The sequence below is a fragment of the Thamnophis elegans genome, chromosome Z (genome assembly GCF_009769535.1).
Source record: "Thamnophis elegans isolate rThaEle1 chromosome Z, rThaEle1.pri, whole genome shotgun sequence".
Taxonomy (NCBI): Eukaryota; Metazoa; Chordata; class Lepidosauria; order Squamata; family Colubridae; genus Thamnophis; species Thamnophis elegans.
The window spans coordinates 144,985,924-145,054,879 of record NC_045558.1 but is presented as its reverse complement, the minus strand read 5'-3'; the positions used below and the strand labels follow the sequence as shown (position 1 = coordinate 145,054,879).

Sequence of the window (68,956 nt, the reverse complement as noted above, 5' to 3'; positions counted from 1 at the left end):
TCTCATCAGCTAGCCATACCCTTACTGGGATTCGAACCTGTGAACCTTATTTATTTATCAGCACAAATGTAACAAAGGCAACAGTAAAAATAATGGCTTTCTGTCGAGATGGTCTCTTGTGACGAGCCCATAAGACAGAGAATGGAAGCAGTCTGCTTCCTCCCATATTTGGGGCATTCCAGGGGTTGTGACACTAAATACATACATACATATATATACACACAAACAGCAATATTGTGCCTGCATGTCTAAATTGCAAGGTTGCAAAGCTATTCAAGAACAGACAGTGTTCAATCCAGCAACTACTCTGTTTTTAGAAAAAGGGACGGCGGACGAAGAGGGAAAACTCCCTGTCTTAAAAATCAACAAGACACACCGATCCGGAGCTGTCCAACACAGCGGACTTTGCTAAGAGACGAAAAGACAGCCAAAGTGAGAAACAGAAAAGTTGGGTGTTTCTTCACTGGGATGGTTACCGCTGTGGTTCTTTTGGCCAAGGCTCCGTTCTTGAAGCGCAGACTGGGGGGGGAGGAAAAAAACCTGTTAAAATGTTCAGGAAAAGTGAAAATCCACAAGGCAAAAGAAGAAAGAGGCATTGGGGGGAGAGAGAGAGAGAGAAAGAGAGAGGGGGAGAGAGAGAGGGAGAGAGAGAGGGAGAGAGAGAGAGAGAGAAAGAGAAAGAGAGAGGGGGGAGAGAGGGAGAGAGGGGGAGAGAGAGGGGGGAGAGAGAGAGGGAGAGGGAGGGGGAGAGAGGGAGAGGGGAGAAGAGGGGGGGGAGGAGAGGAGAGAGAGAGAGGAGAGAGAGGAGAGGGAGAGAGAGAGGGAGAGAGAGAAAGAGGAGAGAGAGAGAGAGGGAGGGAGAGAGGGAGAGAGAGGGGGAGGGAGAGAGGGAGGGAGGAGGAGAGGAGAGAAAAAAGAGGGAGAGAGAGGAGAGAGAGAAAGAGGGAGAGAGAGAGAGGGAGGGGAGAGAGAGAGAAAGAGGGAGAGAGAGAGACAGAGAGAGGAGGCTGGGCGTTTTTTTTGGCAGGGAAAGGAAAATGTCACCGGCTCTTTTTGTCTCTCCAGGAATCCCGATGAAGAAACGGTCTCTGCCGAAGGGGCTTCGGGGAGAAGCCCCTTCCCCTTCAAATGGGTCCACCCCCCCCCATTTCTTTCAATGAAAAACGAGGCGCTTCCCTAAACCAAGAGGAAGAAGGGCAGCATTTAGGGTGTCAACCTACAGGCTTCCTTGCCCCTGAAAGAGACCCCCCCACCCAGGCGCTCTCCCTTCGCCCCATCCCCCTAATTGGGGCAACCACCCTCATCCCTTTAGGAAGGGGGGGAGGAGCCTTTGAGGGGGATCGGTGCCTGAAAGGAGCCCCAGGGAGGGCCTCCCTCCGGACCCCCCCCCCATCCTCCTCCTCCTCCTCCCCCACCTGGAGGGGGGGCACCTGCCCCTGCCAATCAAAAGCCCGAGAGATACAGTTTCCATCCTGGTGGGAGACCTCTTCCCCCCCCCTCCCGGCAGGCTCACGTGGGGGGGGGGTCGGGCTCCCCCTTCCTCTCCAGGAGGGGGGGCTGGGTGAGACCCCCCCCATTAGAGGGACCACTAGGCGCACGCTCCCCCTCGGCCTGGGGGGGGGGGTCTGTCCGTCCGTCTGCGGCCTCTCGGCGGCTTTTTCCTTTCTAACCCCCCCCGCCACGCCCCCCTTGGCCGGCTCTCCTGGCGACGGGGCCCCGCCCTCCGTCGCCATGGCAACCCCTCCTCCCCTCCCTCACCTTGTAGAAGGCCCCGTGGAGCCCCGCACTTCCACGGGCAGGCCCTCAGGGGCCCGCGGCGACAAGGGCGAGGATCCCCGCGAGGGTTGGGTCCCCGCCGCCCACCGCCGGTGGGGGGGATGGGGGCGGGGCGGGGCCCGGCCTCCTCCGGCGCGGCCACCGTGACCGGCCCCAGCCGAGACCTGCGAAGGCCGGCCCGCTCGCTTCAGGCGCGCTGCTCCTCTCCTCCTCCGGAGCCTCGGCCTCTCGGGCGGGCTCCCCGCAGCCTCCGCGGCGAGCTGAAGCGAGAGCGAGAGGCCCCTCACGGAACGCGCGCCCTTCCCCCCCCCCGCCCCGCACACACGGTCGGGCGTGCGTGCGTGCGTGCGCTCTGCGCTGCGCCGCGGGCGCGTGCCTCCCCGCGCGGGCTCGGCCACGCCCACCCCCGGCGGAGGCGCCAATGCGCGCTGCGGCTGGAGCCGCCGACCAATGGGGGGAGCCGCTCTGGCCACGCCCCCTCTCTTCTCTTTCGGCCCAGCTCTCGTTTTCTTCACGTCCTCCCACCCGCGGCCAATGGGAAAGGAAAGGCTGGGTTTCTCCCCGAGAATCGCTCTCCTCCGGCGCAGGCGCAGTAGCAGATCCGAGCGTGCTCAAACGCCCTCGACGGGGGTTCCCCTTTAAGTCCCACCCACCGCGCCCCCGGTGGCCAATGACGAGTCGTCTTCTTCTCTGACACCAATAATAGGATGGAGAGGCCGCCCCCTCCTCTTTCACGTGCCTCTTGCGACGCCCTCGCCCTGCCATTGGCTGGTCGCGTTTTTTAAATTCCTCCTGCCTCGGGGGAAGTGAGCGTGTGTAACCAATCGTAGGGCAGGGGAGGACTCGCCAAGGGCGCCCATTGGGTGGAACGGGAGAGAGGCGGATGCGGCAGAGCCCGGTCGGGAGCACGTGGCCGTCCGCCGCGGTCCCTCTTAGCGGCGGGTCGCAGCTCCGGGGTGGCGTCAGGGCTCTTGCCCTGCTGTCCCCGACGGGACTGACGCTGGAGGGCCCAGGGCGGCGGAGGAGGAGGAGGAGGAGGAGAGCGAGAGCCCTCTTCCCTTTTGAAGATACTTGGCTGTCTTCAGCCTGTTAGCCCTTGGACGGGAGGCCACGCAGCGATCCCGGGGCATCAAAACTCTGGGAAGTCGGAGGAAATCTCGGGGGAAATGCTCGCAGGCCCAGCTCCACTGAGGGGAAATGCCCCTCCTTAATCCCCTGCCTGAAAATTAAGGCTGATTGACATTGTCAATCAAATCAGATTGACAGGGCTGTAAAGAAGCCCCCTTCCTTTGAGACCCTCCTCCGCCTTACAGCTGGTTTTTGCCTTTGCTGCATAACCCGAGGGGGGGGGGCATTGTTCAAAAGGAAGGGGCACAATTTTTTAATCCCACTTTTATTGTCTTTATAATAAATAACTCAAGGGATTATTTATATGTGTAACTCAAATGCACACACTGCGTCTTTCCTCCTGTTTCCGGCCTCAACGACAACCTGCGAGGTGGGTTGGGCTAAGAGGGAAGGTCTGGCCCAAAGTCACCACGCCAGTTTCATGACTAAGGCAGGATTAGAACTCACCGTCTCTGGCGATTGGCCCAAAGTCACCCAGCCTGCTTTCATGCCTAAGGTGAAACTATAACTCTCATCCCTAGTGATTGGCCCAAAGTCACCCAACTGGCTTAGTGTCTAAGGCAGGACTAGAACTCACCGTCTCTGGCGATTGGCCCACTCCTAGCGATTGGCCCAAAGTCATCCAACTGGTTTTAATGTCTAAGGTGGGACTAGAACTCACCGTCTCCTGGCGATTGGCCCAAAGTCACCCAGCTGCTTTCATGCCTAAAGTGAAACTATAACTCTCCATCTCCTAGTGATTGGCCCAAAATCACCCAACTGGCTTTAGTGTCTAAGGTGGGACTAGAATCACCGTCTCTGGCGATTGGTCCAAAGTCACCCAGCCTGCTTTCATGCCTAAAGTGAATCTAAAACCATCTCCTAGTGATTGGCCCAAAATCACCCAACTGGCTTTAGTGTCTAAAGTGGGACTAGAACTCACCGTCTCCTGGCGATTGGTCCAAAGTCACCCAGCCTGCTTTCATGCCTAAAGGAATCTATAACTCTCCATCTCTAGTGATTGGCCCAAAATCACCCAAACTGGTTTTAGTGTCTAAAGTGGGACTAGAACTCACCGTCTCTGGCGATTGGTCCAAAGTCACCCAGCCTGCTTTCATGCCTAAAGTGAAACTATAACTCTCTATCTCCTAGTGATTGGCCCAAAATCACCCAACTGGTTTTAGTGTCTAAAGTGGGACTAGAACTCACCGTCTCCTGGCGATTGGTCCAAAGTCACCCAGCCTGCTTTCATGCCTAAAGTGAAACTATAACTCTCTATTCCTAGTGATTGGCCCAAAGTCACCAACTGGCTTTAGTGTCTAAGGCAGGACTAGAACTCACCGTCTCCTGGCGATGGTCCAAAGTCACCAGCCTGCTTTCATGCTAAAGTGAAACTATAACTCTCCATCTCTAGTGATTGGCCAAAGTCACCCAAACTGGCTTTAGTGTCTAAGGCAGGACTAGAACTCACCGTCTCTGGCGATTGGCCCACTCCTAGCGATTGGCCCAAAGTCATCCAACTGGTTTTAATGTCTAAGGTGGGACTAGAACTCACCGTCTCCTGGCGATTGGCCCAAAGTCACCCAGCCTGCTTTCATGCCTAAAGTGAAACTATAACTCTCCATCCTAGTGATTGGCCCAAAATCACCCAACTGGTTTTAGTGTCTAAGGTGGGACTAGAAACTCACGTCTCTGGCGATTGGTCCAAGTCACCCAGCCTTTCATGCCTAAAGTGAAACTATAACTCTCTATCTCCTAGTGATTGGCCCAAAATCACCCAACTGGCTTTAGTGTCTAAAGTGGGACTAGAACTCACCGTCTCCTGGCGATTGGCCCAAAGTCCCCAGCCTGCTTTCAGGCCTAAAGTGAAACTATAACTCTCAATCTCCTAGTGATTGGCCCAAAATCACCAACTGGTTTTAGTGTCTAAGGTGGGACTAGAACTCACCGTCTCCTGGCGATGGCCCAAAGTCACCCAGCCGGCATTCATGGACAAAGGACTCTCAGAAGGCGCCACCCCCCCCTCCCGTCTTGGAGATCCACTGGGGATCTACTCAACTTCACCGCCTGTGAACTTCAACTCCCAGAACCTGCATGGCTGGCTCAGGAATTCTGGGAGTTGTAGTCCACAGGTGTCAAAGTTGCTGTAAGGTTCCCCCCCCCTTCCGCTGCATTAAAGGCAGCTCTTTAATACAGGCAGCCTCAACTTACACAGTTCATTTAGTGACCGTTTCAAAGTTACAACGGAATTTTAAAAAAGGGACCTGTGACCTTTTTTTCACACTTAATGACGGTGGCCGCATCCCCACGATTCCGTGGTCAAAATTAAAACTCGGCCCACTGACAAGATTTACGACGGTTGTGACTTCCTTTCCATTCGCTTAGCAACGGGGGTCACTGACTCGATTCGCTTAGCAACGGTGGCAAGAAACGTCATTGCATGGGGAAACATTTGACGTGGTGAACGTTTCACTTAGCAACCAAACTCTTGGCCTCCTTTGAGGTCGTAAGTCGAGGCATTACCTGTGAAAACCCATTGCTGTTTTTCCAGTCTTTCGCGCGGGAAAGTCTCTGGAGACTCATGCAAAGTCCTTTATTGTGTCTGTTTGTGTGTGTGTGTGTGTGTGACAAACAAAAACTGCGTCAGGTTGCGCATCGCGTTGCCATGCGAGTTGTCGAACGCCGCCGCTATTTAAGTCTCCTTTGTTGAGGTTTCTAAGCGGGACGTCAAAAGAAAAACCTTCGGGGGGGGGGGGGAAGTTGTGGTTTTACTTATTCACGAGTTGTTGTGTCGAAGGGAGGGGTTGCGGGCTGTGTTTGTTGGGCTCCGTTCTGCCTTCCTTTGTCCTGGCGGGCTGGAGAGAAACCTCACGCGCGCGGAGGGGGGGGGATTTGACGTCTTTTGGGAAGGTTTCGTGTTCTTTAGAGAGAAAAAAACATCCACCTGGACAATCTAGTTAGGGGGTAGGTAGCATCCTTCTCTCTACCCTGGAACGCTTCTGGTTCGTTCTCGCACCCCTTTAAAAAAAATAACGATATGCATGCAATTAGAAATAAAAAGGGACGTCGGGGGCTAAGACGTGAGCTTGTCGATCAGAAAGTTTGTTAGTTCGGCAGTTCGAATCCCCAGCGCGCGTAACGGAGGGAGCCCCGGACTCGTCCCAGCTTCCGCCAACCTAGCCGTTCGAAGCAGGTAAAAAATGCAAGTAGAAAAATAGGGAACACCTTTGGTGGGGGAGAGGCAGCAGGTTCCGTGCGCCTTGGGTGTGAGTCATGCCGGCCACATGACCCCGGAGACGTCTTCGGACAGCGCTGGCTCTTGAAACAGAGAGGAGCACGCCCCCTGGAGTCGGGAACAACTAGCACAGATGTGCAAGGGAAGTATCCATGTTGCTTCTCTCCTTGGTTAGCTTCCACCCTTCGGTTCTTCCCCTGCCTTCTGGTGCCTTTGGAGAATAGGTTGACACACACACACCCCTCCTTTGGGGCAGTCCCTGAGAGATTGAAGGTCATCTAGTCCAACCCCGCTGCTGAAGCAGGAGAGTACACCATCCCAGTCAAATCGCTGTGTCCAGTCTCTTCTTGAAAACCTACAGTGATGGAGCCCCACAAATTCTGGTGGTGAGAGAGTCCACCAGTCCTTCTGGTGGCGAGGAGTCCACCAGTCCTTCTGTGGCGAGGAGTCCACCAGTCCTTTGGTGGCGAGGAGTCCACCAGCCTTCTGGTGGTGAGGAGTCCACCAGTCCTTCTGGTGGCGAGGAGTCCACCAGACCTTCTGGTGGTGAGGAGTCCACCAGTCCTTCTGGTGGCGAGGAGTCCACCAGTCCTTCTGGTTAATTGTCCTCGCCATTAGGAAGTTTCTCCTTATTTCTAGGTGTGGACTCTCCTCAGTTAGTTTCCACCGTTGGTTCTTCTGGTGCCTTTGGAGAAGAGCTTGACTCCCTCTTCTTTGGGGCAGCCCTCCCCCCCAAATATTGGAAGATGCTATCATGTCCCCCCCTCTCTGGTCCTTCTTGTCATTAAAACTGGACGTATCCAATTCCTGCAATCCTTCTTTATCGATTTTAGTCTCCTTTAGGCCTTCCGTCGTCTTAGTTGTAACCTGGGGGACCAAAACTGGAGGCAGGATACTCCAGGTGTGGCTTTACTAAGGCTTTACAAAGCGGCTGCCAATCCTTAATCCTGGTTTTGATTCTCTGCCTCTCTTTATGAAGCCAGGATTGGGGTTTAATGTCCCAGCCGTTTCCCCCAGCCACTGAAATGCCAAGAGAGAGAGAGAGAGACTCCAGGTGAGGCTTGCAAAAAATACCCGCTTTGATTTATGCCCGTAGCAAACTATCTCCCAAACATACAAACAACATGCGTGTAAGGAAGAGCCACACCCTTGCAAGAGGGGCTCAGAGGATTATATATGCATTTAAGGCAGACAGAAACGACGTTTATCCAATCAGAGACAAAGATTTCTACCAATGGGATCTTTTAAAGCATCCTTTATTCAAGCTCCTGTCTCCCTTCTCTGGGGGGGGGGGATTCCCTGTGGCCTTGTGTAGGGGGTGGCAGCCCTCTCCCCCCTCCCCACTTTGCTAAATTGTCCTTGAGCAGGATTGATGAGCCAGGAAAGCTCCCCGAGTTTGGTTCCTTTATCTCTGGGCTGATATTCCCGGGTAACAATGTCTTTTACATTTTCAAGAACGTGCCTAACTTTGAAGCCAGGAATAGAAGGGAGAGGCAGTTGTGAGTTGCGACATTTGCAGGAATCCGGCATCCCGGATTAAGAGTTATAAAAAAAAAACAACTCATTTCTGACAATAATATACGCGGAAGACAATAAGGAGGTTTGCATCCTTCCGACATCCTTCCAGCAGGACGTCACGTCAGAAGGAAACAGGGAATGTCGGTTTAATCAGCAACCACGATCAAGCGATTCGTGTTCGAAGTAGCCAACATTGATGATGTTGATTGATAGACGCCTTCAACGGCACAAGCCGATCCTCGGCCGCTGCGTTTCTGCAGGGCAATAAACCAGCATTTCATCTAGGTTGTTTTTGAAGGGCTTCCAAATTCTCCGCCTGTTGAGTCGGCTTTCTGAATCTCTCCACTTTCTGGGGTCTCGGATGTTGTTCCCCGGCCGGCGTGGCTGCAACCCCCCCCCCCCAAAAAAAAGAGACAGAAGGAGCTTGTCGTCCCACAGACTCCATCTTTGGAGTTGAGGGGGGGGGGAGACCCCCCCCCCCCGAGTTCCCATTGAAGTCCAGGCTAGGGATGACGTCAAGGGCCAGAGGGATGAACTCCTCCGTTGGCCAAGGAATCCGTATCCGTGCCAGGAATGTGCCCTGTGACCCCCCCCCCTTTCTCTTGAGAAACAGCCCCCCCTCCTCCTGCAAAGGTCCATGACGGGGGGGGGGGGGAGCTTTAGTTGAGGGAGGGGGGAGAGGGAGGGGAGGGGTGGGAGGCCCCTGGCAGAGACAGGCCGGGGTCTTGTCTGCAAGGGAGGCTTCTCCCCACTGCCAGCCCCCCCCCCCCCAGCCCCTCTCCCTGCCTCTGAGCACTGGAAACAGGACTTTGCCCATTTTCACACTTACGACCGTTGCTGCATCCCCACCCCGTGGTCACGTGATATTTAGGATGGATGCAGCTGCATCCCTCTTCCTTCCTTCCTCTTCTTGCCCTCTTTCTTTCCGTTCCTTCCTTTTCTTCCTCTCCTTTCTTGTCTTCCTTCATTCTTTTCTCCCTTCCTTCCTCTTTTCCTTTCTTCCTTTTTTTTCGGTTTTCTTTGCCCTTTCCTTCCTTCCTTCCTCTCCTCTTTCTTTTTCTTCCTCTCTTTCTTTTCCTTCCTTCCTTTCCTCTTGCTTTTCCTTTCTTCCTTCCTCTCCTCTTTCTTTCCTCCTTTTTGTTTCTTGCCCTTCCTTCCTCTCCTTTCTTCTTCCTCCATTCATTTATTTCTTTCCTTCCTTCCTCTCCTCTTTCTTGCCCTTCCTTCCTTCCATTTATTTCCTTCCTTCCTCTCCTCTTTCTTGTACCTTCCTTTCTTCCCCTCCTATTTCCTGTCCTTCCTTTCTTCCCCCTCCTTCTTTCCTTTCTTTTTCTCTTTTCCTTTCTTTTCCTTTCTTTCCTTCCTTCTTTCCTCCCCGCCTTCCTCTTCCTTTCTCCCCCTTCACCCATAACTCATTCCCTGGCTGATTCACAGGGGGGCCCCGAACCCCCTCCCCAGACCCTGCCCTTCCAAGCACACTGTTGCCAGGGGAGATGTGGGGTGGGTGGGTGTCGAGCACCCCTATAAAGCTCCCGCCGGAGCCCCAGGGAAGCCAGAGGCAAAAAAAAACACCCGGCCCCTTCGCCCTTCCTCCTTGGACCAAAGCAGTCTACCTGCTGGATAATAGCCCAAGGCCACAATGCAACCCCAGGGCCTCCTCCTCCTCCTCCTCGGCCTCCTCCTGCCAGCTTCCCAGAGCCCCGTCCGCTCCCCCCAGGTAAGGGCATCTTGCGTGGCACGGGGGCTCATGGGGGGAGGGGCTGTGGATGATGGTCGCTTCATCCCTGCCCTATTTCTTTCCCCCCCCCCCCTTCAACAGCTCCTGCTGGAAATCCTTGAGCCGGACCTGGCAATCCTGCTGTCCGGCCACGAAGCTCCTCCACCCCGCTTCGGCTCCTCGCCCCCACCCTTAGGTGGGCACCTTCCCCCCAGGCCTCCGACTCTGCCCTCCGGGCACCCCTGGCTCCCCTTCCTCCGGCAGCTGGCGAAGTCCCAGGCGAGGAGGCTCCGTGGACGCTTCCCGAAGTGGGCTCAGCCGGGGTGCTTCGGCATCAAGCTCGACCGGATCGGGACCTTCAGCGGTCTCGGATGCTGAGGGTAAGCGGATGTGGGGCCCCCCCTCCCCAAGAGCCGGCCTTTGCCTCGCCCTGAGTCTTTGCTGGGCACCCCTGAACCGACCGGAGCGGGGTGCCCATCCGATGCCAACATCGAAAGAGCCTGGCAGGGGTTCGGCCCTTCTTCAGACCCCAGAGCCCCCCTCCGTGCTCCAGCTGCACAGAACCCAAAACCAAGACCGGCCCAGCTGTGCGTCTTTCCTGCAGTCCCTCCTCACCTGGCTTCTTCTGTGGGGAGACCCCAGTCTTAACCCTGCCCTTCTCCAAGGAGAGGGCTGAAGCTCAGAGCCCACCCACCCCTTCCCCACCAGGGCCAGCCGGCTCCAGAAAGCCCTTCCTTGGAAGCAGAACCCTCCTCTGAGTTCAGCTGGGCTCCTTCGGGCACCCTGGTTGGTTCAGCCGTTTGCGTGGGTGCCCACGGGCGTGTTAAAAGGGAAGTCAGCCAGCAGGACTTGGGGGGGGGGGCTGTTTTTGTACCAGGAAAGGGGGAGAATATTTGTAGCTCAGGGTTGAATTGGAGCTCCTTCCTTGGGTGTTGGGATTGGGGAACAGGGGGAGGAGAAGAGGGAGGGGGAGGAGGAGGAGGAGGAGGAGGAGGAGGAGGAGGAGGAGGAGGAGGAGGAAGAAGATTATGGGGTCCTTGCTGCTCTCTCTGAGCTTAGTTGTTTTCTTCCAGACGTTTCGTGACCCAACTAGGGAACATCATCAGGGCTAGAAGGGTGTTGGGTTTAGTGAAAGGTGGAGGAGGAGGAGGAGGAAGAGGAGGAAGAGGAAGAGAACTATGGGACCCTTGGTGCTCTCTGAGCTGGGTGGTTTTCTTGTAGAACATTTCATGAGCCATTTAGGGAACATCATCAAGATTAGCACTGATGATGTTCCCTAGTTGGGCCATGAGACGTCGGCAAGAAAGCCACTAAACAGCCCACAGTCCTCTTCCCTCTCTTCTCCTCCTCCTCCTCCTCCTCTCTTAGCGCTGATGATGTTTCCCTAGTTGGGTCATGAGACGTCTGCCAGGAAACCAAGCTCAGGGAGCACCAAGGACCCACAGTTCTCTTCCTCCTCCTCCTCCTCCTCCATCCCCCAAATCCCATTCCTTTCTAGCACTGATGATGTTCCCTAGTTGGGTCACGAAACCACTGCAAAAACACACACCCCCAAGCTCAGAGACCACCCCCTCTAAGGACCCCCCCCCCAAAAAATATTCTGTGACCTGAGCTCTCAGATTACCTTGACCCTTCCCTGCAGCCACCCCCAAATGGACGGACGACGGAAACAATTTGCTTCCCACTACCCCCCCCCCCCATACACACACATTTCTTCACTTCCTGCTTCGGGATTCCCATCCGCAGCTGACCCCATTTGGCTCTCTCAGAAACCCCCCTCCCCAGGGTGTGTGGGCTGGGGTCTCAGCGGGCCACCCGCGAGTGTGCAGGCGAGGCGTGCTGGATGGAAATTTGGTGATTGCAGAAACCCTTCGGAACCGGCTTTTTCCCTTTCCAAATGGTTCTCTTTCCCCCCCTCCCCAAAAACGTATTTATTATTCATCCTGCATTTATTGGAGAGGCCGGTTCCGTGGGGGCTCCGTGGGGGTCCCGAGTGGCGTCGAGAGACCCACGGGCAGCCGGGCATCATTCTGTGTTCCTGTCTCGTAGGTCCCACGCTCGCGACGACGCCTCTCCAGGGCCGAATGATTTCATCGAGACAAAACCCCCATTCCTGGGTTCGCTTAGCTGCTTCCCCTGGGCTCCTGCCCCACCTCCTCCCCCCCCAGCCCCCCCCCCGTAGGAAGTTAGCACCCACCCGTCTCTCCCGAAGAATGAAATATCCGAGGAAATAGGAAAAGGCAGAAGAATATTTTCCCCATAAAAAAAGAGAAGTCGAAACTCAAAGAGAGGCCGAAACTCCATTTGTCAAAGGGGCCATTATTAAGAGCCTGGGGCCCGGGGTCTACTCTACATAACAAAGGTAGGGTTAGCCTGCCACGCCCATCTCACCACCAAGAAGCAACGCTCAACCAAACTTGGACTCGAAGCACAGCCTATGGGAGTCTTGACAACCAATCAGAAGACAAGATTCAAGATCGAAGCCCAGAGAGGGGATAAAAGCAGGGATTTTCAGCATCTCTCTCTCTCTCTTTTTTCTTCTTCTTCTTCACCCAACATCTGGAAGCCTCTGATTCCCCCTTTTCTGCTCAGAACCATCTTTCCAAGCAGCCTCCGTGTTTCCAGGGTCTTTCCCCCCCCCCACACTTGGAGCTGAACCCAGATAGGCACTTCTTCCAAAATACCCCATCCCCTGCCAGGACCCCCCCCCCTTTTCACTCTCAAATCCAGCTGGAACAATTGTTCATTTTTTTAAACTCAATAAAAAGAGCTTTTTTTTTTCTGCCCTGATTCTCTCCTTCTCCAGTCGCAAAGGTTACGCTCAACGGCTCGCACCAAAGCCCGCCGCAAATTTTTGAAGGTGTGTGTGTGTGTCTCAGCCACTGCAACCTTATAATGTCAGGCTTAGTGGGGCGGGCGAGCCCAGCTGTGGCTGGTTCAACAAGCCACAATTCAACAGGCGAGGTTAGAAGGGCCCAGTTGTTGGCTTAATGCCTAATCAAAGTTTAGCAACTCAAATCCACAAAACCTGTCGACAGGGGGGGGATTTTGGCATTTTCTGTTCACCAAACTGCCCCCCCACCACTACAGACCTGGGGGATTTGGGGGAGGGTGAGATGGGCATCTTGTTAGAGAAACTAGCATGGTTGCATTGCCTCTGACAGCGTACAGAGTTTTCCCCCCCCCTTTCTAGAAGGGCAAACTTGGTTTGAATGGAATAACGACAGAATATCAGGTTGTTCTGTTAACTTCGGGATTGCCCCTCTCAGAAAAAAACAACTCCAAGGGAGCAGTAAATTAAGGGCACACCTGGAATGCTGCCTCCAGATGTGGAGACTTTGAGGAAAGTGCGGAGAAGAGCAAGTAAGAGGATTTAAAGGCCTGGAAGCTAAAACAGAGGAAGAACGGTTGCAAATTTGGGTTTGGCCAATCTAGAGAAAAGGAATAGGAGGGGGGGGGGGACAACACAATATTCCAGCATTTGAGGGGCTGCCCCAAAGAAGAGGGGGTCAATTTATTCTCCAAAGCACCAGAATGCAGGGCAAGGAACAACGGATGGAAACTAATCAAGGAGAGAAGCAATCTGGAATTTAAGAGAAATTTCCTAGCAGTGACGAGAGTTAGGCCGTGGGACAGCTTGCCACCGGATGTTGTGGGTGCTCTGTCCCTGGAGGTGTTTAAGAAGAGACTGGACGATCTGAAATGGCATTGGCTCTCTCTCTTTCCTGCTTGAGCACGAGGCTGGACTAGAAGACCTCCAAGGTCCCTTCCAGCCCCATTCCGATTCTGAGCCAATGCATGTTATACCACAGTGCGGCCACAGGGTGCCGCTGTTCCCTGCGAATTTTCATGCCTTTCCCCCATCTTTGGGAAGTATCTTTCAACCTTGCTCACTCTTAAGATGGTGGGACTTCAACTCCATAATCCCCCAGCCGGCTAGGCTTAGGGTCGGCTGGGTAAGAAGCCTGGGGGTGGGTGGGAAAGTATGCCCTCTTCCAAGCCAGTCGTAACTTCAAATGGATCCCTAAGCCAGTGTTTCCCAAACTTGGCAACTTTTAAGACTTGTGGACTTCAACTCCCAGAATTCTCCTGGCTGGAGAATTCTGGGAGTTGAAGTCCACAAGTCTTAAAGTTGCCAAGTTTGGGAACCACTGCACTAAGCTAATGATTGTAAGGTGAGGATTTCCCATATTCCAGCATCTCCCCCGCTTCTTAAAATAGTAAAATAGCACTTGAGACTTATATATACCGCTCAGCTGTTTACAGAATCAGCCTCTTGCCCCCAACGATCTGGGTCCTCGTTTTAACGTCCGTGGAAGGAAGGACGGAAGAATGAGTCGACCTTGAGCCGGTCAGGATTGAACTGCTGGCAGTGGGCAGTGTTAGCCTGCAATACTGTATAGGCACTGCGCCATTAAGGCTTCCTTCTCCTCATTTCCATTCCTTCCTTCTCATCTATCTATCTATCTATCTATCTATCTATCTATCTATCTATCTATCTATCATCTATCTATCTATCTATCTATCTATCTATCTATCTATCTATCTATCTATCTATCTTCCTTCCTTCCTTCCTTCCTTCCTTCCTTCCTTCTTTCCTCCCTTCCCAAGGAATAGCACTTAGACTTATATACCGCTTCACGGTGATTTCCAGCCCTCTCGAAGTGGTTTACAGAGTCAGCATATTGCCCGAAACAATCTATGTCCTCATTTTATCTACCTCGGAAGGATGGAAGGACGAGTCAACCTTGAGCCGGTCAGGATCGAACTCCTGGCTGTGGGCAGAATTGGCCTGCAATACTGTATCCTAACCACTGTGCACGACAACTTCCTTCCTCCCTCCCTCCCTCCCTCCCTCCCCCTCCCTCTTCTTTCCTTCTTCTCTCCCTTTCCTTCCTTCCTTCCTTCCTTCCTCCGTCCATCCTTCCCTTCCCTTTCATCTTCCCTTCCTTCCTTCCTCCATCTTCCCTTCCCAAGGAATAGCACTCAGACTTATATACCGCTTCGCAGGGCTTTTACAGCCCCCTCTAAGTAATTTACAGAGACAGCCTCTTGCCCCCCAACAATCTGGGTCCTCATTTGACCCACCTTTGGAAGGACGGAAGTCTGAGTCAACCCTTGAGCTGGTGAGATTCGAACTGCCCAATGGCAGGCAGATGGCAAAAGTAGCCTGCCAATACTGCACTCCGACCACTGGCCCCACCGCGACTCTTGGTGGAAATGTGGAGCTTCTCTTAGTTGGGTCAGTTTGGGGATTGGACGACTACAAAACCCATCCTTCCCCGCTTGTCCAGGCCCAGAGTGACCTTCATACTTCGCAGGATGTTTCTTCTAGCTTCCAATCTCGGCATCTGTTTGACGGGCAGGCACGGGGTAGATACTACAGGGTGGTAAGATGAGGCGGGCAGAGGGGGAAAAAGGGGGCAGGGAGATGGGCACAGTTACACAAAGGGCCTTTTCTAGCTCCCTCCTTGCCTTTTAAAGTATTTTCCCCCCAAGATCCTTTATTAGGGGAAGAGAGGATGGCATCAAGGATGGCGGCCCCCGGGCTACGCCAGAAGTTGCCAATCTCTTCCATACCCCTCGCCCCTGGAACGCCTCCTCCAATATATTCTCCCACCCCTTTGAAAAATGATACGCACGTAATCAGAAATTAGAAATAAAAAGGGACGCTGTGGCTCAGGGATTAAGACGCTGAGCTTGTCCATCAGGTCGGCAGTTCGAATCCCCAGCGCCGCGTTAACGGAGTGAGCTCCCGTGACTCGTCCCAGCTTCTGCCAACCGAGCAGTTCGAAAGCACGTTAAAAAATGCAAGTAGAAAAATAGGCACCACCTTTGGTGGGAAGGGAACGGTGTTCCGTGCGCCTTTGGCGTTGAGTCACGCCGGCCATATGACCACGGAGACGTCTTCGGACAGTGCCGGCTCTTCGGCTTTGAAATGGAGATGAGCACCAATGCCCCCTAGAGTCTTGGGAACGACTGGCACAGATGTGCGAGGGGAACCTTCACTTTTATACATATATACACTATCGTTTTGAAACTTCGAAATCCAAGTTTTCACACACCCTGGAATATTGTCTAGCACGCACGCACGCACACACACACACACACACACACACACGATTGGGTCTCAACGGACGTCAAGAGAGCCCGAAGGGGAGGGGGCCTTTTGTGAATGTGCCCACAACTTTTAACGTTCGGCCCCATCTCCCTGTGCAAACCAAGTTTAATACTCTCTCTCTCTCTTTTTTTTATAAAAAGATTCTGTTTATTAAACAAAAAAAAAAGTGGATAATTAAAAAAAAAAGAATTAAATTAGCATTTTTCCCTGGGGGGGGGGAGCAGCTTCCAACTTGCTACTTCTATCTGTTGGCCTGTTTATCTCTGCTCTCCCCCCCCCCCTTAATAGGACAGTCAATGACAGGCAGGAAAGCGGGGGGGGGGGGGCTGGTTGCGCCATCGCAGTTCCCTCCTTGAATTTTGGGGACCCCTGCACCCCCACAGGCATCCTGGGGTCTCCTGGCATTGAAACCCTCCCTCCCACCCCCAAAATTCCACCTAGATAGTATTGAAAATTTCCAACTTTTGCAATTCCAGGTACGAGTATCTTGCGCACCGGCGGTGGCGTGTGCCTGTGTGTTTGGCAAGAAGGAGGGGGGGCACCCTGGAACTCAGCCCCCCCCCCCAAATCCCCCACCAGCCATCAACCAGCCCCCACCCACCCCCCCTTTAATTTTGGCTTAGAAGATACACCGTTTTGTTTTAATAAAAAAAGCAATATGAACACCTTCAATATGAAGGCTAAAGAATCGTTACAGAAGCAGCAGCACCAGAGGCTAGTGTATCGCCCCCCCCTCCTTGGCACAGCTGGCAGGTGCCCGTGCCAACGAGGCCGGCTTGGCTGTGGCGCCACGAGATCCCTGCCATGACACCCCCCCCCCCGAGGGTCTCCAGGGGCCGTGGGAAACCCCCCCCCACCTCTCTTTTCCTCGGATGGCATCACCCACACGGCCTCATCCGTGGTGACACCGTCGCCTGATCGCCAAGGAGGCTTCAGTCGGCTTCGCCAGCCCCATCCTGGGATTCCCCACAACTTCAGATGTCCCTCCTTCCCTCCCCCCACCCCGAATTTTTGCCCCTTTTCTGTGGCAGAGCCATGCTGCTAAGCAGAGTTCCCAATTCTTTGGATTTCTGGCCCCAGAGAGAGTAGGGCGGGGAGCACCAGCTGCCCACCCCACCCAGACCACCCAGCGGCATCTCCTCCTTGGGCAGAAGAGGTGCTGGGTTCAAGTCTCAGCTTCAAAGTCAGCAGCCAGCGAAGGAGTGCCTGATCTCCCCCTGGGGTGGGCGGGCGAGTTTCACCACCTCTGTATCTTCCAGAAGGCCTCAAACACCTGCCGAGGGGGCTTCGTTCTCTCCCCACTTCCGAAGCCCCCCCCCTCCAGAAACTGTTCCCCTGCAGCTGGGGGGGGGGAATCCCACTGGCTGGAAAGAGCTGATCTTCTTTGGCATGATATCCCTCGGAGCTCGGTCGAGGGAGGGGTCCAGTTCTCAGCCCTCCCACCGCCAACCGGCCTCTGTGGCCTCCATCCCAGGGGGGAGGGATGGCGTCTCCCCAATTTCCCTGCCATGAAGCCGGCGCAGAACACAGCTGTCCGAGAGGGTCCAGGGGTGACTTTGGGACATCTTCCCCCAAAAGCGGGGAAGGGGCGAATATATGGGGGGGGGAGCTAGAAGAGCAGGAGAGACGGGGAACGGGGGGAGGCTGGTGGGGTGAGTCAAGAGGAGGCGTCTCCCCCAGGCCAGTTCCTGGCTGCCCCCGGCCCCAAAAGAGGTCGAAAGTCAGAGACGGGCAAATCTGTGCTTCTCGGCCAAGTGGTGGTCAGAACTGTCCTGTTTTGACAGCCGTGGATGAAGTGGCAGCCTTGCCCTGGACGTGCATGTTTTGGACGCTGGACAGGATCTTCTTCTGATGTCCGGCCAAGGTCACTCCGATCCTCAGCAGGTCTCTGCGGAAGGGAAATCGAGGAAGGGGAGGGGTGAGCGGGATCGTCTGTCTGCCCTCCTGCCCCTCCCTCCTCCGCCCGGACCCCCCCCCCACTCACTCGGAGGAAAGTTGGCTGACCAGCTCGAAGGAGGTGAAGCCAGCGTTGGCAAAGCTGTCTTCGTAGCGGCCCATCTTTATAGCACGGAGCCAGTCGCTGACCGACCCGAAGGACGAGTAGTGGGGCAGCCGCTGGTCCAGCAAAGGGTGGGACGGCCTAGAAGGAGGGTAAGGGGGAAGGAAGGCTCAAGGAGGGGCTCTGGGAACCCTCAGCCCAGAGGCAAGTCCTGTGAGGGAACTCTGGAGTGGGTGCCCCAAAATATCTGGGTGCCCACCCACAGCCTGGAAGTCCACCCTGGACTTCGTGAGCCACCCAATTCTATTTCTAGGTCGCTGCTCAACAGGAAAATGGGCAAACTCTAAATCCCTACATGTGTGACGGCGAACCTATGGCACACGTGCCAGATCTGACACACAGAGCCCTCTCTGTGGGCAAGCGCGACATCACCAGCTGCTCTGGTTTCCGGTGCACATGAAAAATGATCCAAAAAAAAGGCCTGAAATGGCCTAAAAAACCAGCCTGAAAACAGACTGAAAATTGCCTGGAAACGCCTCAGAAAATAGCCTGAAAACACCTCAGAAAATGGCCTGAAAACGCCCTGGAAAACGGCCTAGAAACGCCTCGGAAAATGGCCTGAAAATGCCTCAGAAAATGGCCTGAAAACACCTCAGAAAATGGCCTGAAAATGCCTCAGAAAATGGCCTGAAAACACCTCAGAAAATGGCCGGAAAATGCCTCAGAAAATGGCCTGAAAACACCTCAGAAAATGGCCTGAAAACACCTCAGAAAATGGCCTGAAAATGCCTCAGAAAATGGCCTGAAAATGCCTCAGAAAATGGCTGGAAAATGCCTCAGAAAATGGCCTGAAAACGCCTCAGAAAATGGCCGGAAAATGCCTCAGAAAATGGCCTGAAAACACCTCAGAAAATGGCCTGAAAACACCTCAGAAAATGGCCTGAAAATGCCTCAGAAAATGGCCTGAAAATGCCTCAGAAAATGGCCTGAAAACGCCTCAGAAAATGGCCTGAAAACGCCTCAGAAAATGGCCTGAAAACGCCTCAGAAAATGGCCTGAAAAAGCCTCAGAAAATGGCCTGAAAAACGGCCTAAAAACACCTCAGAAAATGGCCTGAAAACGCCAGTAAATGGCCTGAAAACGCCTCTTTTTTACACTTTGCTGACGTCAAAAGATATATTATGTTGGCCGCATTCCTGCTATCTATTAAGAAAGTTACCTTCTCAGCAAATGTGATCTGCATCAGGCAGTCTCCAAACTTGGCCCCGTGTTCATGTGAAAACTACCCCACTTTTCCGAAGCGACAAGGTGATGGGCACAGTGAGGGCACACTTCTGTCCACCTCTAAATGTGCCCTGAGAGGCTCCTGCACGCACAGCCCAGGTGCCAAGCTTTGGTGTGCATGTGTGTGTGTGTGTGTGTGTCCCACTTACCCCCCATTTCCTCGCGAGACGATTTTGAGGCTGGCGGGATTCCGGATGAGCTTATCCAGGGAGTTGACGATCTGGGCGAAACGAGGCCGGGCATTACGGTCCCTCTGCCAGCAGTCCAACATCAGCTGGTGCAGGGAGGTGGGGCAGTCAGTGGGGGGCGGCAGGCGGTAATCCTGCTCGATGGCGTTGATCACCTGGGGTGAGGAGGAAGATCAGCCGTGCGACTATCGTTGGAACATTTTTTTAAAGTATTTTTTTACTACCGGTTCGGGTGACTCAGCCCGAACCGGTAGCCTTTCCCCCCTGCCATGAAGGTCAGAGATGCCACCAGTCCCCCCCAGGGGGCTGGAGCAAAGCTAGGGGAGAGAAGAGAATGACAAGAGTAGGAAGGGACCTTGGAGGTCTTCTAGTCCAGCCCCCTGATCAAGCAGGAGACCTTACTACACCCTTCGGAATCGATGGTTGTCTAATCTCTTCTTCAAAGCCTCCAGTGATGGAGGCACCCATAACTTTTGGAGGCAACCTCTTCTGCTGATTATAATAGAATCGTAGGGCTGAAAGGGACCTTGGAGGTCATCTAGTCCAACCCCCTGCTCTAGCAGGAGACCTTACACCATTCCTACACCAAGTATCTCTCCATTCTTGTCTTAAAAACCTCCAGTGACGAAGCAGCCACAATTTCTGGTGGCAAGCTGTTCCACTAGTTAATTGTCCTCCCCGTCAGGAAATCCCTCCTTAGTTCTAGGTTGCTTCCCTCCAACTAACGGGGAAGGGGAGAAGCTGGATGGGGGCATTTGGAGGGCCCTCTCCCCCAAAGTCGTCCTCACGGGGGGGGGGGCACTCACATCCTGGTTGGACATGTCCCAATAGGGCCTCTCCCCAAACGACATGACCTCCCACATCACGATGCCGTAGCTCCAGGCGTCGCTGGCCGATGTGAACTTCCGGAAGGCGATGGCTTCGGGGGCCGTCCAGCGGATCGGGATCTTGCCCCCCTGAGGAAAGAGGGGGGTAGAATTGGCGTCAGCAGAGGATCATCTAGTCCACCCCCCTTGCAACGGGCAGGGGAGAGGGATCAAGTCCTCCCTGCTCCCCTTGTGTCCAGGGAGGGGTAGGGGAGGACGAGCCGGACGTACCAACGAGCTGGTGTACGTTGGGTCCGAGGAATTCTCCTCCAGGAAGCGAGACAGCCCGAAGTCGGAAACTTTGCAAACCAGGTTACTGTTGACCAGAATGTTACGGGCTGCCAAGTCGCGGTGGACGTAGCTCATGTCGGAGAGGTAGCGCATTCCGGACGCAATGCCCCGTAGCATCCCCACCAGCTGGATGGGCGTGAACTGACCGTCGTTCAACTGTGGGGAGGAAACCAGGAGGGTCAGGACCCCTGAGGTGGGGCGGGTGGGGGGAGTGTTGAAGACCCTCTCAGTGGAGTGGGAAAATACCGGACGACGTTTGACCCGCATCCCAGGTTGTTGTCGGGAGGAATAAAGGATTGCAAAGACTTTCCGTCTCTTCTTAAAAACCTCCATTGTTGGAGAATTCAGAATTTCCGGTGGCAAGTTGTTCCACTGGTTCATTGTTCCCAGGGTCAGGAAGTTTCTCCTTCATTCTAAAATCTCTAAAATCGAGCATTGAAAACTTTCGGCTGGGGTCTCCAACCTCCTCCTCTTTAAGACTTGTGGACTTCAACTCCCAGAATTCCCCAGCCAGCCATGATGGGAGTGACCCCCCAGTAGGGACAGACAGGGAGGGGGGTTATCAGGGCCCCCTCATGAGTTCCCATGCTGGCTGGGGAATTCTGGGAGTTGAAGTCCACAAGGCTTAAAGTGCCCAAAGTTGGAGATCCTTGGATCAACTGGACGGGACTGTGGATTTCTTGAGCAACGAACCAGAGGAAGAGCTTTGTACGGCCCCCTCCCTTCCCAAAGAAAAAAGGGAGGGGGTGAAAGAAATAAAATTAAAATAAAAACTAAAATATAATAACAATAATAAAAACAAAGCAATGAAACAAAACCATTAAGTAAAATGAAATAAAATAATAATAAAACGAAGTGAAATAATACAATAAAAATAACAAATAACAAAAAATGAAATAAAATAAAAGTATAAAACGAAATAATAAAATAAAAATCGAACAAAATAATAAAATCAAATAATAAAAAATAAAATCAAATAAAGTAAAAAATGAAATAAAACGTTAAATGAAATAAATTAAAACATAAAATAAAATAAATAAAATGAAATGAAATAATAAACTAAACTAAAAAACTAAAACAAAATAAAAAATAAAATAAAAATCTAAAATAAAAGAATAAACTAAAAACTGAACTAAACTAAAAAACTAAAATAAGAATAAACTAAAAACTAAAACTAAAAAAATGAAAGAATAAATTAAAACCTAAACTAAAAACTAAAATAAAAGAATAAACTAAAAAACTAAAATGAAAGAATAAACTAAAAACTGAACTAAACTAAAAACCTAAAACAAGAATAAACTGAAAACTAAACTAAAAAACTAAAATGAAATAAATTAAAAACTAAACGAAACTAAAAAACTAAAATGAAAGAATAAATTAAAACCTAAACTAAAAAACTAAATGAAAGAATAAATTAAAACCTAAAATAAAATAAAAAACTAAAATAAAAGAATAAATTAAAAACTAAACTAAACTAAAAAACTAAAATGAAAGAATAAATTAAAACCTAAACTAAAAAACTAAAATGAAAGAATAAACTAAGAACTGAACCCCCAAACGGTTTCTCGTGGCGCCTCTCCCCCCGCCCCCCGCGCCCCCCTCTGCTCTCCTCACCCGCAGGAAGGAGTCGAGGGCGCCGTTCTCCATGAACTCGGTGACGATCATGACGGGGACGCTGCTGGTGATGACCCCGTCCAGGCGGATGATGTTGGGGTGCTCGAACTGGCCCATGATGCTGGCCTCGCTCAGGAATTCCCGCCGCTGCTTCTCCGTGTAGCCCCCCTTCAGGGTCTTGATGGCCACATAGATCTCCTTCTTACCCGGCACCTTCAGAAGACCCCGGCAGACCTCCCCGAATTCACCTGCGAGGGGGGGGGGGAGGTCCAGCAGAGAGGAAGGAGGCTGCTTAATAATTACATAGGACAGTGTTTCTCAACCTTAGCAACTTGAAGATGTCCGGACTTCAACTCCCAGAATTCCCCAGCCAGCGAATGCTTTTTTCCCCACTTTTGCTGAAGTCAAGATATATTATGTTTACCGCATTCCCACCATCTACATATAAGGAAAGTTATCCTATCAAAAAACGCAATAACGTAGCCCCGTCACATTTGTTCTTGTCCTATCCGTGCTGGAATCCTGGTGTTCAACCCTTGATGGCTGGGGAATTCTGGGAGTTTTAAGTCCACCGGTTGTAAAGTCCTCGTAGTCGCCGGCCCATTTTAGCTACGGTGTAACAACTCCGTTCTCGGTTGAGGAAGAGATCAACGAAGAGGATAGAACTGCCGATTGTCACTCGGAGAAATGACCCTCAGTTCTGCTGAAATGCTATCCAGGTAGTCCTTGACTTACGACCATTTGTTTAGTGACCAAAGTTAACACAGGACTGAAAAAAGTGACTTCAACTGGTCCTCATACTTACGACCGTCGCAGCATCTCCACAGCCACATGATAAAAAAAAAAATTCACGTGCTTGGCGACCAGAATTATTTGGGACAGTCTCAGCGTCTCGGTGTGTGTGTTTGTGTTTGTGTTTGTTTGTGTGTGGGTGTGTGTATTGGCGACCTTCCCAGCCGGCTTCCGGCCAGTGAAGCCAATGGGGAATTTGCTTAGTGACCACACGACTCGCTTAACGGCTCTAGAGATTCACTTAAGAACCATAGGAAAGTAAGGTGCTTAAATCAGGTGCAAATTACTTCACGAAATTCTGGTACTGATTTGGTCGTACGCTGAGGACTAGCTGCATGGGATCGAAGCAAAGCTTCATGTGCGTCGCGACACACATTGACACCCAGTTGTGGCTGCCCTCTTGACCTTTTTGGAACCCCTCCCCAGTTCCCATAATCCCCCCCACCCCAAAAGGACCACAAATGGGCCACAAAACTCGCATGCAATTCCTTTTCCCAGAGAGAGAGAGAGGACTCCGCCCTTTCTCGCAGCCCCCCAGAAAGGAAGTGGCGGGAGGGGGCGCAGCGCGATGGGCCCGATCCTTACCTGCCCCGATGACCTCCTCGATCTTCACGTAAGAGACGTCGATCTCCTTGGCAAACTCTCGCACGGCCTCGTTGGGGTCCTCGTAGGTGAAAGGGTCAATGTAGACTTTGGTACCTGTCCGAAGATGGGTCAGGCGGGCAGCCGTTAAGGGAGCTCCCCCCAGCCGGTTTGATTTTCTTAGCAGTACAGGCAGTCCTCGACTTGCGACTGTTCACTTAGTGACCATTCGAAGTTACGACGGCACCAGAAAAAGGGAGTTACGGCCATTTTTCACCCTTGGATTATTGTTCACTCTTTTGACCTTTTTTTCACTCTTACGACCACCCGCAATGTGATTTACATTAGGATGCTGGACCACTGAGTCCTATTTACGACGGTTGCAGTGTCCCGGGGGATGGATGGGGGGGTTCACACGACCCCCACTGGTGACCTTCTGACCAGCAAAGGGTTACAGGCGAAGCAGGATTCACTTAACAACCGGGTTCCTCTCCGAATGACCACCGCAGTTCACTTAACCCCGGCGGGCAAGGGAAGGTTGTGAAAGGGGGCAAAACACACTTACAAACCGTCTCGCTTAGCGACATAAATTCTGCACCGTCGTAAGTCAAGGATGGCCCTCATTCTATTTACAGTTCTCTGTAGTTCTGTCTTTTTATAGCGCAAAGCCGTTCCAGATTATGCCGTTGTGGTCCGCCAGTGGTCAGTGGAGCTGGCAGCCGAGTCGGACAGTGAGGAGGTTGGGGAGGGACATGGGCCAGTCCTGGAGTCTGGGGGAGGCTCGAACGAGGGCTCTGCGTCGGAGGCAGAGAGCGGGGCCAAGGCCGTCTGGAAGTTATGAGCTGCCTCCGGAGTGTGATACCAGCGAGGCAGAAGAACAGTGTGAGCCTGTTCCCAGTGCGCGCATGCGCAGAGCTGCCAGAAGGCAAGAACAGTTAAGACAAAAGGGCCGACTTGGGAGTAAGGCTTGGAGGTGATTGGCCCCTCCCATAAGACATAAAAGCGGAGCAAACGGGACATGAGCCTTTGCAGGGAGCAAATTTTGTTCGTTTTGTTCGGTTCAAACTCTGAAGCTCCGTTTGACTCTGTGCTCAATTTGGCCTTTGCAAAACGAATTGGCCATTAAGGCTCCGGCAGCGTTTCAAGGGAGAGAAAGGTGGGTGTTTCTCAGCCTTGCCTTGAAAGACTTTGGCAGACTTCTGTAGGACTCTTTACAAACTATTTGTGACTTATTATGGGCTGTGAATGACCACAATTCACAGCCGTAGAAATAAAAAGATGGTTTTGGGGACTAAGATTGTGATTCATGCTTTCTGAGGAGACCTCGGTCCGAAGAGGAGCGGCTGTGATGGGCAGCTAGTAGATTTTGCAAATAGACAAATTCCCGACAGCCTAACTCCCCTCCAGCCCCCTCCCACAATTCCACAGGGCCCCTTAGAGAAACCCGCCACCCCCCACCCCAATGAATCTCTTCCTATTCTCACCGTGCCCAATCAGGTATTGTCCGGGTTTGTCTGAATATTCTTGCTCTCGTGAGGCAGAAGAACCCTGGCGCCTAGCGGAAACGGTAGAAAGATGGTGTGAAGGCCGCTTGCTCGCCTGAAGCCCCTCCCACCCCCACTTAGCCCCTCCCTCTCCCATTAGCCACACCCCCCATGCCTCAATTCAAGAATCACCCCGCTGGTCAATCCTGAACATCCTTCACCCCACTCTGCGCCTCCCCGATTTGTACAAGGCTACCTTCGATGCCGAAACTCCCGGGCGCCGCTTCTCCCCTAGTCTTGGCTAAGCCCCTCCCACGTCCTCCTGGCCCCTCCCACTCCTCCGATTGTGAAGCAGCGCCTTTACCGGAGACAGACCACAGCTACGATCACCACGGCCAAGACGAGGAGGGTCCCCAAGGCGGCCGTGCCCACGATCAGCGCCAGCTTCTCCGTGCTGCTCCCCGACTCTGCCGGGAAGAGGGGCAAAGGGGTCAGAAGCAGCAAGGAATGATGGGAAGGGAGCAGGCGGGATCCGGATGGGGAGTTCGAGTCGAGAACTGGCAGAGTCTGGACTCTTAAAACTTGGTGGGCGAAAAACACCGTTCCTTTCCTTTTATCTTCCTTTCCTCTCTTCTCCTCTCTCTCTCCTTCTCTCCCCTCTTCCCTTTCCTTTCCTCCTCTCTTTCCTTTCCTTTCTTTCCCTTCCCTCTTTTATCTTCCTTTCTTCTTTCTTCTCCTTTCTTCCTCTCCCCTCTTTCCTTTCTCCTTTCCTTCCCTCTCCTCCTCTCCCCACTTCCTTTTCCTCTCTCTTTCCTTTCTTTTCCTCTTTCCCTTCCCTCTTTTATCTTCCTTTCCTCTCCTCTCTTCCTTTCCTCTCTGCCCCCCTTTCCTTTCCTTTCTCCTCCTCTCTTCTCCTCCTCTCCCCTCTTTCCTTTCTCCTTTCCTTTCCTCTCCTCCCCCTTCCCTCTTTTCTTCCTTCCCTTCCCTCTTTTATCTTCTCTTTCCTCTCCTCTCCGTTCCATTCTGGGTTTTTTTTGTCATTTTAAAAGGGCTTCATTGCAAATCTATTAAAAAAACCCTCGTGGGGAAACTATAGCTCCCTGTCTCCTGGTGACTGGCTCAAAATCACTCAGCCAGGTTTCCTGCCTAAAGTGGGATTCAGAACTCCCAATTTCCCGGTGATTGGCCCAAAGTCACCCAAGCTGGCTTTCCTGCCTAAGATGGCACTAGAATTCACCACCTCCTGGTTTCAAGGCTTGGTGCCTCCCCCACGAGACCAAATTGGCTTTGCCCATTTACAACTTCGAAGCATCTTTAGCGGGTGAGGAGGAGTAGTTGGAGGGGGGGGAGAACAAGGAGGGTAGTGGGGGTCCTTGGCGCTCTCACAGCTTCTCGGTTTTCTTGCAGACGTCCCATGGCCCAACTACGTCACGTCATAAAATAAGCAAGCTCAGAGGACCCCCGAGGACCCTCGCTCGCAACCCAGAAAAGGGGGTCTTACCAGATCCGTACGTCTGGAAGGTCTTTTCTGGCCCAAATCCTCCGTAGCCGACCTCCGAACGCGCCCGGACTTGCACAATGTATGCGGCTCCTCGACGCAGCCCGGATAGGGTCACTCGGTTCTCACGCGTCTTCTCGAACTTGTAGCCACCAGCCCCCTACAAGAGGAGAGACGGGGAGTGAGATCGCGGGCCTTTGCTGCCGTCTCCCCTGGAGGAGAATCCCCTGCCGGAGCCTCCTTCCTTCCATCCCACGTCTGAACAGGCGTGCGCATCTGGCCAGGGGTTTCCGAGTCCTTCCCGTCGGTACACGGCGGGCCGGGAGGCGCTAATGATCTTTATCTGCCTTTCAACCGGAGCGTAATTTCCGCACAACGCTCAAAGGCCTCATTTGCATTTCGATGCGCTGTTTGGATAACCCAAGAAAGAAAGTCGAAGGGGGGGGGGAAAGATGGATTCGTTTAACGACGGTGTGTTCACTTAATAACCGTGGGCCAAAAGGTGGCAAAAGTGGGTGGAAATAAGGACTTACGTTGAAATAATTGGCTGCTCCCACAAGATCTTGACCATCTGATTTTCGGTGACTTTTTCAGGCTGATGTTCCCACCAGTTTGTTGCTGTTTTAATATTGTAATTTTTGCACAAATTCCAATGGATCATTTGTGCTACTGAATTGTGCCGCAATTTATAATCAGTCTGCGCGATTTTTTTACAGCAGCTGAGTATGTGATCAACAGTTTCATCAGCTTCTTTGCAAAGTCTGCATTTGGCATCATCAGAGGATTTTTCGATTTTGGCCTTAATGGCATTTGTGCGGATAGCTTGTTCTTGCGCAGCCAGGATTAGTGACTCTGTTTCTTTCTTTAATGTACCTGCTTTTAACCATAACCAAGTTTGTTCACTGTCCACTTTATCTTTTATTTTTTCCAGAAATTGGCCATGCAGTGCTTTGTTCTGCCAACTCTCCATTCCTGATTTTATCACATCTTTTCTGTATTCTTGTTTCGTCTGTTGGGCCTTCAGTAGATTTTTGTTCTTTACTTCGATTAATAGATGTTCTTGACTTTCTTTTAAATAATCAGCCAATGCATGTTTTTCTTCTTCAACTGTTTGCTTCACTTGTAATAATCCTCTGCCACCTGATTTTCGTGGCAGGTATAGTCTATCAGTATCACCACGTGGATGTAAACTGTAGTGCATTGTCATTAGTTTCCTGGTTTTTCGGTCCAAAAGGTCCAAATCAGCTTGTGTCCAGTTAACTATACCAGCTGTGTATCTTATAACTGGTATTGCCCAGGTATTTATGGCCTTGATTGTATTTCCACCATTCAATTTAGATTTCAAAATTTTCCTGACTCTGTTGGTGTACTCTCGCCTGACTACAGTTTTTACTTCTCCATGCTTGATGTTATCCAACTGCAGAATGCCTAAGTATTTGTAGGCTTCATTTTCTTTGCATTTAATTAATTGGCCATTGGGCATTTCAATTCCCTCAGCATGCAGTGATTTTGCCCCTTTTTATGGATACAGTGGCGCATTTTTCCATGCCAAACTGCATTGAAATATCGGTGCTGAATACTCGGACTGTGTTTGTCAATGATTGGATTTCTATTTCTGACTTTCCATAGAGTTTCAAATCATCCATATATAGTAGATGCGAAATTTTTTCAGCTTCTTTGGCTATTTGGTACTTGAGAGACCGCCTGCTGCCAATTACCTCCCACAGACCCATTAGATCTCACAGGGTTGGCCTCCTCCGGGTGCCATCTACCAGCCAATGCCACCTGGCTATTACCCGGGGGAGGGCCTTCTCTGTGGCAGCTCCGGCCCTCTGGAATGAACTCCCCGCAAGGATTCGGACCCTCACCTCTCTCCAGGCCTTCCGAAAAGCCGTCAAAACCTGGCTCTGCCGGCAGGCCTGGGGGTGATGAGTTCCCTCCCCTCTCGACATGTATGGTTGTGCGACTGTTGTTGACTTTTATTATTTGTATTTTGTCTTTTATGTTCCCCCTTTTTTCCCCCTTTGAATTGTTCGCCGCCCTGAGTCCTCCCGGAGAAGGGCGGCATACAAATAATAAAATACCAATACCAATACTATTTGGTAGCCTAATTTCATTTTTTTTAAGATTACTGATAGTGGGATCATTGCGATGATGAAGAGAAGAGGTGAAAGTGAATCACCCTGGAAAATTCCTCGCTTGATATTAACCATTCCGTAGCTCTCATTCCCTACTGCCAACTCAGTTCTCCATTGTTTCATTGCCTTTTCAGTAAAGGATGTAATATTTTTGCTAATGCCAGTTGTTTCTAAGCATTTTATGATCCAACTATGTGGCAGTGAGTGAAATGCCTTTTTGTAATCAATCCAGACCATATTCAAGTTCGTTTTTCTGTTCTTACAATTTTCTAATATCATTTTATCAATTAGGAGCTGATAATAATAATAATAATCACTATATTGATATTATTATTGATATTATTGCTATTTTTGTTGTCTGGTTGCTGTTTATTCGTTTCTCCTTTTTTCCTTCGGTCTCTATTTTGACTTTGGAAGGAAAATTAAAAACTTCCAAGGGGGGGGAAAAAAACCACATTTACCTTCTCGCAATACTTGACCTCGTAATCCAAGATGCTCCCGGTTGGCGGCTGGATGAAGGGCCAGGCCAAGGTGATGGTGCTGGGGCTGACGGAGGTTTGCTGGATCTCGGACACGGGGTGAGGGACTGGCGGGAGAAAAAGAGCAGTGAGCTGGAGCTTCCGACAGCCTTATCTGGGCTGCAAAAATCAACACGACCACTAGATGGGGGTAGAGAGAAGAGAGAGGCAGATACTTCGGGCTCCTGGCTGCCATCTGAAGTTCACGCCCTGGAACTGCAGCCCCGATATCTTAGCTTCACCTAACAGATCCTCCGTTCCATACTAACCCTACAGTTAGTCCTCAAGTTATGACTGCTCGCTTAGTAACCGTTTGAAGTTACAGCATATCTGCAAAGGGGACCTGTGACCCGGGGCTTGGGGATCCGGGGTGGGAGGCATGGAGTGGGGCCACCTCTGCTCAGGCTCCGCTTTGGCCGAGCGATGCCGTTCCGGGAGCGGACCTACCATCCTTGTTGGTGGTGATGTTGATGGACTCCGACTGGGGTGGGTTTTGGCTGAGGTCGGAGACCCCGTTGACGGCTTGGATCTGGAAGGAGTAGGTGATGTAGGGCTGGAGACCCTCCACGGTGACCGTGCGCTCCACCAGCCCCCGAGACCGGGGGGCATAGGCCAGGCGGGCACACTCCTGACAGCTCTGCCGTTCGGGGCAGGCCTGGCAGCGGAGGTGGTACGAGACGTCATCCCGGCCCCCGTTCTCCAAGGGCTCGCTCCACTCCAGCACGGCCACCGAGCCGTTGATCCTGGCCACGATGCTGCGTGGGGCAGACGGCGTGGCTGGGAAGGAGGGGGGGAGAGAGAGCAGGGTCAGTCTTGGGAAAGCCACACCCCCACATAATTTTTCCACTCATTCTTCACTCTCTTAACCCCCAAGAGACCCTTCCCCAGCCCTCTCTTCCCCCCTCTCAAAAAAACCCTCCACTCACCTGCCTTCTACTTCCCCCAAATCCCTCTTTCCAGCCTTTTCCCCCATCCCCCAAACCCCCACTTTTGCTCTCCTATCCCCCCCAAAATGCCTCCATCCAGCCTTAAAACTCGCCCCACCCCCAAATAACTTTTCCACCCATTCTTCACTCTCTTAACCCCCAAGAGACCCTTCCCCAGCCCTCTCTTCCCCCCTCAAAAAAACCCTCCACTCACCCTCCTTCTACTCCCCCCAAATCCCTCTTTCCAGCCTTCTCTGTCACCCCCAAGACCCCCATTTTTGCTCTTCTAGCCCCCCCAAACCCCTCCACCCAGCCCTCACCCTCCCACACCCCCATTATACCCCTCCACCCACCCACCCACCCACCCTCTAGCTCTGCTGCCCTGCGGCTACTCACTGGAGCACTGCTTGGTGACTGGCTCCTTCGTCGTACGGTAGAAGCCGATGCGGCAGGAACACTCGCTGGAGCCCGGGGAGGGGGACATGCTGAAGGCCGGGCAGAGCTGGCAGCCCCCCTCCCCTTGGACGGCCTTGAACATCCCCGCCGGACAGGCTGCAGAAGAAGGGCGGGAGAGAGGATAAGTTTACGTAGAACAGTGTTTCTCAACATTCGCTGGCTGGGGAATTCTGGGAATTGAAGTCCAGACATCTTCAAGTGGCCAAGGTTGAGAAACCCTGATTTAGAATGACCTCTACTTACAGGCTGATCCTCCATTTACGAACAGTTCATTTAAGGATTTGCTTAACGGCCGCAGCAAGAAAGGCCATAAAAAAGGGGAAAACTCACTTCCCAAAATGCATCTTGTCTCCAGCTCCCCATGCAGAATCACAGAACATAGGGAGTCCTCGCTTTGCGACCAAAACCGAGCCCAACCTTTCTGTCGCTAAGCCAGACCATTGTTAAGTGAGTTTTGCCCCATTCAATGACCTTTTTCCCGTGAAGTGAGTCACATGGTTGTTAAGCGAATCGGGCTGCCCCGATTGTCGCGGTCGCAAGAGGGGGAATCTTCCCGACCGTCTTAAGGACGAGTCGGTTGGGGAGCGCCTGAGCCTTGAGGACACGACCAGGAGGGTCGTAAGTGTGAAAAATGGTCATAAATCGCATTTTTTTCCAAGTCCTGTTATAACTTCAGAAAGTCACAAAAAGAACAGTTGGAACAGAAGAGGACGGGTGGGAAGGGACCTTGGAGGTCTTCTAGTCCACCCCTCTGCTCAAGCAGGAGACCCTATAAATATACCCAGAGAAAGGCTGACCTTTGAACCCTGCCCAAAACATGCCCCGTGCTCTGGGTAAGCCCCTCCCAAAGGGGGCTGCCACCAATTAAGACCCCCCCCAAAAGCAGCCAGGCTGCTTGAGAATGGTGCCTTCTTTTAAGAGTGGGACCCCTCCTCCCTTTATGAATGTCCTAAGAATAGGGAACCCCCCCCCCTCACCAAGACCTGGCTCCTCTGGCAGGGGAGGGGGTGACTGGGGGAGGGGAGGCCCATCCCAGCCCCCAGAGACCAACCAGAGGAGGGCAAACAATGAGACCCCCTCCCCTCTCCTCCGGCTGGGGTCTCCAAGGGGGTTTCTGCCAACAGCAATCTGCTCCCAGCTCTCTTCCCCCTCCCCTCGCCCCCCACCCCCCCTGGCTGCCTGATACCCTTGACCTCTGGATAGTTGGCATTCTTGGGGCTTCCATCCCGTCTGCCTGCCCGTGGGTGGGTGGGAATCCGAGACCCCCACCCTGCCTTGCCGGACGAGGGAGAGAGAGAGAGAGAGAGAGAGGCCGAGAACAGCTGCAAGAGCTGGGGAGGGGGGGAGACGGCGGCCCTCAGCCCGTCACAGCCTACAAGTGGGGAAGCAGGTTATTTGGGGAGGGGTCTCCCCCACTCTTGCGCCTTCCTGCCAGCCGTGGAGAGTCTCCGTTTAGCATCTGGGCTACAGGTGGGGCCAGCCCTGCCCTGACCCCCACCCTGCTCTCCTCTTGGGGCGGGGGGCAGGAATGCTCCCCCCCCCCCATGGGCCGGCGGCGGATGAGCAGAAAAGAGAAATTGCTTGTAGGACTTGTGGCTTCAAAAATGGGAGAAGGAAATTAGCATTGGGGGGAGGGAGAGGGGGGGGGGAAGGAAATTCTCCAGGGAAAACCCCTCCCCAAACGCCACCCTCCCAGGGAAGAGTCAAAGGTCAAGGCCCAGAATCCCCCCAGGAGGGCAGAAACATTCCCCCCCCTCTCTCCTCTCCTTCCTGATGCTTTGGATCGTCCTTGTGGAGAACCTCCAGTTGCAGAGGCAGTCTACCTGTCCGCTGGAAAGAGAGGCCGGAAAAGGGAGGTCCGCTTCATCCCCCCCCTGCTTAGGGGCTTCCGGAAAGGAACAAAAGGCCTGGGGTTAATCCAGCTTACGGGTCATCCTCGATTTACGACCCTTCATTTAATAATCGTTTGAGAGTTAAAACGGGACTGTTTTGCAGACTTTACAGAATTAACAAGAGTTGGAAGGGACCTTGTAGGTCATCTAGTCCAACCCCCACACCCCACCCTCACGACTGTTGCAGTATCCCGGTCAAATTTCAGACGCTTGGCGACTGACTCGTATTTATGACGGTTGCATGAGCCCCTTTTGCGGCCTCCTGGCAAGCATAGTCAACGGGGGGGGGGGCTGATCCACTTAACAACCTTAACAACTCCAAGGATTCACTTAACAACCATGGCCAGAAAGGTTGTAAAGTGGGGCTCCATCGTGGTCGTCAGCCAAGGACTCCCGGTAACAGTTTCGGTAGCGTCCGATCTCCTGCGCGAGCACCAAGACAAGGGCCCCCCTCCCAACAGCCCTTCTGCCCACCCTCCACCCCCACCACCCCATGCCCGATTCCTCACCTCGGCACTTGGTGCTCTCCTCCGAGGGCTCGTAGCCAGCGGCGCAGGTGCAGTCCGTGATGGCCTGGTCGGCCCACTGCCCGTCCTCCCGGCAGTACATGCTGAGCGGGCGGGAGCTGGTCTTGATGGCGTTGGGCACGCACTGCCCGGTGACTGGCATGACCAGCTCCCTGGGCACCGTCTCCTGGAACAGGGTGAAGTTGACGGTGACGGCCGAACACTTCTTGTAGAAGAGCCGGACGGAGAGCAAGGCCATGCAGGCCCCCTGGTCCTGGAAGGCCAGGTAGAAGCCCGTCTTGGAGAGAGGTCCCACGCGCAGCGTCTTCACATTCACCTTCCCGGACGCCTCTGTGCCCGGACGCTTGCGGGTGAGGTGCTCGGCCGCCACCGTGTCCACCTTGACGTACGGGTTCTCCATCCAGGGTGGGAAGGTGGCGGAGGCCAAGTCGACGTTGGCCTCGTAGAAAAAGACGTTGAAGGTTTCCTTGCAGGCGCGGGTGACTCGCGGGATGGAGAAGCACTCCACCACGGTGAAGCGCAGCTCGGCGTAGACGTAGGTGGCACCCGAGCGGGGAACGAAGGTGGTGCGCAGCCAGTTGTTCTGGTTGGGTTGGTGCACTGCGCACACCTCGAAGGTCCGGACGCTGTTTTGCTCCTCGTCCATCCCGCTTATCTCTTCCCACTGTGAGGACAAAAACGGCGGCAGAGTTAACGGCAGCCCACGGGGTTCGGAAGGGTTTTAGCGTGGGAATTGTCTATCTAAACCGCTTTATTGCTGAAAGTCCATGCGCAGGAATCTTCTAACTAAACGGCTTTATTGCTGAAAGCCTCCGCACAGGAATTTTCTCAATTGTTGGCACCTGTTGAACGTCAGATAAGGGTCAATGGAATTCAAGCGGGGGGGAGGGAGCTGTACTTTGTTCGCTTGTGGCTATGTGGGGATTCTAGGCTAATTTCTCTTTTGACTCCCCCCGTCTCTCAGATTCTACCACTCGTTCCCTGCCTGGACTAGATCCAGTGATATCGGGCGAACGAGCAGTGCCATCAATGTGGGAATGCTTCCTTCCAAGTAGGACAGGACACGAAGGGGAGCTGAACGGGACACGAAGGGGAGGGGTCCCTAAAGCTGCTTCCCAACGTTGCCCCCAGCCCTTGCTGTCCAGGACGTGGTCGCCAGAATTCCTGTGGTCCAGAAAGACAAACTATCTGATCGTTTCTGTGGTCTTTTCTTCGTCCCTGACCAGCGAGGGTGGGGGGGGAGGCAGCAGCAAGGTCCCCCCTCCTCTTCCTCCCTTTCTCCTTCCTCCGCTCAGCAACCCCTCCTCCCTTCTAGCACTGATGATGTCCTCTAGCTGGGTCACGAAATGTCCGCAAGGAAAGCCCTAAACTCAGAGAGCACCGAGGAGCCCACCGAAAGAGAAAATCGGATAAGCAAGGATTAACACCAGACAAACATTCAAGGGGAAAACTATACTCTAACCAAGAAAATGCCAAGGGGAAAAGAACCCTTCCCACCATGTCTGGCAGGGCAGGTCACTGTACATGAAAAGGGACCAAATCCCACACTCCCTGGTATTACTTACGAAGGACCCTTCAGTCCTTCTCCCTCCTCCACCTTCCCTTCTAGCACTGATGATGTTCCCTAGCTGGGTCACGAAATGTCCGCAAGGGAAGCACTAAGCTCAGAGAGCACCAAGGACCCCCCCCTGTCCTCCTCCTCCTCTCCGCAAACCCCACTTTCTCAAAATTTGCGTGTGCACCGAATCAGCAGTAATGGCAGCAGCAATCCCCCCTCCCTGCTTTGAATGGTCACTAAACAAGACTGTTGTAAGTTGGAGACTGCCTGCATGAATAACTTGCCTCCCATCTCACCGTTCAGGGGACTCCAAGCCTTTATTATTATTATTATTATTCATCTTTTAACAACCCCATAATCCCTTGCGGCGTGGAGTCCAGGCAACTAGATGGAGCTAGCTGAGTGTTTTAGTGGCCGGATGCCATTCCCTGTTGCCATTGCGGAGTTTTGTTCGGCAGATAATATATTCCCAGTGTGCCCGGAGAGAGAAATAGCTGCCTCTAGCTGGGATCAAACTCACAGCCTCCTGATCGGGAGGCCACAGCTCCGCCTCCAGGCCACCGCAGCACTCCAACTCTTTCATTATTATAATCCTCTTTTATTATTATCTATTTTGCGACCTCTTTTATTATTTATCTCTTATTATTATGGGCTTGTTATTTATTTGATCGACATGCCCTTGAGGCAGCTGCCCGGCGGCTTGAGTAAAAGTGACAAGATCCATCTTTGAGAACGACGCGTTTTTTCCTTTCTTTCTACGACTTTAATTGGGGAGGAAAGTGGAACGATTCGGCGGGTGAGTATCCGCCCTCCTCGCTCGTCTTCCTGACGGGACCCGACCGGCTTTGTCTCCGCTTTCAAAACCAGCCGCCCGGATCGGAGCTGACATTTATCCTTAATCAAGGCAGCCGGGAGGTGCCCGGATTCGGCTGTGCAAATGTCTACACGGGGACGGTGAGGAGCCGCCGGGCCTCCCTGGGTTCCCCTTGCTCCCCCCTCTCTTTCATGACAACAAAACATAAAATAAATAATTCCCCGGCTGGCGATCTCTTGCGCAACCCCACGATTGCCGGGGGCGCCAAACGGCTCCCCGTCGTTCTGCAAAATGTGGTTTTCCCGAAATTGGCGTGGCCCCATTTGGCAACCTGGCGAGAACCAGAGAGGCGAGCGAGAGTTTCCTGTCGCACCTGCGCTATTGTGTAAATCCCGAGTCTCACCTGGGTTCCTTTTTTTCCCCTTCACCATCCCACCCACCCCCAGGGGGCCACAGACTGCAAGTCCCATCGTTCCCAGCCCACAGACTCTTAAGGGGGAGATCGTAGACTCGTCGCCCCCCTCACCTGGGCATCGTCAGCGGGGTAAGTGGTCCATCGGAGGTCGGCGGTCTCGAATTTGGTATTCATGAGGTTCTCTGAAAGAAGGAGGAGGAGACGTGAGTGCCAGCCCCGAATGCCCATCTGAAATGGTGCCCATCCCATCAGTCATCATCCCAAATGCCCATCTGAAACGGTGCCCGTCCTGAATACCTTCAGTCCCAAATGCCCATCGGTGCCCATCACGAATGTCCATCGTTGCCTATCCCAAATGCCCACCCGTGCCCATCTGAAATGGTGCCCGTCCTGAATGCCCATGGGTGCCAGTCCCTGCCTGGGGTTCATATCAACGCTCTGCAGAGCGTTTCCTGCCCTGCCAAAGGCAGATTTAGGAACGTAGCAAAAACTTTTAAAAACTTTTAAAACGACGGTGGAAAACTAAATCTAATCCTCACGCCAACGGGCCTCTTAAAAGCATCTCCAGGCTTTTAGGTCCACGGGAAAGACGGATTCGCTTAACGGCAAAGATCCATTTGGCAACAGGTGGTAAAACGGGGCCAAACTCGCTTCGCCACTGTCTCGCTTAGCAGCTGAAATTTGAGGGGGGGGTTTCGACTGTGGCCGTTAAGCCGAGGACGCCTTGTGACGGGCGAAGGCCCCAAATATTTACTTTACGCCATCGGCCGGGTCCTTCTTCCCGCCGGGCCAACCTGCGACGGAGGCGGTCGGCCTTCACGCAACAACTTCCTCTCCTCTCTGGCTTGGCTCACTTTCTAGATCTCCGCATTTCCCCATCTCCCCGCGGAGAATTCCCTGAGTCAGGAAACCACAAAGCAGTGGGGGGGGGGGGGGAAACTGCTGGTGGGGCATTTCCATCTGCCCCCCTCCCTTCCACCAATTAATTAAAAAACCCCTCCCTGTTCTGGGCGATGCAAATGAGGAATTCAAAGCTTGACACCTCTGTGTGTGTGTGTGTTTTTCCTGGGGTGTCCCGGGTTCGATTTCTGCTCGCCTTCCCTCTTGGCAAACCCTCCGGAGGTTTTTGCCATCTGGGGAAAGGGGGGGGGGCAGCAAGGATTGGCACCGCCCACAAAGCCGTCAATCACATCTGGGAGGGGAGGGGCTGTCTGGATTCCAAGGGGGAGGGAAAAGGGGTCCCACATGCAGGATCTCCCCCTCCCTACTTCACCTCAGCAGCCCGGGAGGAAGCCCCCTCCCCACCCCACTCTGTCTGTCAATCTCCAGCACAGGGACATGCCTGCAAGACCCCCACCCACCCCACAGCCTTGGCTGCAAACCCCCCCTCCCCTTGCCCAGGATCCTGGGAACGCCGCCGGCTCTCCGAGGGTCAAAGGTGGGGGAATATTTATAAAAAGCCGGACGGGCGTCATTTCCCCAAACAGCTGCCGCCCAGTGGCAGGAAACAGACCCCACCCTGCCAGCCGAGCCCCCCCACCACCACCTCTGCATACACCATTCCCCCTTCCAGCCATGCTTCTGCTCCTGGGGAGGGGGGCGCAGGCTGGAGGGAGGGAGCCCCTCGTCCCATCAAGACCACCAAGGAGAAGCCCCCTCCCCAGCCTTTCAGCTGTGCTGCTCCGGCCTAGCCTCAAGCCCCCTCCCTGAGCTGGGGAGGCGGGAGAGCCTCAGAAATGGGGGGGTGGCCTGCCTCGCAAGGTTGTTGTTGAGAGGGGAAGGCTGCGAGGCAGCCAAAGAGGGGGCAAGATTGAAGGTGGTTGCTACCCTTGGTGGTTGTTGTGGGGGGTGGGCAAAATGGGCCACTTTACGATGGGTGAACTGCAACACCCAGAATTCCCCAGCCAGCTCTGCTGGCTGGGGAATTCTGGGAGTTGTAGTTCACCCATCGTAAAGGGGGCATACTTGCCACGCTTTATCAGATGCCCAGACTGGCATGATTTGCATCATCATCAACCCCCCCTCCCTTAAAGACCCCTCCTCGTTAAAAACTCTCCCTTAAAGACCCCTCCCTCCCTTAAAGACCCCTCCTCATTAAAAACTCTCCCTTAAAGACCCCTCCCTCCCTTAAAGACTCCTCCTCCTTAAAAACCAGACTCCCCTGTGTATCCCCCCACCCACCGGCTAAATGAATGCTGGGATAATTACAGGGCGGCATAAGGCTAAGGAGGACTCCCCCCCCCACCGAAACAGGCAGGAAGGAAGCCAAAAAGGAGTGGGGGGCGGTTAATAGAGACCCCTCCACTCCTGGGTCTTCAAGCAGGAGGGCACCAGGTTGGCAATGCAGCCTCCCTCCTTTCAGGCTCCATCCTAATTTTCCCTCCCCCCCCCCCAAATTCAATTTGGAACTGGTTCCGCCCCCCCTTCCAGTGCACCGCCATTCCTGCTCCCCACATCCATCGACCGACTCTCATTCCTGCCCAAATCCGCCCCAGATGTACGACTGGTAGCCGTTGCCAGCTTAACGCTTCCCGGGCTGCTTAGGGAAAGTGGGTGAGGGGCTCAGGGGCCCCCAAACCGTCTCTGTGCCCCCCTGGGGGAGGTCAAGAGACCCCTCTGGATCCCTCCCCCCCCCCTAAAGATTCCAGCCTGCGAAGGGAGGGAAGCAGCCGCGCCCTTCGTTCAGCAACGCTGCCTCATTAAATCTTGGGCACGGTGCCCAGCGTGTTTGACTGGCACGTCGTAACAGCCGTCCCGTCTTACACCAGAGGTCGGGTGGGCGGGCGTCTTTGGGCCAACCGATTCCCCAGGAACAACCTTCCCCCCCCCCGGAAGAGAAGCCGCAGACCCTCCCTCAACTCAGGCAGGTTGAAGCCTGCCACCCACCCACCCACCCCTGACTCCCGCCTGGCCTGGCAGCTGTGCCACCTTCTCCCTTCGCGGAGGTGGGCAATGCTGGATCCAGTTTGCCAGGCCGCCCGATTCTTGTCTGAACGTTGGGGACCACGCCCTGGATAATGAAGGGAGGGGCCCCCCAGGACAGATTCACCCACCCACCCATGGGTGGAATAAGGCAATAAGGGACCCAGAGAAGGCTGGCTTCATTCAGGGGGTCTCCACTGTGGCCCCTTTAAAGGCTCGTGGACTTCAACTCCCAGAATTCCCCAGCCAGCTTTGCTGTAACGCTTGGAAAACAGTTGGAAATAGTCGCAAAGCTGGCTGGGGAATTCTGGGGGTTGAAGTCCATCCCTCTTCATTCAGGGGGTCTCCACCGTGGCCCCTTTAAGGCTCGTGGACTTCAACTCCCAGAATTCCCCAGGCTTCGTGGGGAGGGTAAATAGGGGTTCTATCCGGAGCCCAGGGGGCTGCTGGGAGGAATAAGAGGACTTCAATTCCCAGAATTCCCCAACCGGCTGTGATGCAAATGACCCCACCCACCAGGGACCGATTGGGGGGGGAGTATCTGCCCCACCCCTGTGATTTCCCCCCCACCATGCTTGCTGGGGAATTCTGGGAGTTGAAGTCCACCAGTCTCCGGGATTGGCGGTTCGAGAAGCCCTTAAATCCCACCAGGGAATCTCGTCCGATAGATGGCAGAGCCCACTGGGGGGGGGGGAGGGAGCCCCTCAGAAAGCCAGCTTGAGAGACACCAAGCAGTCCTCGACTTACGACCCCCAAATTACGCCCAGAATTTAGGCGGTTAAAGCTACTGAGTTTTACCGCGACTTTTCTGTTGGTTAACGGAATCCCTGCGGCTCTTAAATGAGTCACGCGGTCGTTAAGCGAACCCGGCTCCCCCCCCAATGGACTTGGCTTGCCCGAAGGTCCCAAAAAAGGGATCGTAAATCACGTGACTGCGGGAGAGGCTGTGACGGTCGCTAAGTGTGAAAAATGGTCGTAAGTCACTTTTTTCCTTTGAACGGTCACTAAATGAACTGTTGTAAGCCGAGAACTGCCTGAGGTCCTTGACTTATGACCCCAATCGAGCCCCTCCAAATTTCCGTGGCTAAGCGAGACCGTCGTTAAAGTGGATTTGGGCCCGTTTGGCGACCTTCCTTGCCATGGTCGTTCAGCGAATCGCTTGCGGTCGCACAGTCGTTAAGTGAACCTGGACTTCCTAATGCCTTTGTCACGTGACTCCAGGGCATGGCCACCGTCATAAGTACGAACCAGTTGCCAAACGGCCGGATTTTGATCCCGCGACCAGGGGGACGTTGCGATAGCCGTTAAGGGTGAAAAGCTTTGCCTTTTTAAAAACCTTTGAGCCAAACGGCCGTACGTTCGAGGACTACGTAGAACAAGCAGCACCGTATCCCTTTCTAGCAGAACTTCCAAAGGGCCTTCAAGGTCAGCCCCCAGCAGAAGGCCTTGCAGTGGTCCAGAGGGGAGGGGAGTGAAGCAGGAGGGAACTGGGGGCTTCCTGTGGCCCAGGAAGAGTCTCGTTGGTGGGCCAGGAAAGTCCGGACGAGGCCCTTTGGGCTTCAGCTGCCCACCTGCCCTTCTTCCACAGGAGCTCCAACCTCCAGGAGGACCTCAACCGGCCGGTCAGTTCGGTCCAGGAAGGTCCTCCTCGTAATGACGGAGGATATCCGGAGCTCAGGGTTCACCTGAGGGGTCCTTGGGGGTCCTCTGAGCTTAGTTGTTTTCTTGCAGATGTTTCACGACCCAACTAGGGAACATCATCAGGGCTAGGAGGGAATGGGGCTTGCAAAGAAGAAGAGGAGGAGGAGGAGGAGGAGGAGGGAGGAAGGAAGGAAGTAGGGAGGGAGAGAGGGAGGGAAGGAAGGAGACTGTGGGGTCCTCTGAGCTTCGTGGTTTTCTTGAAGACGTTTCGTGACCCAACTAGGGAACATCATCAGTGCTGGACGATGCAAATCCTCCTCCCTCTAAGCACTGATGAGGCTACCTAGTTGGGTCACGAAACATCTGCAAGAAAACCCCCAGCTCAGAAGGCACTAAGGACCCCACAGTCCTCCTCCTCCTCTCTCCTCCTCCTTCCCTCCCTCCTCTCCCCTTTCTCCTCCTCCTCCTCTTCCTCTCCCCACATCCCATTCCCTTCTAGCACTGAGGATGTTCCCTAGTTGGGTCATGCGACGTCTACAAGAAAACCGCCCAGCTCAGGGAGCACCCAGGACCACCTCGCGTCCTGCTCCCTTCGTGGGAAACCCGTGTTACTGAAGGTGGCTGAGATGCAGCCTCCTGACCATCTCAAGGTTGGTTTCCAAGCTGTTCTTCCCCCATCTAGAGACTCCAAGAGTCTTGAAGACGGTGGAACAACATCTCAAGAACATCTCTTGAGCCATCTGGGATCAACTCTACAGCCACCAGCCATCTGGGGTTCCTAAACCCAAGGCCAGAGAGGATGACCTCTCCTGGTGGCTTCTTACAGATGTGGAGGCCCCGTGTCACCCCACAACGAGGAGGAAAGGGAAGAACCGGGGCATTCCATATTCTCCACTCCTAAATCCCAGAAGGACGCCATGATGAAGGACATCAAAAGCTGATCACTAAAGGGGAAAAGGATGAGCGCATTCCCTCCATCCTGACTCCATCAACCAACGGAATCAGTGGTGTCTCCATAATACGTCCATCACCTCCGTCCTGCCTCTACCAGGGGTCATAGAACAGAACACAACTTCATAGGGACATTGGGCTGGAAGAGACCTTGGAGGTCTTCAAGTCCAGCCCCCTGCTCAAGCTGGAGACCCTCTTCTATTTCAGAGAAATGGCTGTCCAATCTCTTCTTGAAAGCCTCCAATGATGGAGCATCCACAGGTTCTGGAGGGAAGCCATTCCATTGTTGGTCAACTGTTCTCCTTGTTAGGATATTTCTCCTTTCTTCTAATAGAATCTCTCTTTGACCGGTTTCCATCAATGGCTTCTTGTCCTGTTTTGGGGAATAGCTGACCTCCTCTTCTCCTTGACATCTCCCCAAGTCCTGGAAGACAGTGACCATGTCTCCCTTCCCCAAATCCTTCTCTTTGATAGGCCAGCCCAGTGTTTCTCAACCTTGTCAACTTGAAGATGTCTGGACTTCAACTCCCAGAATTCCCCAGAAACACTGTCCTAACCACTGCTGGGGAATTCTGGGAGTTGAAGTCCAGACATCTTCAAGTTGACAAGGTTGAGAAACACTGGGCTAGACATACGTAGCTCCCTCAACTACTCATCCTAAGATTTACCCTACAGAGCCTTCATCACCTTTGTGAGTCTTCTAGGGTCTTCAGCAATCAACGGTGACTCCATAATACGTCCGCCTCCAACTCAACCCACCAGAGGTCATCCACAAGTCCAATCATGACATCTCCGGACTACACCCAGGTCTGAAATTCAACCGGGATCCCTTGTTTCCCGGAGAACCGCAAGATCTCCAACCTTCTCAAGAACTTCACCCAGGAAGTTGGAGACCAGATGAAAACCATCTGGAAATGGTGGGGGATGGAGGTGGGGGTTCTTGAGGAGGTGACACATCTTCTCCATCAAAGTAGCGTTGACCATCGCAAGGGCCCAGCTAGGTGTCACCTCCTGGGAAGTCCTGGAGAGTAGGACACCCCCCCAAGGCCAAGTTGTTGAGTTGACAACACCAGGTGTAGAAGGTGGTAAACCCCAGGCTTGTGAAAAGGGAGAACCATCCATTCTGGTGCGGTGCAGAGAAGGGTTTGCTTAATCCAATGTCCCTCAACGTTGACCACTTGAAGAGGTATGGACTTCTAAAATCCTCCAGCCATTCTGGGACTTCCCAAGGGGCCAAATTTGAAGACCCCCGCCATTCCAATCCGGCCCCTTTCCCAAGGAAGGAGACCTCACTCCCTATCCTGGGCCAACACTTGGCCAAGCCTTTCTGGACAACTTCCACGGATGTTGTAAACCCTGAGTAAGGCCACGCCTGGAATGTTACATCCAGTTTTGGTCCCCACCTTAATAAACAAAATGTTGACACCATGGAAAAAGTTAAGAGAACAACTGGGATGATTGGAGATGAAACCATAAGGAAGAAATTGATTGGGGGGTGCGGGGGGAGACGGTATCAGTCTCCCAGTATTTGAGGGGCTGCCCCAAAGAAGAGGGGGTGCGTGTCAAATTATTCTCCAAAGCACCAGAGGACAAGAAGCAACGGAGGGAAACTAAGCCAGGGAGAGAAGCAATACGAAATTTGCTGACAGTGAGAACCATTAACCAGTGGAACTGCTTGCCACCAGAAGCTGTGGCTGCTCCATCCCTGGAGGCTTTTTGATTAAAAGAAGAGACTGGATATTTTAAGAAGCGGGTCTGAAATGGAAATTTCTCAACCTTGTCAACTTGAAGATGTCCGGACTTCAACTCCCAGAATTCCCCAGCAGTGGTTAGGACAGTGTTTCTCAACCTTGTCAACTTGAAGATGTCCGGACTTCAACTCCCAGAATTCCCCAGCAGTGGTTAGGACAGTGTTTCTCAACCTTGTCAACTTGAAGATGTCCGGACTTCAACTCCCAGGGTTCCCTTCCAGCTCTATTCGGATGGAAATTGAAGGCCCCCCTCCTCGGGATCGCACCCCTCCCAACAAGGGGAGCTGGAGGCAGGGCCCTCCCCCCCTCCCAACCGCAGGGTTCCAGCATCCATACCGCCATGCCGGCAGTGGGAATTGTGGGAATTCAGGGGCGGGGGGGAGAGGCCGAGAGCCAGCGGACAGCGCTGGGTGGGGATGAAGTCACGAGCGGCGCCCAGAGATGGGGATTTCCTGTCCCTCAAAGGCCGGCGGCCTCAGGGTCATCCAGCGAAAGCCCTTGGAGTCCGGCCAGCGGGGAGAAGGGAAGGCCGGAGACAAGAGTTCATTTCCCGAAACTGGTTGCGTTTTTGGACTCGCACTCACAACACACACACACACACAAACAATCTGGAGCGCTGGGCTCACCCATCCGGTTCAATCCTCCCGTGGACACCAAGTTTAATGGCTGTGTTGTGGGAAGGCCATGGCTTCAGCCATCCCTGGTTGAAAGAGGGGTTTCATTCCAAGGAAGGGGAGCGAGAGGCGCCTCTAACCACTAGGCCCCGGCTGTGAAACCAGAGGCGTCCAAGCGGGCCAAACTTTCAACTTGCCTTCGGAAGGTCATCTCTGGAAGCTTTCCAGAAGAGACTGGGCTGCCCTCGGTCAGAAACGGTGTAGGGTCTCTTGCACGGGTGGAGGGTTGGACTAGATGACCCCTAAGGTCCCCTTCCAAACCTCTGTCATCCCAATTCTATGGCTCCCACAATTCCCCAGCCGGCAAGTTTGGAGACCCCCTTCCCTCTGGGGAAGATAGGACCTCCCCCCACCTCTACCCAAAGCCTGGGGGGGGGGCGCCCCGTTGAAGACGCTGCCCCCCCCTCTCTCTCCCAAGCTTTGCGAGGAGGCCTGGGAAGCCCATCGGAGGCAGCCATGCGAAGACGGGAGCCGCAAAAGGGTTGGGGGCTGCAAAGGGGAGGGGGATTCTGCCTTTGATAGAGCACGGATGCCCCCCCCCCCCCGCCCAGGAGCAGAGGGATTAGATGCAGAATCCGCCGGCTGACTTTGGAAGCCGCTGCCTTCTGCGGTTCTCGGCTGTTCCCAAGACCCCTGGACGCTCACGGGGGTCTCCAGCGGGCCCAGGCCTCTCCGAGATAACCCATGCGCCAGGCCCACAGGAGCCCATCATCCCCAACCCCACAGGAATGCCATTCCGGGAACCTTTTGATTAGCCCAACCAAGGGGAACCGGAAAGAAGGAATCTTTCGCTAACGATCTGAATGGGGACCGAAACGACAAACCGTCGTTAAGCAAAGCAGTTGTTGAGCCACAACCCAATTTTGTGACCTTTTCGGCACGGTCGTTCAGCGAATCCAGGCTCCCTCACTGGCTTGGCTTGTTGAAAGACTCACTGGGAAGGGTGCAGTGGGGGTCATACCCGCCAGTCGGATGGGGGATTTGGATCCCGCCACTGCAGGGAGGCGGCAATGGTCATAACGGTGAGGACCGGCCCTGACTCACTTCCTTCAAGCACCACCGTGACTCTGAATGGTCGTTAAACAAAGGCAGGTTGTAAGTGCGAGGACCAGGAGGGAGTTACTTCATTTGGCACTGTTGCAACTTCAAACCGTCGTTAAATGGCACTGTTGCAACTTCAAACCGTCGTTAAATGGCACTGTTGCAACTTCAAACCGTCGTTAAATGGCCGTAAGTTTGAGGACGGCCTGTAGGCCAGTCGAATCAAGAATGAATCAATGGCCTGGGGAATCCCAGTAGCTGAACTGGTCTGTGTGTGCGTGCTCCAAGCACAGGTGGTCCTTGAGTTACGACCACAATGGAAAAGCCAGACAGTCATTAAGTGAGTTTTGCCCCATTTTAACCCCCTTTCTTGGCCCTGTTGTTAAGTGAATCACTGCGGATGTTAAGTGAGTCCCACAATTGCTAAACGAATCACGGCGGATGTTAAGTGAGTCCCACGGTTGCTAACTGAATCGTTGCCCTCGTTTCTGCGAGTCACCATGGTTGTTAAGCAAATCCGGCTTCCCCGTCGACTTCGCTTGTCGGAAGGTCGCAATAAGGGGATGGTGGGACCCCCTCCCCCCCCTTCGGGACACTGCGACCGTCATAAATACGAGTCAGTTGCCAAGTATCCAAATTTTGCACACCTGAGCGACAGAGACGCCACAACAGTTTTGTAAGTGTAAAAAAAGGTCAAAAGTCTCTTTTTTTCAGCGACGACGTAACTTCGAACCCGTCACTAAATGAATTTTTGTTAAGTCAAGGACTCTCTCTACAGAGCCTGGTACTCCACTACCCAGACGGGAATCAGGGTTTGTTCAAACGGCCTCCCTCCATTAGGAGGAATCCCCAATACGAATCCTGAACGATGGTCCACGCAACACGGGAGGGCCCAGGACGATGGGACAGGAGGTCCTCCGGCCAAAGCCCAGCAGGGAATCGCCTCCCCCCACCATGATGCAGGATTAAGCCCCCTGCCCCAGCCCCACAACCCTCAGCAGAAGCCACAGCCCACAATCCCATCATCCCCAGCCGAAAGGCCTGATCACAACACAACAAACTCACTTGAGGTCTTCCTAGGCCGCCTTTCAAGCAAGGAAGCAATCTGGACACTGGAATGGGGAGGGGGCTTCTCAAGACCACCCCCCCCTCCGTGTGTGTGTGTGTGTGTGTGTGTGTGTGTGTGGATTTGATCTCCAGCAGCCCTTTGCAGCTTTGGGGAAGTTTGCAATTGGCAACTGGGGCCCCCCTGGGCTAAAGTGGGGGGGGGAAACCTTTGGTCCCAGCTGGGAGAGGGTGTGGGGAAGGGTCTCTTTCCCCCCCCCTCCCCTCCTTTCCTTGGGTTTCTGTCTGGGGTGGAGATGAAAAGGAAGAGACGGAGGGAGGGGAGGTTTTTTTCCTCAACTCTTCTCTTAATCCCCTTTCAATGAGATTCTCCTGCAGACCCCACCTGGGACGGTTGGGGGGGAAAGGGAGGAAGAGGGGAGAGAGAGAGAGAGAGAGAAGGAGGGAAGGAAGGAAGATATGAGAGAAAAATATAAAAAGGGAGGGGGGAAGATGTAGAAAAGGGAGGAAGAGGGAGGGAGGCAGGAAAAAAGGGAGATATAGAAAAGGGACGGATGGGAGGAAGGAAAATATATAAAAAGGAAGGCGGGAATAAAAAGGGAAGGAAGGAAGGAAGGAGAGGGAGGGAGGAAGGAAGATATAAAAGAAGGAAGGAAGATATAGGAAAGGGAGGGAGGGAGGAAGTAAATATGTAAAAAGGAAAGAAGGAAGGTATAAAAGGAAGATATAAAAAGGGAGGGGGGAGATGTAGAAAAGGGAGGAAGAGGGAGGGAGGGAGGAAGAAAGGGAGATATAGAAAAGGGAAGGAAGGAAGGAAGGAATAAAAAAGGGAAGGAGGGAGGAAGGAAAGAAGGAAGAGATAGAAAAGAGAGGGAGGGACAGAGGGAGGAAGAAAGGAATATATATAAAAGGGAAGGAAGGAAGGAATAAAAAAGGGAAGGAGGGAGGAAGGAAAGAAGGAAGGAAGATATAGGAAAGGGAGGGAGGAAGTAAATATATAAAAAGGAAGGGAGGTATAAAATGAGAAGGAAGGAAGGGAAGGAGGGAGGGAGGGAGGGAGGGAGAATAGAGCCCTCCCATCAAAGCAGAGGCAGTTGGGGAAAACATTTGAGGGCTTCTCAAGGCCCCAGTCCTCTCTGTGTTTGCCTGAAGTGCTGAATTGCGGGGCGGAGGGGGGGGGGACGATGGGCATTGTGGTTGTTGGATCTGGCAGTTGTTGGTTTCCCTGAGGAGGCCAACCAGATCTCTGTTTTTGGCAGGAAGAGCAAAAATCCCACAGACCAAATTCCGTTTTGCAAAACAGATCTCTCTCTCTCTCTCTCTCTCTCTCTCTCTCTCTCTCTCTCTCTCTCTCTCTCTCTCTCTCTCCCTCCCTCCCTCCCTCCCTCTCTCTCTCTCTCTCTCTGCAGGAAAGGATCCTTGCCTGCACCCCCCCCCTCTCTCTCACACACACACACACCCTAGCCCCCCCCCAGCTGTTTCCAAGAGACCTCAGCCCCCAACCCACCCTTTGCTTAATGTGCTCACTTTCCCCGCAAAGTAGACCCACAGATGGGCTTTGGGGGGGGGGGGAGGAGGAGAACCCTCCTCTTCTTCTGGACCCACAAGGCCCCCACCTTCCGCCCCAGAGGACCAGGGTCCATCATCCCCAACCTACAACGCTCCGCTCCCTTCTCCCTTCGCCAGTCTGGAGGCCAGAATTTCAGAAGCAATTTTCCCTTTAAAAGCAAGGAAGAGGGGGGGGGAAATCCTTGTGTGTAGGAAAAGAACACTTGGGGAAGGGGGGGGTGCTGACGGGGGGGGGGGATTGGGAGATGAAAGCCCTATTGCCCTTTTGCTGGGGGGGGGGGGCGACGCAGATCCTGCTTGGTATCAGAAAAAAAGGGCATCGATTGGGGCTTCATTAAAGCGGATCGATGCCAATCCATAAACGCTTTGAAGGGGCACTAAAAACAGAGTGGGGAGGGGGCAAAGGTGGCTAGGTGCGGGGAGGGGAGTGGGAGAGAACGCAAGGTGTCCTCTGCAGGGCGGGGGTCCTCTGCTAAATCCCAGAACCCCCCTCCCCTTTTTTTTTTGAGAGGGGAGGAGAAGACGATTCAAAAAAAAAAACGGGGGAGGGTCCTTGCTATTTCTCTCCTGGGGAATTATAGCCTGTGCCCCCTCCTCACAAGCACACAAATCCATCAGGGAACTCCCACTCTCCCCCCTCCCTCCACAAGCGTCGTGGGGAGGGGGCGCGCATTCCACGCGTGTCTGCGTTTGTGGGAAAGGGGGGGGGTCGCGTGCACAAAAAAGTTCGCCCAAAACTTTTTTTTCTGCCAAGAAAACTCCCTTGCCCCCCTCCTCCCCCTCCTCCATCGCGGACCCCCCCTCTTTTTTTGGGGGAGGGGGGAATAAGCCCCTTACCTTCCACCGCCAGCACCAGACAAATCCGGACCCAGAGGGGCCAGCAGCGCTTCATCGCCCCGGCGACCCCGCAAATCTCATGCAGGGGGCAAACCAGGATCAGAGGAAGACACGACAAGCCCAGATAATCCAAGTTTCGCCCAGGGAAAAATACCCCTCCGTGCCCGACCGCGATCGGGGAAAATCCATCCACGGGGGCTTTGGTCTTTCTGCCCCGTCTGAACGCTGCGGAAAGCGGGCAGAGGGACGCGGAGACCCCCGCAGCCCCGCCGCGCCTTTTCCCTCGTCCCGGAGGAGTTTCGGACTTGGAGGAGACCCCCGGGGGTCGCGGCTTTCCTCTCCGAGGCAGAAGGAAGGCTCCGACGACCCCCCAAAAAGGGGGAGGCGGTGGGGAGCCGGGACCCCCGTCCCGGGGAAGTTTCCCTGCTGGGGGGGGGGGTAGGGGAGCGGGCGGGGGTCTCTCCTGCGCGATCCGCCCGTCCCGGCCCCGAGACAAAGAGTCCCGTGTCTGCGATCCGGGGCCGTTTCGGGAAACCTGAAAGTCCAGAATGGCAGCGCTGCCAGCAGCGGACAAAGGCGGCGGAGTCTGGCGGAGTTTGGGGCGCTGCCAGCCCCCCCTCCCGGGGGGAAAGAATGGGGAGGGGGAAAGGGGGGCGCCCCAGAAGTGGATCCGGGTGAGGGTCTCTCTTTTTTCCCCCCGTAAGGGCTGCTGGGCAGGAGACCCTCCCCGCCTCGGCCTCGCCTCTCCCCGAAACTTTTCCCTCCCCTGGCAAGAGAGGGAGGGGAGGGGAGGGGAAAGCGGCGCCCCACCTCCAGCCCCACCGAGCGGACCCTCCCCCTCCTCCTCCCCCTTCCTCCCAGCGCAGGAGGGGCGCCCCCCCAACCCTCCCAGCGCGCTTTTCCCCCCTGGGGGTCGTTTCTGAAGTCTCGAAGCCCCCCCACCCAACCCCGAGAGAAGTTGGGGGGAGTGGGAGAACCCCCGCTTTTCACTCCAAAGGGGGGAGGGGGCTTCTGGTTGCAAGAATCCCCCTCCCCCAAAGGGCTCTTTCTTAGCATTGCAGGCGATGGGACCCCCCCCAAATATTAGCATTGCAAGCAATGGGACCCCCCCAAATATTAGTACTGCAGGCAATGGGACCCCCCCCAAATATTAGCATTGCAGGCAATGGGACCCCCCAAATATTAGCATTGCAGGCGATGGGACCCCCCCCCCAAATATTAGTACTGCAGGCAATGGGACCCCCCAAATATTAGCATTGCAAGCAATGGGACCCCCCCAAATATTAGTACTGCAGGCAATGGGACCCCCCCCAAATATTAGCATTGCAGGCGATGGGACCCCCCCCAAATATTAGTACTGCAGGCAATGGGACCCCCCAAATATTAGCATTGCAGGCGATGGGACCCCCCAAATATTAGTACTGCAGGCAATGGGACCCCCCAAATATTAGCATTGCAGGCAATGGGACCCCCCAAATATTAGCATTGCAGGCAATGGGACCCCCCCAAATATTAGTACTGCAGGCAATGGGACCCCCCCCCAATATTAGTACTGCAGGCAATGGGACCCCCCCAATATTAGCATTGCAGGCAATGGGACCCCCCCCAAATATTAGTACTGCAGGCAATGGGACCCCCCCAATATTAGTACTGCAGGCAATGGGACCCCCCCCCAATATTAGCATTGCAGGCAATGGGACCCCCCCCAAATATTAGTACTGCAGGCAATGGGACCCCCCAAATATTAGCATTGCAGTCGATGGGACCCCCCAAATATTAGCATTGCAAGCAATGGGACCCCCCCAAATATTAGTACTGCAGGCAATGGGACCCCCCAAATATTAGCATTGCAGTCGATGGGACCCCCTCAAATATTAGCATTGCAGTCGATGGGACCCCCCAAATATTAGCATTGCAGTCGATGGGACCCCCTCAAATATTAGCATTGCAGTCGATGGGACCCCCCAAATATTAGCATTGCAAGCAATGGGACCCCCCCTAATATTAGTACTGCAGGCAATGGGACCCCCCCAAATATTAGCATTGCAGGCAATGGGACCCCCCAAATATTAGCATTGCAGGCAATAGGACCCCCCAAATATTAGTACTGCAGGCAATGAGACCCCCCCCAAATATTAGTACTGCAGGCAATGGGACCCCCCCAAATATTAGCATTGCAGTCGATGGGACCCCCCCCCAAAGTCAAATGCACCCCTCCCCCCACCTTGCAAGCCAAGAAGGGGTCTTGTTTGTGACCCCCACGCTTGGAAGGGTTCATTCACCAGCATTTAAGAAGACCCCCTCCCACATAGGAGGGGGCCCAAACCCCGAAAGCATCAAGGGCGCCCCCTGGTGGCCGAAGGGCTCAGCCGCTGCCCACATGCTGCCGTTCTCTCTATTAGGCGCTGGGGCAGGAACTGGGGGTCCCGATTAGGTGGGTGGGTGGGGGAGCGGGAGGGTCCCGAGTCGTCCACCCCCCCAGGCGGGGTTTCGAGCGGCGGGCTGGAGCCGAAAAAGGGAGAATCCACGCTGCGGAGGACTCGCTACGCGGGAAAACAAGTCGGGGCCGAGGGAACGTGGGAACCCGCCAGAGGCCGACACGCAAAGAGGAAGGCCAGCCGGAGGGTCTTCTTCGGATCGTCTGGATGCAGATTCCAAGCAGAGAGGGAGAGGGAGAGAGGAAGGGAGAGAGAGAGAGAGGAAGGTGGGGATTCTCCCAGCCTTTCCGGGACCCAGAATCGCCTTCACACGTTCACATTTTTATACATCGATCGGGAAGGCGGGGGGGACGGGGACGACTGTCCATTGGTGGTGAAACTGGGGCAGAAGCGAATCCCGCTGACCGCGTCTCTTAGGGTGGGGTTGTAGGGGGAGAACATGGTTTATCTCATTCTGACGTTACGGCTCTGACTCGCAACCAGCCTTCCGGGCGTGGGAGGGGCTTCCAACTCACCATGGCTGGGGGTGTGTGGGGGGTGGGCAGGGCGGCTGGGAGAAATCAGGCGAGAGGAGAAACGCGGCCCCTCCCAGCATCGAAGGGGGCTGCGTTCCCACGACACCCTGAACCTGCGAGTCGGACTCAAAGAAGCGTGCGCGTGTTCCCAGCGCCCATGGCGGGGGTTGGGGGGGCTGATGCCCACCTGGGGGGTAGGTGGCTGAGCCAAGCTGGCCCTGGGTAGTGATGGGAGGGAGTCGGTCGTGAGAATCCGACACCGGGTGTATCGGGCAGCGTTGACCTGGGCGAGGCTGAGCTCTGGCGGCTTCCTGCTTGGCTCCGGCCGTCCTGATGAAGCCGCCCGGCCCTTTCCGCGCCTGGAGAGGGGGCCGGAAAGCCGCAGGGGTGGGGAAGGGGGCCGGGAGCTGTCTCCGCTGGCAGGAGCTGCGCTCGGCCGGAGAGGACAGGAGACCCGCGGAACCTCCTGCCACTGGAGGCGGCGCCGGGTATCATTTGGTGAGAGGGCCCCCAACATGCCTTCTGCTGACGGGGGTTGCCCGGGGGGGGGGGAGTAATCAGAAGCTCAACCCCCCCCCCCCAGGTAGAAGGATGCCTTGCCCTGCTGAACTTCGGCCTGCCTTTTGCTCAGCTGGGCAAGATTAGGGGAGTGGGGAAGGGTTGGGAGGGGGCTTATGGAGTTCAATTAGAAGTCATGCGGCTGGGAGCACAGCCCTCCCTTGCCTTAGGCACAGGACTTGAACCCAAGACCAGATTCTTAGTCCCTAATGGGCTGAGCCAATGAAATAAAGCAATGCATTTATTATTAATGGAGCTCATGCAATCATTGTTATACGACCAGTAAAACATTAAACACACAAAGACAAATAGTTTCTGTGTGTGTGTTTGTGTGTGTGTGTGAAGATCTCTCTCTCTATCTCTCTCATCTATCATCTCTCTCTTTTCTCTCTAATATATCATCTCTTATCTCTCTCTCTATCTCTCTATCTAATATATCTTTCATCTCTCTTCTCTTTCTCTCTATCTAATGTATGTATCTATCATCTATCATCTCTCTATCTATATCTATCCATCCATCCACCCACCCATCCACCCACCCATCCATCCCTCTCTCTCTAATATATCATCTCTCTCTTATCTCTCTATCTCGCTATCTAATATATCTTTCATCTCTCTCTATCATCTCTCTTATCTTTCTCTCTATCTAATGTATCTATCTACCTATCATCTATCCACCTCTCTCTCTTATCTCTCTCTCTCTAATATATCTATCATATCTCTCTCTTATCTATCTAATATATTGATTGATCGATCAATCCATCCACCTCTCCCTCTCTTTACCTACCTTTCATATCTATCTATCTATCTATCTATCTATCTATCTATCTATCTATCTATCTATCTATCTATCTATCTCCATTAAATCATCTATCTATCTATCTATCTATCTATCTATCTATCTATCTATATCTATCTATCTATCTATATCTATCTATCTATCTATCTATCTATCTATCTATCTATCTCTCCATCCATTGAATCTTCTGTCTGTCTGTCTGTCTGTCTGTCTATCTATTTATCTATCATCTATCTATCTATCTATCTATCTATCTATCTATCTATCTATATCTCCATCCATTGAATCTTCTGTCTGCCTGTCTGTCTATCTCTCTATCATCTATCTATCTATCTATCTATCTATCTATCTATCTATCTATCTATCTATCTATCTATCTATCGACTTACAATTGAGCCCAAAATTTATATTGCTAAATGGGCTTGTTAAGTGGGTTTGTCCCATTTTTACAACCTGTCTAGCCACCGTTGTTAAGTGAATCACTGCAGATGTTAAGTTAGGAACACAGTTGCAAAGTGAATCCAGCTTCCCGCCCACCCCCACCCAACCCCTGGACTTTGCTCGTCAAGAGGTCCCAAAAAGGGGAATCACGTAACTCCGGGACACTGCAGGTGTCATAAATACGAGTCAGTTCCCAAGCGTCTGGATTTGTGACCGCAGGGATGCTTGCCATGGTCGTGTGAAAAACGGTCACGTCCCCCCCTTTTTCCCCCACTGCCGTTGTAACTTTGAGCGGTTGCTAAATGAACTGTTGTAAGTCGAGGACTACCTGTGAGTCTCTTGTGTATTGTACCGTCCCCACATTTTATACATGCATACACATGGACACATGGGACAGACACGGTGGCTCAGTGGCTAAGACCCTGAGCTTGTTGATCAGAAAAGGACGGCGGTTCGAATCCCCAGCGCCGCGTAACGGAGGGAGCTCCCGTTGCTTGTCCCAGCTTCTGCCAACCGAGCCGGTCGAAAGAATATAAAGAAAATGCAAGTAGAAAAATAGGCACCACCTTTGGTGGGAAGCGAACGGCGTTCCGTGCGCCTTTGGCCTTGAGTCACGCCGGCCACATGACCACGGAGACGTCTTCGGACAGCGCTGGCTCCTCGGCTTTGAAACGGAGATGAGCATCGCCCCCTAGAGTCTCGGGAATGACTAGCACATATGTGCAAGGGGAACCTTTATCTTATACATGCACACAGTCGCACGTATATATTTGTTTATTAAACAAATTTATACGGCCGCACACTCCCCATTAGGCGACTCCAGGCGACTCCAGGCAACTCACAACCACAACATAAAAACACACCACACACAAACACACACCCCTTGGCACCAGCACCCATCATCCAATCAACCCCTGGATCGGCTCCTCTTTGGGGGGCAGGGAGAACAGGCCTGCTGAGAAACCCACATCTCTAGGGTTAAGCATTTTAAACATGGCGACTTTGTGGACTTCAACTCCCAGAATTCCCCAGCCAGCTTTTTTAATTTTTTTAAACTGAGGTCAAGGTCTATGATGTCATCGCATCCCCACCGTCTATTCCAGTGTTTCTCAACCTTGGCAACTTGAAGATGTCCGGACTTCAACTCCCAGAATTCCCCAGCAGTGGTTAGGACAGTGTTTCTCAACCTTGTCAACTTGAAGATGTCTGGACTTCAACTCCCAGAATTCCCCAGCAGTGGTTAGGACAGTGTTTCTCAACCTTGTCAACTTGAAGATGTCTGGACTTCAACTCCCAGAATTCCCCAGCAGTGGTTAGGACAGTGTTTCTCAACCTTGTCAACTTGAAGATGTCTGGACTTCAACTCCCAGAATTCCCCAGCCAGCATTCGCTGGCTGGGGAATTCTGGGAATTGAAGTCCAGTCATCTTCAAGTTGACAAGGTTGAGAAACACTGGTCTATTCAGCAAGTTTCTGAAATCCACAAGGGTTCAAACTCACCCAGCGGGATAAGTAGGGGGGATTAAATTTTGGAAAGGCATCCGAATGTTATATCCGGGCATCCTTCGGCCCCCGCTGAACTCTGTACGAGCTCAGAAACACCCGTTTCCTCCCTACAGTCCTTCTCTTTCTTCCTCTCTGGGTGTTAATTTATGGAACCCTGGAAAAATATATCCGGACCCACATGATGGAAAGTTTGCAGGCCGGGAATTTCTGTGCCCCATAAGCCAGAGCAGGGTTATCTCTCTGGCCAGCTGCAGACGCCCGTCTCTCTCCTGCCCCCCCCCCCTCTCTCTCCTTGGAGGTCAGGCCTAGGGCAGGAAACAGAAGGGACCTGCTGGGTTACAAGCGGTGGGGCTGGGGGCGGCCCTCCAAGTAGGCTGGGATTCAGTCCACGGGGAAGGGGGGTGTTGACCCACGGCGTCATTGTAAAGGGCCTGGAGAAGAGACTTGGGGGTGGGGTGGGGGTTCTCTGGAGAAGGGGGTCCCAACTTGCAGCTTTTAAGACCTGTGGACTTCGACTCCCAGAATCCCACAGTCAGGACGGTGGATTTTTGACTCCCAGAATTCCCCCAGCAGCCAGCGTGGGATTCTGGGAATCGAAGTCCACAGGTCTTAAAGTGGTCAACACCCCGGAGCCAAATTCTCAAAGTTAAAAAGAAAAGTCTTGGAAGATTCCTGTGAAACCCAAGAGCGTCTCTGAGCACGTGCAGAGTGTCCTCTCCTTCCCAACTGCCGGCAAACTGTCATATGTGTAGGTTCTCCCGCTTGAGCAGGGGGTTGGACTGGAAGACCTCTAAGGTCCCTTCCCTATTCTATTCGGTTCTAAGGGTCAGTTAAACACCAGGAATGTCATGTCACCCTGGTTTGTAGCAGTCCCTGAGTTATGACCATTCATTTAGTGACCATTCCACATTAAGAAAGCATAGAAGACAGTGACTTGCAACCGTTCCTCGCACTTACGACGGTTCGTGCAGCATCAAGACAGATCAAAATTCGGGCAGCTTGGAGGCCAGCAGGGACTTATGACAGTCGGCGTATCCCGGGGTCATGTGGAGACTTTCCCAGCCTGCTTCCGGTGGGCGAAGTCAATGGGGGGATTCGCTTAACGACTGTGTGATTCGTTTAATAACAGCAGATTCGTTGAACACCACTGGCTCAAAAAGTTCCTAGAATTGGGTGAAACTCCCTTAAAAACTTGCTTAGCAATGGAAATGCTGCTCTCAAATCTGGCTGCAAGTCGAGGAGTGTCTGAGTAACCCTCGACTTACGACAGTTCACTTAGTGACCGTTGGAAGCTGCAGCAGTGCTGAAAAAAGTGACTTATGAACATTTCTCACACTTACGACCGCTGGCAGCCATCCCCAGCGTCAGACGATCAAAATTCGGGCGCTTGGCAAACTTGACTCGTATTCATGACGGTTGCCAGGTCCCAGAATCACCTGGTCCCACTTTGCGACCTTCTCAAGTCAATGGGGGGGGAGCCCGATTCACTTAACGACCGCGGGACACATTTGACAACCGCAGCTATTCGGCTAACTCACGTCGCGAGGAAAAAGTCGTAAAATGGCTCCGAACTCACTTCCCACAAATGTCTCACTTAGCAACGTAAATCAGGGGGGGGCAATTGTGGTCGTAGTTCGAGGACTATCTGTAGGAGGGGCTTTGCCTGCCCAACTCTGGGGGAATTGGTTTCTGGGCAGGTTTGCAAGGCTGGGGGGGGGGAGAGGGGAAGGGTATTGGGGGGGGCAGCGAGGGTCCTCCCCCACGGATGGTAGTACCCAGCACCCAGCGGGCGCCTGGCGGGCCCGGCCTCCCCACTCAGCCTCTGCACGGGAGGAGCAACAGCCGGGGAGGGGTGCAGCCCCCTTCAATTGATTCCAGACCCAGAATGCTGGGGAAGGGAGGGAAGCAGGGGGGGGGTTGGGAGGGGCGGGGGGAGAAACGGGGGGGGGGGGTCCCCAGCTGTCTAATTGGCGGACTCTGCACAAGCCAACCTGGTTTGAATTAGGCCCAGCCCCTCCCCCTCCCTTCCAACACCCCAATAAATGTCTCCCCCACAAGGGGGGGGGGCAGATGGGATGAGATACAGAGGGGGGGAGGAACTGGATGCAGGACACAGGGAGGGGTTGGTGGTGGGGAGGGGGCTTCCCCCCCCCAGACTCGTCTTCCCAGATGTTCCTCATCTGTCAGCCCTCTCTGCCTGTTCGGAATATCTCCATTTATCTTTGCTCCCCAGCCATCTTTTGAGACCCCCCCACCCCCACCCGCCCAAAAGACACGGAGCCCCCCCCCTCTTCCCTCCCCCTCCCCGGCAAGAGCTGGCCAATGGGTTTGGGGAAAGAGGGAAGAAGGAAGGAAAGAAGGGAGAGAGGAAAGAAGAAGGGAAGGAGGAAAGAAGGGAGGAAGGAAAGAAGGAAGAACGGAGGGGGCTGTGAAGGCGTCAACGAGGAAACCCCCCCCACCAGTTCCCTTAGGGGGTGGGGGAGAAGGGGGGGCTGTCTGAGGTAGACAATGGGATGCAATGCAGAATGATCTGCGGGGGGGGGGGGGCAAGGGAAGCCAGTCGGCGTGACGTCATTCAGGATCCTGGGGGTTGCGCCTGGATGGCGCTGCTCAGCTTCCCAGAATCCCCCTCCCCACATTAAGCCCAGGGGGGGGGACTGACCTCTGCCCCACCCTGCAGATGCATAGGACCACCCCCCCTGTTTTGAGGCAACCCCCCCCTGCTTTTTTGCAGAGGAGACCCCCCGCCACTGTCGTATCAATGGGGGGGGGGAGGTGTCTTCTCTGCAAATTGCGCTGGTGAAGAACTGACCCCCTGCAGCGCTGAGGATGCCCCCCTCCGTCCCTCCCCACGGCCACTCTGTTTTCCTGAGTGGGTGGGCTTCATTCATTTCCCAGAATCCCCCTGCCCAGCAATTCCTCCATTAAGCTCTGGGTTTGGGGGGGGGGGAGGATGGAGGGTAACCTCTGCCCCACCCTGCAGATGAGTAGGATCCCCCCCCCCCCCGCTTTGATGCAGAGGAGACCCCTGCCGGGTGGGTGAAGGACAGGGGGGTCTTCTCTGCAAATTGCACCCAAGGCCAGACTCGGGAATAACTGAGCCTGTTGAGCCCCCCCACTCCTCTCCACTGAGCTTCTGTAGTGAACCTCCCCTGAGTGCCCCCCACCGCCGCTCCCCTTTGATCCCGCTTTCCGCTGCAGTTGGTGAAGAACAATTAAGCCGCGCAGACGAAGCCTTGGCAGCGGCGGAGGCATTTCCTCCCCTGGGGAGGGAAATGGGGGGTGGGGGAGCTCATCCAGCAGCCCCGAAAAGAATAGATTGCACTGGGCAGCCGGGCGTGCAGGACCCCTCCTCTCCCCCTCCCCAATGGGTGGATCCAAGTGTCCTGTGCAAAGCAGGGATCCTGATTTAAGGGTGAGGGGCTGCCGGACTGCAAGTCCCCGGGAGCTTCCTTGTCTTCGTCATCCTTCACATTGCTGGCCGGGGATGATGGGAAGTGGGTCTGTGTGGGGATTCCCCGCTCGGATCTTGGCAGAGCAATTTTCTTTTCTTCCCTGGGCCCTAGGAACGGCGGCCTGCAGCAGAGGGTGGATGGGTGCCCCAGCCTTGTCCGACCCCGAGTCCCATGCTCCACCACCAGCATGCTGCCCGGGCCCCTTGGGAGCGGGACGTGTCTCATTGGCATCGCTTCCTCTTCAATGGAGCCTTTTGAAATAAAAGTTTCCCCACAATGCAACCCAAGCGTGGCTGGAGAGGGGATTTCTGGGGATTGAAGTCCGTAGGCTGAAAGTCGACAAACTTGAGACGCAGGCAGAGGTGGGTCGCTCCCGGTTTGGCCGAACCGGTTGTGAAATTCAGGCTTGGGTCGCAGAACCGGCAGTGCCCCAGGCCTGCCATGCCCCCAGGGCCACCGCCATTTTGGGGTTTTCGTGACTGCGCGTGTGCAGTTCACTGTGAATTGTTCTGTGTATGCGCAAAGAACAACTTATATTGAAGAGCACATGTGCACTGGGCACACACGTGTGTTGAGAACCGTTAGTAAAACCGGTAGCAACCCAGCCCTGGAGACCGGGCCTTCCATTTGGCTGGATCTTGCTTTGTAAATGGGCTGAGGCAATATTAGAAGAGAAGGAAATATAAAAATAAAACTATCCCATAGAATGGGACGTTCTGGGCGAAGAACGGAGAGGAGGGCCGAGAGATTCCTAACAGCTCTTTATTCAAAAACTCCCAGGGAAACTCATCAGCCAAGCAACCAATCAGGAGAGAGTATTTTCCCGCCCCAACAGAGGACCAGAATGAGAACATTAACTGACAACTGACAACACTACAGACCAGCAACGGCTAACTTTTGTCTTGTGCCAAAATCCCAAGTGCGTGTGAGCCCACCCCCTCAATGCAATGCGCCCCACCTCCCTGTGCATGCCTGTGACCCTCCTGCACTCCCCCCACCCCTGTGCATGCATGCGTGCCCCCCATGACTCCTCCCCACGCATGCACACAACCCCCACCACGCCCCATTTTGGGCCTAGCAGGCCTCCCTCAAGTCTCCTGGGACCAAAACAGGGCTCCCCCCGCAAGTGACTCCCCCCCGTCCCCCACGCATGTCCACGTGTCTTCTGCATGTGCAGCAGACTTCAAAACCAGCTGGCCGGTGGAAGGCGCGCACACATGCACAGTAGAGGTGAGCTGGGCAACGGCTCACATGCCTAGAGGGAGCTATGCGTGCCACACGCCATAGATTCCCCATCATGGCTATATACCATCCAGAACACCGCTGCCCCACCAAGAGCATTATGGTGACAATTGAACATATGTAGTTTCTTAGGTAGGCAGGGCGGCGATGTGTCCAGGTGGAGTGGCGGGCGCTGCCTCAGGTGCAACTTGCGTCAGCAGCAAGGCCTCAGCAGGCTTCTTGTGAATGACCACAGTCCATTGTTGGTACCGTTGTTTGTGTGAGCTGGCTTGATCTTAGCCGGGGCTGTCTCTGGCGGAGCCCATTCCGGCTGGTGGCAGGCGGAGGTTCCGAGACGGCCGCGCAGTTGGTCAATGTGGCAGCGCCACAACCTGCCATCTTCGAGCGCCACCGTGTAGGAACGCAGCCCTGTGACGTCCACTACATCCGGAATCCAGGAAGGGCCCCCGGTATAGTTGTGGTCGTAGACAAGGTCGCCTGATGAGAATGACCAGAGCTGGCTGGTTGAGTCTGCAAGGGACCTCTGAGGCGCAGTCCGGGTGCAGCGGGAAGTCGGTCTGCAGGCGGCGACCCAACAGGAGTAAGGAGAATTTACAGGCCATGCACAGGTGATTGCTGCCACAACCAACCCCTTGGAGGATTGGAGGCAACAGACGTCATTCTCCTCATCTCCTGGCCGTGTTAGCATCTTCTTCGTGATGCAGCGACTGGTTTCTGGGATGCTGGCGGGCGGTTTGGTTCCTCAATGGCAGCCAATACCTGGTCGACCATCTCCTCTCTTTGTGCCGTGTCAAGCGCCATCTGCAGGGTGAGGTCTCTTCTTGCAAAGAGGCGCTGCTGTAGATCGATGTCCCTCAAACCACTGACAAATCTTTCCAAGAGATTGTCCTCCAAGTCCTCGAACTCGCAATACATTGCCGCCTGTCGAAGGGCGAGAATGTAGTCCCTGATGGATTCACCTTCAGCCTGATCCCGATGGCGGAAGGCGATCCGAGAGGCCATTCGCGGAGGTCTGGGCGCATAGTGAGACTGGAGCTTGCTCTGCAGCACCTCCCATGGCGCCGACTCAACGGCCAGGGGAGCGAGGAGACTCTTGGCCGTCTCCAAGATCTCAGGGCCGCAGTGGCTTAGGAAAAGCGCCCTTTTCCGGTTCTCCGTCACCTCACCAAAGTCATTGAGTTGCAGGAAGCACTCGAAACGAGCCATGAAGTAGTCCCACGAATCAGAGGGCGGATTGTAGGGAGCTAAAGGGAAACGTTCAGCCATTTCCCAAGAGAGCAATGTGTGAGCCCCTCAGGCAATCTGGGTTGAGGCCTCTGTGGTGGATGAAGAAGCAGCAGCAACTGTGGATTAGTTCGCAGTGATCAGATCTTTGCAGCCTCTGGAGAAAAGGCCTTAAATTTGAGGGAATCTTGCTGTGTAAATGCGCTGCTGTAATATTAGAACAGAATTAAATATAAAATTATAACATATAATGTGATGTTCAGGGCGAAGAATGGAGGTGAGTGATAGGCCTAAGAGCTCTCCACTCAAAAGCCGCCTCTGAGGTAACTGAAAAAACTCTGGTGAGGCAGCTCCTTTTATAGGGAAGCTGATCAGCCAGCCAACCAATCAGAAGAGAGTATTTTCCCGCTCTAACAGAGCACCAGACTGAGAGCATCAGCTGACAACTATGCATTCTATACAGTACATATAATGTAATAGCAGGTAATGTAAGGTAATATAATACAATATAAAGTGTGCGTGTGTTGTGTTTTTTTGTGTGTGTATCAGCGTATTTACAAACGAAAAACACCCATTTGCGCCTAAAGACGCTACTGCGCAAGTGCGGCTCTCTGGAAAAAAAAAAGCCCATCTGGCCCACCTCTGCCGTGACGTCATTACGGCGTTTCAGCGTCGCGTCCATAACAGCCGTTCCTTTCCCTCGAGGCCGCTCTAGGATTTGACCTCTCCGTAGCGGAAGCGCGCTCTTTGCCTCTCCTTGGCGGGGAAAAGAACCCTTCTGGCCCGCGAGCGAACTCTATAGCCTCCCCAGCTTTGGAATAGGGCCCTTTCAGGCCGGCCGCCATCTTGGTCGGAAAGCGAGGCGAGCACCCAGAGGCGGAGCTACGCCCCCTGGCGTCGCTGCAGCGGCGGCGGAGGGAAGAGAAGCGGGAGCGGGGCGGGAAGCAGCGAGTCCCGGAGCCGCCGGGAAAAGCAGCCGAGAGGCCGGGACCCCCCCCCCCGGAAAAAGCCGCGGCGGAGGGGGGAGCCTAGAAACTGCCGGCGGCGGAGGGGGGAGCCTGGAAACCGCCCGCCCGGGGAAAGCGCCGCTTTGCAAGGCGCTTTGCAAGGTTTTTGCAAAGCTTTGCAGGACTACAGTGCCCCTCATCCGCGGCCGGCGCAAGGATCCCCGCAGCTATGGCCGGGGCGCTTCCCGCGGGGCCCCGAGAGAGCCTCCCTTGCGCGGCGGCGCCCACCCCGCGGCCGCCCCCCTCGCCTTGCTGCAGGCCGGACCCCGCCGTGGCGCTCAGCCCGGAGCCGAGCGGCGGCGGCGGCGGCATCGGCATCCTGCGGCGGGGAGAGCAGGAGAAGCCGGGCCCCAGACACGTAAGGGGGGGAGAGAACAGGGGACGGGCGGAGGGACCCCTTTCACGGAGCCTCTGCTTGGGGTTCCTGCAGGGGATCGGCTGGATGCCCTTAAGGGGGCCCTTCCAAGCCGAGGGTGCTCCTTGCAAAGATGGGGGGGGGGGAGAAACTGGGCCGGGGGTTCCCATAGAGCAGTGTTTCTCAACCTTGGCCACTTGAAGATGTCCGGACTTCAACTCCCAATTCTGGGAGTTGAAGTCCGGACATCTTCAAGTGGCCAAGGTTGAGAAACACTGCCTTAGAGAACACTGGGGGTCTTTTCTCTCCCCCCACCCCAGGTCCACTTTCGGATTGCAGAGCCGGCGGCGGAGGAGAAGGAGCCCCGGGGAGCCCCCGCCAGGAGCCGCTCCCCTCCGGCCCCCCACCAGCTGGGGGCTCCGCTGCCCCACAGCAGCCTGGCCCTGGGGGCGGAGGTTCGCGCCACCCGGCAGCAGGCCTTCGACGCCCGGCAGGCGGCCGAGCAACTGGTGCAGCGCTCCTTCGTGGCTCGCTGCGCCGCCGAAGCTCGCGTGGGCGAGGGTGAGTGTGGGGCCTTTTCCGTGGGGGCCCCAGTGGGGGAGGGAGTGGGTGGGGAGACACTTGTCATGCGGCATTGACTCAGGCAGTCCTCGAGTTACGACCACCGGTGAGCCCCCCCACATCAAGCTGCTAAGCGAGACGTGCAACTCCATTTTGCCCCGTTTTACGACTTTTCTTGCCATTGAGTGAATCGCTGCAGGTTGAGTCCATCACAGGGCTGTTCATTGAAACCGGCCCCTCCTAGTCACTTTGCGGGACGCTTACGACGTAAGTTTGAGTCAGCGGCCCAGCGGTCTGGATTCCAGTCCCTTTTTCCCCAGTGGTGCCTTTGGTTGCTAAGCGGACGGTTGTATGTCGAGGACTCCCAGGGTGGGTGGGTGGGGCCCGTCCGACCCACGGCACTCTCCCCTCTTCCAGGGCTGAACATCCCGCGGGAGCAGCAGCTCTACCGGGGCCTCATCAGCCTGCAGGTGCCGGCTGAGGAAGTGCTCAGCTCCGCCAGGCGCCCCCTCCTGCAGTACCAGCCGGGGGAGAGGAAGGTGAGGGGCCGGGGGTCCTTGGGGGTGAGGGGGGGGGAGCAGCAGGGGCTTTCCCCGGGACCCACCCGCAAACACCACCTGTCTCTGTTGTTGCAGGAAGCGGCCGGCGAAGGGCCCGACTTGATGACCTTTTATAGGCCCCGGGAGCTGTTCACCGAGACCCCCTTCCTGGAGGTGGGGGGGCTGCCCCCCATGAAGCTCCAGGCCCAGAGGCGCCACCCGGCCACCACCTTCCTCATGTACCGGAAGCTCCAGCAGTGGGCCAGCTGAGAGAGGGGGGGGCGCTGGGCAGGACAAACACCCCCCCCCCCCCCACGTGGCTCTTTACACACAAACACACAACTACAAACACACACACACCCTGTGACCTCCTGTACATAAACTGTAACTGCCAGCGAATTGTGTGGTTCTTCGCTTCGCTCCTGGAAGGATGGACACCCAAGTAGTGCGAGGGGGCCCTGGACTTACGACCGCGGTTCCCGTTGCTAAGCCAGGCAGTTGAGCCAATTTTGCCCCGCTTTACGACCTTTCGTGCCACAGTTGCTAAGGGAGTCGCTGCAATCAGGCGGCCCGTTCAGTGAATCTGGATTTTGTCATGGAGTTTGCTTGTTGGGTGGTTCCCAAGTGGATCATGTGACTCCGCTCCCTCCCAACCGTCATAACTAGGAGTCAAGAGGCCAAGCGTCTCAACTTTGAATAAGGGACGCTGCAAGTGTGAAAAAGCGGCGGTGAGTCCCTTTTTTTTTCCTGTGGCCATTGTAACTTTTGAACAGTCACTAAATGAACCGTCGTAAGTGGAGCACTCTTCAGGCAGAGCTTGGCTTCGGTGCCAGCCGTGCCCCCCCGCCCCCTCCCTCGCCACCCCTCCCTCCAGAGACTGGCACAGCAGCAGCTAATAATCTGTAGGTTTTATTTTTTATATATATAACCAACTTTTTTTAAAAGATAAAACTCCGTTCAAACAAGATCACTTTAGTACTACGGGGGTCTTTCTTTCTTTTTTTTGGGGGGGGGGTCTTTTGGGCCCTCTGAAAGGGCTGAGGGAGGGAGGGGGGGCTGCAGCTGGTTATCTCCTCCCTCCTCCCAGGGCCCAAAAAAAAAATTGGGGGAGGGGGGCAGAGGACCTTGTGGGGGCCCCCAGCCGCCTTCTCCAGAGGGGAGGCCTCTTGCCCCCCCAGCCCAAGGAAGCCCACCCTGTTCCAGGCAAGAGATTATGGGTTATGTGGCGAGGCACAAAGCTTCCATTTTGGAGGGGGGGGGGAGAAAGACACCCCTTTGTCCTCCCAGGCTTTGAATGAAAAGCCCAAATATCACCCCCCCTCCAAAAAAAATATCAAGACTTTTTGGGGGTGTGATCCCTTCCCCCCAAAATCAGCCATATCCTGGGCAGGGCTGCTCTGCTCCTGCTCCAACCTCCCCCTCCCCATGTGTCCTGCACGCCCCAGGCGGTGCTGCAGGAGGACCCCAGAAGAGCTGCGCCCCCCCCCATCGTTTCCCGTGGGGTGGGCTCTTTTGCCAAGGTCCCCAAATCCATCGCCCACTTGTACCTCGCCGGCCCCTTCAGAAGACTCCAACATTCATCGGTTTTGGGGAGGGGGGGCAGAGGGGCTAGTCCGTCCACCTCTGCCCCCTGGAGAAGCAGCCCCCTCCCCCCCCCCCGTGGCACATGGAGAAAAGAGGAGGGGGCAGCCCCGGAGGGCCCCCCCCCCGAGGTCCGGCGAGGCTCCTCAATGCGTTCCGGGGTGGCCCTTGCGGAAGAGATAGATGGGGCGCTGGAATCCTGTAAAAGGGGGGGGGGAAGAGAAGAGCAAGAGGGGGGGGCTGTTAGGGGGCTGGCAGTCAGGGCATCCTGGTCCATCTCCAGTGGGCAGGGGGAGGTGCCAGCCCCCTCCCCAAGGGAGAGAATCCCTGCAGAGACCATCATGGAAAACATAAAAGGTTTTCTTGGGCCTCTGCCCCTCCCTCCACCCACCCATTCCCCCCCCCCCCCAGTCGTGCCCAGCTTTGAGATGGCAGAGGAGGAGGAGGGGGCCCGCTCGCTGGTTGGATTCGCCTGGTGGTCTCAAGGGGTGGGTGGGCGAGGAAAGACCCGGAAGCCCCTCCCAAGACTTTTGACGTCCAGGGGGCCCCTGAAGCTCCCCAGCTGGGCATGGGGGGGGGAGCAATGGGCAAGGGTCCCTGCCCAGATGCACTTGGCAGGAGGCAGATCCCGGCTCCCAAACTCTTTGTCACCCCCCACCCCCCTTTCACCTCGCACCCAGCACCCACCCATCAAGGCTGCTGGCCCTGGCTAACCCAGCCTGAGCCCTTCTGCCTTGGGTGAGGGTGTGGCGCATCCCCTGCCCGCCCGGTCACCTTTCGGCGTGTTCCTGGGCATAGCCACCAGTTCGTAGCTGGAGAAGCCCACCTCGGAGGAGGTCAGGAAGGAGGGGAACTGGTCAGGCTTCAGCTTGATCCGCTGGTAGTGCCTGGATATCGTCTCCTGCGGGTGCGGGAGGAAGGGTTGGCACCGGCAAGGGAGATGCCCGCTGCCCGCTCCCACAGTGGCAGGGAAGGGCCAGGAGGGCGCCTGCCCAGACCGCCAGTGGGAGCCGTGCCCAGAGTCCGACCCTGGTGCTGGCAAGGACCCTCCCCTTCTCCTTCCCTGCCTGGCTCACCGTCAGGTTCTTCCGCTTCTTGTAGGAGGACCAGGCCTGGGGCTCCAGGATGAAGACCCCGCCGGGCCGCAGGTGGCGGTAGGCGCGCCTGAAGAGGCGCTTCAGCCCCTCGTCGCCCCAGTTGAGCTGCACCCACTTAGTGACGCTGAGGCAGAGGATGACGTCGTACTCCGGCTTCTGAGCTTCCAGCAGCTCATCCCGCTCCAGGACGTAGTTGCCCTGCCAAGGAAGCCGGACACGGTCGGTCGGTCTGCTGGGCTCAGGCCGACCCCCTCGGGGAGAGGGCCCTGCCCACCCCCAGCCCCAACTGCCCTCCGGCCTCTCTGGGCGAGGCAGGGGGCGTGAAGTCTTGGTGCCAACGCAGACCCCGGCCCTGCTCACCCACTGAGGCTACCCAGGTCTGGGTCCCCGTCCCTTCCCCGAGCCTGAATGGGGAGGAAGAGACCAGGCAGGGGGACACCCCCCCACCCCACCCTCTAGGTCTCCCACCCTTAATTCAGAGTCTCCCTCTAGGGCTCCAAACATGGCACCTTTACGCCCTGTGGACTTCCATTCCCAGGAGCCCCTGGGGCAGCTGGGGAATCCTGGGAGGGGAAGCCCACCAGCCTTAAAGCTGCCAGGTCTGGAGACACACAGCCCCCTTTCAATGCCTGCTTGATGGGGAAGGGGCAAAGGTGGCACTCGTCCCTGGATCGGGCAGCCACTTCAGCTGCTGCCAGATACAGCATCAGAGGCATCCCCAGCGCCACCCACCCACCGGCCCTACAACCGGCCATCAGGGGTCCCTGGGGGTCCCACGGAAGTGCTGCTTATTACCTGTGGGGTCTTTCTGAGCCTGTGGCTGAAATCCTCCCCCCCCCCCAGTGGATTCTGCCCACCTTCCAAGGTCTCGCTCCCTCCCCGCCCCTACAGACGGTCCTTGACGCAATGGGGCCCAAAATTTAGGTTGCTAAGTGAGAACCGTGTTAGGTTAGTTTTTGGCCCATTGCCACAAATCCCGGCCCTTGTTAAAAGTTAGTAAGGCCGTCGTTAAGTGAATCTGGCTTTCCCCACTGACTTTGCTGGTCAGAGTGGTCGCAAAGGGGGACCGCGTGGCCCCAGAACACTGCGGCCTTCCTAAGGGCCTGCCAGCATCACGCGACCCAAGAGTGAAACGCAGCCGTAAGCCCCTCCTCTCAGCGCAGCCATAAGCAAGGCGGTAGGACTGCCTGCATTAAGCGATGGGGACTCACCCCCTTCGGTCGCGGTGCCCGTCCATTGGGATGGTGCTGACTCTGCCCTGCCCCAGAGGTTGGGCCAGGGGTGTGTGTGTGTAGCGTGGCCGGCTGTGGCTTAGCGTTACTGTTACCCTGTCCGTGGCCTTGGGCTGATCCATTTCCCCTCCCTTTCATTGTTTCTCTGGCTTCCCTTTTTTGCTGCCGGACATCTCTTCACCAAACTATGCAACGTCTTCAGCTGGGCTTGGAGTAAAAGCCACCCAAAGCTGAACAGGTTTCCTAGCTTGGCAACAAAACATCTGGAAGCCCCCAAAAGGCAAGCAGGGGGAACGAGGAGCCAGTGTTGATGTTTGATGTTGAATAAATTTATATGCCAGAATCGTGCCAGAATGGACAATCCGACCTCGGACTATTCTCTCCTACAGAGTCTCCTCTTGGGGGAGGTTCTCTTCCCCCCCCCCCCCGGGGAACCTTCCGTGGGCCCTGCAGAGGGGGCCCACCTTCAACGCACGGCCTTGGGAGAGTCAGATTTGGGAGAAGGCGCCTCAAGGCCCCCAACCAGAGGAGGGAGGCTCCTTTGCAACCTTGAAGGCTCCAGCTGTGCCCCCACTCCCCCTCGCTGGCCAGGCAGCAATTTCCCAGCCTTGGGCTGCAGACCAGGGGGGAGGGGGGGAGGCTTGGTGGAGGCCTCTTTCCTGGGGGTGGGGGGGCGGCCACGAGGATCAGCATGGAGGCGGTGGTCTTGGGACAGACAGCCCCCCCCCCCAACTGGGCCACTTTAAGCCTTGTGGACTTCCATCCCAGAATTCTCTAGCCGGGACCCCCGTCCTAGGCTCACTAAGAGGCCGGAGGGTCCCCTTCTCAGCTCCTGCAGGTAGGCCAGGCTCTGAAGAGGCCAAGACCTAGGATGCAGTTCGTCCCTCCACTTCCTTCGTTTAGTGACGGTTCAAAGTTACGACAGCACTGGGAGAAGTGGCCTTAGGACCGCTTTTCACACTTAACGGCCGTTGCAGCATCCCCATGGTCACCCAATCGAAACGTAGGCGCTTGACTTGTATTTATGATGGTTGCAGGGGCCCGGGGGGGGGGGTGTCACACGATCCGCTTTTGCGACCTTCTGACCATCAAATTCAACTGGGATTCACTTACTTACCAAGTTACGAAATTAACAAGCGCCGGGATTCCACTTAACCGTTTGGCAAGAAAGGTCGTAAAGTGGGGAGAAATTCAACCAATGTTTCACAGCGACGTGATATTTTGGGCTCTCAAACCAATCCGATTGGACTGGGCTCCTGACCCCCCCTTCCTATTGTTCAGTGAATTATGTGATCTGGATGTTAAAACATTTCAACCCCCCTCAAAGTAAACGGTTCCTGCCTCTCTTGGCCAAGGTTATTTCCCCCCCCCCCCACTCCCACCTCAGCTCCTCTGGATCCTCTTCAGGGTCTGATCAAGGCCAGCAGATGTCCAAAGACAAGGAAACCTCCACAGCATCTGGATGGGGGGGGGGGGGCTCAGGGCCGCTCTAAGGGTGAGCCAGCTTTTTTGGGGGGGGGGGGGAGCTTTAACCTCTCCCTCCCAACAGAATCTGTCTCTTTCCCAAAGCTGGTGCTGGCTGTCCCTGGGGCCCTACCCCCAATTCATGCGGGGAGCTCTAGGGGGGCCAATTCTGGGGGGAGGGGGAGCCTTCCCCTTCCAAATTTCCCCAAAGCCTTGGTCGACAGGAAGAAGTAGAATACAACACACTCCCTGCTTTTGGGCTGGAAAGCAGCAGACCCCCCCTCCCCATTTTCCAAGCTTTAACCCCCCCGTCACAAAGTCCCCTTTTCCAGTTGCTCAGCATCTCCCCCAGGCTTGGCTGCCCTGCAGACGCTATTGGGGAGGGAGGGGTCTTTACAGCAGCCTTCCTTTGAGGCAGGATTTTTCTCCTTCCACCTGACCCTGTCACTTATGTGGGGGGGGGGTAATTGCAAATCCCCCTCCACTGACCCTTCTCACCTCCAAGGCCCTGCCCCCTTTTTATGCCACACTTATGTGCCCATCATCAGCACCTCCCCGGTGAGAGCCTGACGTAGAGTGGGCAAGGGCCCCTTCACCCACTGGGCAGTGGAAGGAGTTTTCAGTGGGGGCAGTGGGATCAGAGGGGGTGAGAGAACCCCCTGGAAAAGCCCACCTCTCCCGCCTGTGCCACACAAAACCTGAGCACCAGTAGCAAAATACTAATACACAAGCATATGTGTGTGTGTGTATATGTGTATGTGTATATATGTATGTATGTGTATATATGTATGTATGTATGTATATATGTATATGTTCAAAGAATAGGTAAAAAAAACCGATTGGGAAATATGAGGAGGAAAAGGGAATGTAAAATGGCAAATATAAAGTTAGAACCAGGTTTGCTGGAAAACCACCCCCCAAAATACACCAGACGGAAGAGGAAAATAGGCAACCACAACAATAGAAGAGGAAAGGAAGGGAGGAAGAGGAGACGAGACGAGAGGGAAGGAGAGGAAGATGGAGAGGTACAGGAAGAGGAGGAGAGAGGATAGGAAGGGAAAGGAGAGGAGGAAAGTAGAGAAGGGAGGAAAGAAGAAAGTAGGGTGGAGGTGGAAAAAAAATAGGTATATGGGATGGTAAGCAAAGCAATCCCGATCATATATTTTAAATTTTTGT

At 54.5% G+C, this 68,956-nt stretch overlaps 3 protein-coding genes across 3 annotated transcripts in view; 1 reads left to right on the top strand and 2 right to left on the bottom strand.

The window, feature by feature from the left end:
- Positions 1-15,632: 15,632 nt before the first annotated feature.
- EPHB4 (EPH receptor B4) lies at positions 15,633-48,512 on the bottom strand. The gene is made up of 16 exons (XM_032235651.1): positions 47,768-48,512; positions 35,428-35,498; positions 32,512-33,193; positions 30,051-30,206; positions 29,176-29,505; positions 28,672-28,796; positions 26,076-26,232; positions 24,939-25,041; positions 24,575-24,645; positions 23,094-23,207; positions 21,717-21,964; positions 20,043-20,258; positions 19,752-19,901; positions 18,907-19,100; positions 17,459-17,614; positions 15,633-17,362 (listed from the first exon to the last, which is right to left on the bottom strand). The coding sequence occupies exons 1-16, from the start codon at positions 47,820-47,822 to the stop codon at positions 17,236-17,238; spliced, it is 2,955 nt and encodes a 984-aa protein (XP_032091542.1). The 5' UTR covers positions 47,823-48,512; the 3' UTR covers positions 15,633-17,235.
- Positions 48,513-60,987: 12,475 nt separating this feature from the next.
- On the top strand, positions 60,988-63,701 carry PPP1R35 (protein phosphatase 1 regulatory subunit 35). Its single transcript, XM_032236826.1, has 4 exons — positions 60,988-61,309; positions 61,627-61,867; positions 62,285-62,406; positions 62,503-63,701. The coding sequence occupies exons 1-4, from the start codon at positions 61,121-61,123 to the stop codon at positions 62,674-62,676; spliced, it is 726 nt and encodes a 241-aa protein (XP_032092717.1). The 5' UTR covers positions 60,988-61,120; the 3' UTR covers positions 62,677-63,701.
- Positions 63,300-68,956, bottom strand: part of MEPCE (methylphosphate capping enzyme) — a 7,628-nt gene continuing 1,971 nt past the window's right edge. Inside the window, exons 2-4 of the mRNA XM_032236825.1 lie at positions 65,064-65,282; positions 64,762-64,888; positions 63,300-64,186 (exon numbers count right to left, since the gene is read on the bottom strand). Coding sequence (XP_032092716.1) covers positions 64,134-64,186; positions 64,762-64,888; positions 65,064-65,282 — 399 coding nt within the window. The 3' untranslated portion in view covers positions 63,300-64,133. The remainder of the gene's footprint in view (positions 64,187-64,761; positions 64,889-65,063; positions 65,283-68,956) is intronic.

Coding starts and splice junctions, on each gene's coding strand:
- PPP1R35 (XM_032236826.1), top strand. CDS start 61,121: ATGGCCGGGGCGCTTCCCGCGGGGCCCCGAGAGAGCCTCCCTTGCGCG. Junction 61,310..61,626: donor AGAAGCCGGGCCCCAGACAC/GTAAGGGGGGGA, acceptor CCCCCACCCCAG/GTCCACTTTCGGATTGCAGA. Junction 62,407..62,502: donor ACCAGCCGGGGGAGAGGAAG/GTGAGGGGCCGG, acceptor CTGTTGTTGCAG/GAAGCGGCCGGCGAAGGGCC.
- EPHB4 (XM_032235651.1), bottom strand. CDS start 47,822: ATGAAGCGCTGCTGGCCCCTCTGGGTCCGGATTTGTCTGGTGCTGGCG. Junction 24,646..24,938: donor GTAGCTGTGGTCTGTCTCCG/GTAAAGGCGCTG, acceptor CGTTTCCGCTAG/GCGCCAGGGTTCTTCTGCCT. Junction 19,101..19,751: donor GGGACATGTCCAACCAGGAT/GTGAGTGCCCCC, acceptor TCCTCACCCCAG/GTGATCAACGCCATCGAGCA.